This window comes from Ixodes scapularis, unplaced genomic scaffold (genome assembly GCF_016920785.2).
Source record: "Ixodes scapularis isolate PalLabHiFi unplaced genomic scaffold, ASM1692078v2 PGA_scaffold0__279_contigs__length_252992795, whole genome shotgun sequence".
NCBI classification, from domain to species: domain Eukaryota; kingdom Metazoa; phylum Arthropoda; class Arachnida; order Ixodida; family Ixodidae; genus Ixodes; species Ixodes scapularis.
In genome coordinates, this window is record NW_024609835.1 from 39864262 (window position 1) to 39925325 (window position 61064).

A 61064-nucleotide genomic window follows, 5' to 3' on the forward strand; every position below is an offset into this window, starting at 1 on the left:
ACTCCGCTTAATGTGAACACGGATGTCCACATACCAAGCTGACTCGTGTCACCCCGTACCATAGATTTGTTGGTGACTGATCGACTAGGCAAAGTTCTTTGTAGCTGCTTTTGCTAACGATGCCTAATCGCTTCGATTTGCGGGCGCAATAAAGTGTCAAATACACCACCCTGTCCTTTCTTGTGATATTGAAACGATGCAGGGCTGCAATCGGGCAGGCTCGCCAAAATTGTTATTTTTCAAACATGTTAGCTTTTACCTTAGGCTAAAACACAAATGCCCGTGGCCAGGTATAGCACAGCGACCTAACTTCGAAAAGTCTTGGAGCCGCGTGCTGCCCTGGCCAACGCGAACAAAGGAGAGCACCGAATTGTCAGCCGCGCGGGACAGCCCCCTTGAACTGCAATGTTCATAGAGGCCAAGCGCCGTAGCACCAGTTTATCCGCATCAGCAAAAAGAGAAACCGATCCCAAATAAAAAAGAAACCCCGTGCCAATAGCAATACCAGACTATTTACGGCACCGATCGGCAACAACACGAGTTGCTCGACCCGGCGAGTACGCTGCCCGGCTGCCAAAGCCCGTCTGCAACAATACGAGTTCCTTAACGACGTTAGTGGCGAGCGTACCGCCCGGCGGACGCACCGCCCGACTCCGCAGAGTCCGCGAAAATATTTACAACTATTCACATATTTACACCCCGGATCGTTCTGCTGAGCGTCAAAAACTCATCGGTGCTACCGTCGATTTCCAACGAACACCTCGAGTGCCGTGGTTCACGATCTCGCCCAGTGACCGCATGGCGGTCACCTTAATCGGACACGCAATCATCCCGGGACGCTGTTAAACCTGTTGCACTGCCCGGTAACACGATGGAACTGCTCCCGGACCCCGCGGCGTTTTCACATTTAACGTCGCTTTTAAGGGGTTGCAACTCGATAGGTGGCCCTCAAGGGTTCCTAACGTCATTGTTGCGTGCGACACTCACTGACTTTTGGCCGAAGTCGATCGCGGGTAAACGGAGCATACTAAAATCTAGTTGCCGAAAACCATGGTCACGCCAGTCCTCTGTCCCTTGATAGCGGGAAGGAAAGACGGAGTAAAAAGGAAATCATTATGACTCACTCAGTTTTCCTGGGGGTCCTTTGTTCCGGGGGTCGCTTGGTCAACCTGATGGCTACTGGTCCGTCGACGCGGCGACGAAGGGCACCACGGCGGTCTCCGCACCCTCGCTAGGCTGGGACCGGTGTTGTTCGCAATCACCCTCGCTGCGTAATCTAGCAGTGGGCGATGCAGGCACAGCGCATTTTCTCGCTCCGAGATACGCTTTTAGTTTGTGCGCCGTCGGGGTGTCCACCCTAGGTGGGCCCCGCGAGCCGTCTCGAAGGCAAAAAGCTACACTTGCTTCTTGTTGCGTCACCGTACTTTGTTCGGGAACGGGGTTGACCTCGAAAAGCGCAGGTGCGCTTTTCCCAGCGAAGTAGGCTGGCGTCGTCCCGAAAGGAAATGCCTCGGACGCATTCCGGGCTTTGAGTCACCTCCGTATGGGAAGGCGTTCGGCCGAGACACTTGTTCATTGTGTCTTTGTGTGGCTGACGTGGCCACTAAGCCGTTGAGTGGCAGCGGGTGTCGGGCGTTCGCCTCTCCCTCCGTCCACAAAGTCCAAGGCCGGAAATTGACCTGGTTCGCTATCTTAGCGAAAGGAGATGGATGCTGCTGTTTTTGCAGTCCACGGAGAGCCGCACGTTGGGGCGCCAAACGTGGGATTCGCCCTTTTGGTGAGGGGTACCACTTAGCAACACAGAGGGTTCGTTGGGTCCGGATAAAGACGTGTTTATTGACTGCAATGTCAGCACGCTTCGCTCTTAGACAATGAAAAGTCTGGGCGCTGGCTCAATTGCCAGTATCACCCGGTCGGTTTCCCGCGCTGCCGCATTAGACAGATTCACGGGAAGTCGGAGACCCACAAAGAAAAACCGAGCTCCGTAGAGGCAGGGGCTCCGCCGACGAGAGCCTCTGGCCCAAAAAAAAAATTGGCTTGCTCTTTATGTTTATACAGCCTTGATGGAGATGCGCCTCAACGGGTAATCGGTGTCTTAGCTGTAGATGAGAAATTTAGCCAGGCCGGTACAACCGCTAACCTGGGATTTTTAACTTGCATCACGCAGTAGTGACCACACGAACGCGTGCCGGTACGAAACTCATCCAGATCGAAACGGGCGGGGGCGGCGGGGATCGAACCCAGGAGGTTCCCAGCGCAAGCTTTCGCTCCACGCTCCGAGCTGAGACGCGTTAGCCTACTCGGCCACTTCCTCCCCCCTCTGGCCCACGCCGCCCACCTTCGGGGCCAGCTTATGTAGCCTCGGAGAATGGACGCGCCCGGGGAGGCCGCTAGCAGTCGCGTCCATTATAACTCTCAAGGGTGTGCCGAAGGCGCGTTCACCCAAAATGGGCAAGGGAGAGCCGGCCCCTTCGGGGAATTCGGCCTCGTGGTTCCTTGTATTCGGGAGGCCGACGCCATTGGTGACGACGGCTCCCACGGCCTGCTCGAAGCTAGGCCTGGATAGGGATAGAGGGAACCCCATGGTTCCCTCAACACTTAAAGAAAATTTCAAAGTCAGTGTAACTTTGTTACTAGAAAAGCATCTGTTGACCATGTTTATTTTGGAAACCATCACGATAGTAAGAAAATAATAGTCCCTGGAGAAGGGGAAGAAGGGGGACAAAGCACAAACACAAATCTCCCAAAGCAGCTTGGTGACTGGTGCGCGACCAAAAGATCTTCCGCCTGGTATCAAACCAGAGACCTCTCCATTTCCAGTGGAGCGCTCTGCCAACTGAGCGAACCAGAAGTTTGATGTCAGTAGAACAGATGGGTTTTATCAGCTGTCACCAGGACCAGGCGGATTTTTTCGGTCGCGCACCAGTCACCTAGCTGTGTGTGGAGATTTGTGTTTGTCTTTGGTTCCCCTTGTTCCACCTCACCAAGGATAATTATTTTTATACTTGTCCAGTTCATCTGCACCTTTGCATTATTTGCATTATCATGAGAGTAAGAATGTTTCGATTTGCTTGACCGACCCTTGAAGTGCGCTGATTTCGCATTTTTGTTATAATCCGTTTCTGCACTTCGTTCTTTCTTCAGTTGAAACGAAGACGTCATTGTTAAAACGAAAGCAAGTGAGCGATCAAGCTGGTTCAATACCGATATGATAACCAGAAGAACGCCGGGGTTACAATATCACTTCTAAATTCATTTGTTTGCTTAGAAAAAACAGCCAGCAATCAGCTTGCTCAGTGTCACGTAATATTTAGAATGTAGGCGTTCAAGATCAGTGAACTTCCTTGATCAGTCAGAAATACCGATTAAAAGGGTGGATATTTTGAGTTGAAATCAAGCACGCAATTTATTTCTGAAATAAAATAAAATTTATATTAAGAACCACATTGTCAGATGAAAGTTGACAAAAAGAGCTTCATATGCAAAACATATTTGAATTTCATTTAGGCGACCTTACGTACGTAGTCATCTTGATTAATATAAGAAGTCAAAGCACCCCGCAAAAGTATATAAAATCGAAGTGTGTTCAGCTCTTTCAAACTTTCTTAGATCTCTCGAGTCAGTTTCCAGCTGCAGGGCTGCGGACAAACTCTTTTTAAGAGTGTCTTTGCATTCTTGCATTTAAAGTCCACATCATATATCTTGTAGACCTCAAGGTTGTCCTTGCTGGTGATAACTGAAACACAAAAAAATGTCCAAGTTATTGTAATTTTTTATGCCTTTACACTTATCGCCAAACCACACCTACAGTTATAGTTACCCAACAAAATCATTGTGGTTCTGTTTTTTTATTGTTTTTTTTTTGCGTCATTTTGAGTCTTATAGCTCTGAATGGTCTCCCCAATTAATACTTCCATATTGCTCACTTTAGTATGTCTCAAATTGTTAGTTTAATAGAAAGATTGCTGGGCATGATTACTCCTCTGACCAAGGAATGTTTTCGTCGATTGTGTATTATTCGCTTATTTTATAGTTCGATTCGTTCTCGCCTTGAGTTGGCCAGCATGGAGTAGAATCCTCTGACAGCAACTCGTGTATTGAAAATTGAAAAAAAGTACAAACGAAGTTTATTCGAATTGTTTACGATCGATATTTTGGGCGAAAGTTTTTTTAATGACTTTGCCTTCATACTTGAGACTTTCAGCTTACAAACGTTATTCATTCCAAGAGTTGCGCGAAACATTTTATTATTGCACAAATTATTAATGCCCAAATAGAACTGTTTGCTTCCACGTGCCTCTTCGTTGCAGCAGACACTAATTTTTGTTTTAACATTGTCCTCATGAGAAAGAGCTAATTCACACAGTTTGTCTTCAGATGATTTTATACATTATGTATATAATAAACGTAAAAATGAAGGTTTAATTTACGCATCATATTGATATTGCTTTTCTACATGCGTGTTGTGTACTTTGCGCGGTGACGAGGCTCCCTCATATCAGGAGTTCGGCCGTTTTCTTGCACGTAATAATAAAGTATTATAATTGTTCTTATCAATAATATTATTATTCTCTGTCCGCTATAAACCTGTAGTTTCAGAATGCTAATTGGATGACCTCATTTGCGAGCAGCTAAAACCTATTGTCGGTGGCATTTAATAATTAAGTAGATTATCTGCTTGAGCGCACGCTTTCTGTTTTGCTTAACACTGAATCACACGCGCAGCCGTAGCCCGGTGCAAGAAAACGAGTGCGTCTTGGAGGCCAAGTTTACTGAATTCTTATCATGACGCCGACCGTACGTTTCATGGGCGCCTTCGGTTAGAATCAGGTCGATTATCAAACTTAATAGGGTACTCCGTTCACATTTTTTGTAATTTGTAATCACGGGACTTTGCCAACAGACAAAAGTCCAGATTGAGCAGGTAGTCTAGAAAACAAATATCACGTATTGTTCTCTTTATTCAAATGAGAGCTTTAGCGAGCGTCAAGAGTATTCGTTTTATGCAGTCAAACTCTATTCGGAGCAGGACCTCTTCTTCAAACACTGAAACGTGGCTTGCCGTTGGAATTGACTCGGAACACCTTTTGTTTAACAAACAGAAATATATATATATATATATATAAAATCCTCCATATTATTTGGGTTAGTAGTTCAGCCATGCCTATTGCTATGCTAAGCCAAGTTTGAAGAATATCACCGACCATGTATATAAATCAAAAGGTATACAGTACCTATTTGCAGCATGACGCGATACTTAAAAAAATATCATGCTACCAGCACAATCCCGTTGCAAGTCCCGACTCATTAAGCCTCGGAAGCATCTTCATCGGGCATCTGATAAGCTGATTAGTATTTTCTAAGGAAGCTTATTTCAAATCTCAGGCGAAATTTTACTCTAGCTGTGTGACTCGGGCGAAAAAAGAACATAAGTGAAGATTTATGTTACATATATGACTTCCTGTGAGTAGCGGTTCCCGCTTTTACCCTAATTTATTTTTTCCTGAGTGCGGGACTACCAGTCCTAGCACTACTCGTCGTTCCTTGTAATACTGCTCCTGACATTCGCACCACATGAAAAACAGCCAGGTCTTGCGCCTTAACTAATATATCTTTGCTTTTTTTTTACTTTTTTTTCTGTTCTTTAGAGATTCATATCAGATGTTAACTAGTATTTCACTTACCAATCTTCAAATACAGGGCATTGCCTTGGAATGGCTGGAGAACTGTCACGTCTTCCTGGACGGCTGGAATAGGGCCATCGGGGACAATAAATGTAGCAAATATTAGCAGCTTCATTTTTCTCTGTAATTATCTTTTGCTCTAGATTTAGTGATGATTTTATCGAAATTCTTACTTAGTCTGTTTTATTCATCGATCTGTGAATCCCTGCCAAGGTATTTTCCGGTTTCACGGCGAAAATATCCTCGCAGCTACATTATTCTTCGTTAACAAACGAGTTAAATTTTAGTCTGTTTAAACATCGGATACAGAGTAAGTGTCTGAATTACAGTAATAATTTCAATTTCTCTTAAGCATGCCTTGACGAGGTTGTTAACTTAGTTTGCAACGCATGTTCACCTTGTCAAATATTTTGTGAGGATGTTTTGGGCAGGCCGACCGGCCAGACAGAGACTGTGATGAACGCAGCAAAAAACAATATATTCAGGTAGTGAGCCGCCACACCTCTAGTGCGAGCCTGCACTCACCCAGTGGCGTCACTTGGGTCAACGGCAGCTTGGGCGATGAAACACCGCGATACCCCCCCCCCCCCCCCCCCCCGCCCTTGCCCTCCCCGAGTCGTCCGCACCCCTCCCCCCCCGCCCCTTGTCACGCCACTGACCACAGGTCAAGAAGTAACACTCAAACGGGCTGCGAAGGGTTAGGCACATCGCTCACAACACATGCCTTCTTTTAAAAGAGGGCCATGCTCACCTAGTGAAGGGATACGTAAGAACACGAGATAGACTCGATGTACATATATTTAAACACTTGAAACAGCTCTATTTCAACATCTTGGACAATAGAGGTCTAAATTAAATACAAATTGCGTTAGTGCGAGCATCGCGGTTTTAAAAAGAACACTAAGGCATACCTGAATTGGGTCATGACCGTACAAACTGTCCGCGAGATATTGTAACCCGTGATCAAGGAGCCGAACTGGCCGTGAAACGTTGGTTTTTCAAATTTTAGATGATTACAGTTTTTTGTTTCTATTTTAATCGTTCCAACCCCCTATAGATAACGAAAAGTTCACTTTCAAGATTTTGTCTGGTGATTTTACTCACTTGAAGTTTCAAGTTTTCCGACACCGCTTGCTGCGTCGTAATGGGTTGTTAAGCTGCCCCTAAAAAAATTCATTTTATTGTTTAGTGAACTTATGTCATGGCATTAGGTTCAAGACACGAATCAACACTTTAGGGCAGATTGTTCTACTGTTCTTAATCGAGCAAATATACACCTTCGATATATTGAAATAGGAGTCAAGAAACATTCGAACGCCAGGTACATACATCAAAGAAGCACTTTGAAACGCTGTTTAACCCTACTAAAGTGGCACAAAACTTAAAAGAAGTGTACGAAATTTGATTGAAACCAAACCTTGACCTTGTTGCTTTTGCTTTTAATCTTGACAAGGATATCTTTGTAAATTCTCTCTCAGGTTTCTCCGATTCACGGCTAGCACTGCAACAAAACGTTTTCGTAAACTGTCCCCCCTCCCCCCACTTCCACGGCTAAGCTATCCGTAATGACGACGCCGTTTACTCGTGTGCGCTCCATCTGCGCTGTCTGCAGAAATTGGCATCTCGTAGCGGGTTGTAGAGAGGGTTACGTACTACAGCGCTCAAAACTATTACGAAAACTTCCGATTATCTCACTCATTTGTGCCTAAATATCCGTGAACATTTATTCTGTGTATATAGCTAATCGAGGCTACAAAACCTGTTAAGCCACTTAATCATTGTAGCATTTATATTCAAAGCTTTCGAACCTCGCAGAAGTCAACTCACCTTCCGCACTTGCTTTACTACCATCGATCATTTTCTCAGCATTTTGAGGAGTGGACATGAAATAAATTAAGCCGTCGCTCACCAGCGGATCGTGATCATCGATATTGTTTTGTTTTATTCTACCCTTACACTTTCCAATGACAATTCCGATGCACGTACATGGTGTAGGAGTTAGGCGTTCCTGCTACCGCGGACCACGTGGTGCCATTGGCGCCTGTAGTGCTTGAATCAGTCCCGTCCCAGAGAATGGTGTAGTTGATAGAATTCGGTGAATCAATGCTGTTGCCACTTTGGTAGCACTGATATGTGAGAATCGGCCTTGTTTCCATATCCTTGAAATGCAACAATATGTAAATAAAAAAACAATTTACTGTGCACGAGCTGCTTAGCAATTGCTCCTCACATATGACGGAGCTAGTGCTTTTAATTAGTGCTGGGTAGGTTGATAATTCTTGGAAACTATTCATTAAGAAAATAAATCTATGCCATTTTGGGCCCGCGGTACTCACATTCACTCTCTAAAGATTTAACAAAACTCTAATTATCAGTGCTTATTTAGCAGATATTCACTGCTCAATGAACAATTGTTTAAAGCTGAACCTCATAGTATGTCATTTTTCATCGCAAAAGACATAAACACATAATTCACGAAGCTTTCATAAATACAACTTTTGTTCACTTCGAACATCACAATAACCACTGTATCATGGTCATCATACGACTCCCAAAATGAAACTTGCTACTCCAAGCATTAGTTGCTTTTGGTAGGGTTTCAAGACATTCTATTAGCTCTTTTTTTAAATCGGTATATGTTTGCTTACGAGCAAAAAAAAAAAAAAACAATGTGCCAAGAATTTTTATATATTTTTTTAAACTTCAAGACGACCTTAGAATGGCCATGTAACTTATGAGATACGTCGCCTCCTTACAAGCATGTTATATAAATGAAATCTTAGAATGTACAAAAATAGGTCGACAACATTTCATTTGCGAATTCAACATGCAATTCAACGCTTTTTGAACGCCGATATGTTTCCCATGCGGAGCGCAAGCTGATCTGCATCTCGCACAGGGGTAGTGGTGACGTCAGAACGACAGGCTCTTATTCACTCTGTTTGAAGGACAGTTGGTAAACCTCAAAGCAGCTTTCCTTTGAGGTCTACCCACTATCCTTCAATCAGAGCCAATCAGAGCTCGGTGTTGTGACGTCACCACAACAACTGCAAAAGAAGCAGGTGAACTTGCGCACCGCATTGAAAAACGACCCTGACAGAGCTGTTCAAGTTTGCATGGTTTAACCCCTCCGTAATCGAGCGTTCATCATAAAAATGTATTCGAAATCTTACAAACCTACATTTTGGCAATATATGAGAAATCTTACATTAAAGTAAATATTATTGACTTATATTATTACAATATAGAAAATATATTACAACCTTACACTCATACTTCGTAGAAAGTTGGAGTATTTTAATTATAAATTATTTTAGACACTGCTTCTATAAATAGTCACTTGAATCTAATATTTGGGTAGCCTTTAACTACTGTGAGCATGAGTTTAATTTGTATTAAGTTAGTTCTAATGCAGCGTTAGATGCGTTGAAACTTCTCATAAACGTGCTGATTATGATTTTATTAAAAGTTGTTCTGTAGAAAATTTATAGTTTAGGCTTTTTTTAATATAAAAGTGAGGCGTAGGGTTCTAAGATTTCCTTCTGCATATTCCAAACATTGATAACAAAAACCGATTATTTTTATTAAAAATTATTTCGTGACAATATTCAGCTCTATTCTTCTCATGAAAGGAAATGCGGATGCTTTTGTCTATTATGTTGTCATTTTGATCACGCCTTCAGTCATGTCTGAAATACGAATCTGGTTTTAATTATTTTGCGTGCACGTTTGGTGCCATTCACTTTTCCCATGTCTGCCAGTTCCAGTAATTCAGTCAGTCTCATCAGTGCACGATTGAATTGTGGACTACCTTGTTACATACATAACAGTAGCAATACCTACATCATAAAATTGCTTTGTCGGGCCACTTGTGGTGCTTGATTCACTTTGATGAATTATACTCGATGAACAGACGAACATCAGCAGCATAACTGAAGCCTTCGCTTGCATGGTTGAAACAGTCCTGTAAAATTCATTGGTTCTACACCTTACGTTCTGCATGTTTATCACCTGTGACACAAGTTATTTTTTTCTTACAACTGCACGACAAAAAAAAAAGGCTTTTCCACATGTTAGAGGCTAACGTTTCGCACTTCGTCTAAATCGACTTTCTTCTACGTTTTTTTGATAAATTACATGCCAAACAAATGGAGCTTCACGACGATGTAAATCTGACCGGAGTGTATGTACCCATATAAATCTATAAAATTTGATGAAATGAACAAAAATGTTACGAGCTCTTGTTATATAGAGCGAAATATGAATCAAATTCAGGGTAGAACGTGCATGGACGTAGCGCAAAAAAAACAATAAAAACACGGGAGCATGGTACTTTCCACAGTCAGTTGACCAAACTGTGTTTTCTACTGCGCAGTTTGCAGAAAATATCTTTAAGCGTTTTATAATATCCCAGTAGGCTGGTGCTGTAATATCAGTGCCCGCATTCCACCTGACCGGAAATATTGAAAGAAAAAGGCAATTTAATGTGTAGCTGTGGTTGATAACCTTATCGAGCAACCACATGTTTGTACATATTAAACACTCTCGGCTCAACCCTACTTCACAAAAGTGGTCAAGGAAAGTTGAAGGACTCTTTTATATATAAGCACACTACTTCTAATGAGAACACCTCGCTTTTTTTATGGGTTACGTGTTAATGCAGCCATTTTACCTGTAGACAATCACAAGACAATTCAGCTCAAAATGAAGCCTTTTCAAGGCCACCTGCGTATGAGTTAGTTATGGGGCAGTGAAGTGACGAATGCGACGAAAAAGGACGCTTTGCAGAAAAAATCCTTGCCGTAAACTATGGCGCATAAAACATTTATGGTATATCATGATACCTGTTAATTCATAATTGTCTCCTGAAGGCGCAAAGAGCGCAAGGTTCACGTCGTCTTTTGATGTTTTTATTTAGCAGCGTGTGCGTTTTTGCGTATTACCAGAACAATCATTATTGCGTTAATTATCTAGTTACCTAGATAACAAGAATGGTAACCCAGCTTGTTTTAAGAAGCTTTTTAAAAAAAATACACTCGCAAAGAAAATACTATTGTTATACTTTTTTCATTATGAAAAACGATCGGTATGTGCAAGATTCCTTTGAGTTTTCGTTCGCTGCAAACATTCAGCAAGAAGCATGTTTCTGCACTTTTATGAAATCTGTGGCTCAGCAATTAACTGTACACATCCTGCCCATTGGCTCGCATCTCTCTACTAAACCAGGATTTATAAATTGAATCAATTAAATTAAGTTAATATTTTTTATAAATAATTGCTTTAGAACGTAGTTACTTCCAGCGTAGGGTACATATCAATATATCGGAATGTATCCTTGTAGGACTGGTAATCAACGTATTATAGCGTTGCTTTCATAGTTTCGTCAGGTTGGCAGATACTTTCGCAGGTTTAAAAGCGCCAAAAATACACAAAGACCGAGACGAGGTAAGGCAAACGCAAGGTGTACTAGCAACGCCTTGTTGCGGGTGCGCCTTGTGTTTGTCTTCCCTCTTCCCGGTTCTTGAGCATTTGGGGCGCTTTTACACCTTTAATTAAAACCAGCTGTCCCAAATAAACACTATGTTCCAGTCTCCTGCCCCTTAGAAATTAAATTATACAAGAAACTGTTCCAGCACTAATTATCAGGGGAATTATATGTCTGTGAGAGAATTCAATTAACCAAAGTACAGCGGAAAAGAAAGATATAATCTGCCATCTAAAACCCTTTGTAAACATAAATTATTATTTTGAATGTACTTAATCATTTTAACTCAGCACATCTCCAAGCAATCGGCTTCCGCAGTAAAGCCTGAGGCTTTCGTTAATCTATAGTATAGCTGATTGCCCGTGTTCAATGGTTTATGCTGAAAGTTTAAAATAAATATATTCAGTTTTGATTTGAAATGAATGATAAAAGTAAAAACTTCTTACCCGTCTTTTTCTAGCTCAGCTTAAACTTGTTCAGTTGTCCAAGAACGTCTGTGAACACGACTCAACGTGCCTCCTTTCTATACACCAAGCTATGTTCACAACCAACCAATCAGAGCCTTAAGTAAAGTCACATGAGAAGAACGTAGTATTTTAAGTTTACTGAGTAAAGCAGTACGCAGTACCTCCTGAAAAGAGAGCAATGACACCAGATGGACTATGTTTTGGCTTATTTGGTAGTTTTCCGTCATTCCCAAAACGGATGTCCGCAGTTTATTTTTAGTAATAAAATACAAGCCCATGGCATAAAAAGTTAATTGAAAAGCGTGTAAAAAAATTCACCTGCCATTGAATTTTCATTGCAACATTAAACGAAATATCTTTGATGCGTTCGCTGAACACTAAATTTTAATTTCCGAAAAGTGCACCATCATAGGTTCGTGACCTCGAATATAAGAAATAGCGTAGTAGAGTAAGGAAGAATGTACACTTTTCACACTATAATTGTTTGTGTAGTTTGAAGGGCACATAGAAACAAGTTTAGTGGTTCTAAACGCAGCGTGAAAGAACCTTCGCTTCTGCTGAACATCACTCTGTCCTAGCTCTCCTAGAAATGTAGAAAAAAAGGAAATTGCGAGAACAAAAATGTCGTCCATTTGCCTCATTCCACCCCCCCCCCCCCTCTCCCCACTGGGAAGAACAGGACAATGCAAGATTGCGCTAAAATTGTACTAGCGCATATCATAGGTTGAAGGGCCTTCATCAGACATGAAGACCAACTGTAGGCGTCCTTTTCCCTCCGATTGTTTGGGGTTTCGGAAAGGGGATTAAGAGCGTAGTCACATTTTACCTAAGACAAAAAATTAGTGGCCTAAATTCAGTATGAACTCAAATTGGATGATTCATCGTTATTATAGCTTAACATTAGTGTTGATCTGCCAGTCAGAGCACCAATCCTTAAAAAGGGAGCCATAATCCGCTGTCCCATTCTTCTTACCATACCACTGTTCCATTCCTTCCACCGTCTCACTGTCCCATTCCTCTCGAGCCGCTTACGCACAGTAAGTTTCCAAATGTGGCAAAAGGTGATCTGTTAAGCTTAAAAGAATGGTGGTTAACATCAGCCTGTTAAAGCGTCTTTTCAAGGTTCGTTTTCTACGGCAGTTGTCCAAACCGCTTTGGCTCAAGAATCGAGCGAAACGAATGTGTGCTATTTACATTTGAATGCCGAAGTGGCAACCGCTCACTGAAATCGTGTACACCCCGCCACGCATATATACGCCATTACAGTTGAAAATACCGCTGCCACGGCGTCATCAATCTCGCGATTTATTAACTTTTGAGAACTCTTCACTGGAGAAATATGGTGAATGTCTCACTCCCCCGACCGTCCCATTCCTCCCCACTCACCCCTACTAAAATATGAAAACAAAGGTCAATGCAAATTTTGGAGAGGTGGTACTGAGGATACAGAGATATGTTGTATTCGTAAATATAGATAATTGTGCTACTAAAGGATTAAATCGGACTTTTCTACACCATGTGAATTCACTCTTAATTTTGCCTGATCAAATTAAAAAGTTACCGCATTAAATTTGTTCCCGTCCACCGATTTATATTTTTAAATATCCCGCGAAGTGAATCTACGTTCAAGTATAGCATGTTTTCATTAACACAGGACTCGTTAAATTTAGCTACACTTTGTATGAGAGCCGTAATAGAAACGGAAGATAAGTCTCATAAAGAAAAACTAAACGAACCAACGTTAAAACACGAAAGACAAATAAATGCAGGAAGATTCATTGGTGGATTCTTAGCATTGGCCTTGGAAAGGCCCCACACTTCCCCCTTTGCGAAACGCTAACTCTTACCCCTTCACTTTCTCTTTCCGCTTTTTTTTTTGGCTTTCTCTTTTGGCTTCTTGTTTTGCTTTCTCCATTTCCTACTGCCGCTTTCTGTTCTCCTTACGGGGTCAGTGTTAGCGTCTCCTAAAGGGTGACGTATGTGGCGTTTACAAGGTTCATGCTAACGCATTCCCTAAGAATCCACCAATGAATCTTCCTGCAAATTTTTCACTCCTTTTCTGTACTCTGCCTGTCAAAGTACGTCGACGCCCTTGGATGCGGTCATGCATATCATTTGTGGAAATAACCATATCCATATCACTCGTGGAAGGAACCGCATCCATACCACTCATGAAGATAAGCGCATCCATCGTTTTAACAACACACGCATATCACTGCCCACCTACCGCTACAATGGAAACCCAGAGCGAAGAACAACCGGCGACGGCAGAGCGGCAACTGAACACGCCCGCGTTCCACCGGCCCGCGGCGGAAGAAGTCCTAGATAACAAAAGCCGTAGTGCTGAATGAGGTTGCATCATCAGAGAAGGCCAATGCTGGGCACAGATTGGCCACGACGATTGCGTCAAGGTTCAGCTCAAACTTGACTCGAAGCCGAGTTCTCACGCAGCACTCGTTTCCAATTTGTGTCCAGCGTTGGCATTCTCTGAAGACGCCACATCATTCAGCTCTACGGCTTTGTTATTTTATTAGGTCTTGCACGGCGCCTCCTCCTCTCTGGCTCTGCGCCAGCTGTGCGCATGACTCACGAGAGCGAAAGGGCTCGCTTTGACGAAAACCCGCCCTTGCACCACACTTCCCTGGATCATACTTGGGCCAGTGTGGCGCAAGCTTGGACCAGGCGTGAGCCAAGTTGGCTCTTGCTGGCGCCAGTCTGGTCCAAGCCTAGGCCGAGGAAGTGTGTTACTCAGGCGGCGATGTGTCAGTTTGCGACGGGGATAGAGGAAGAGGTTGACGCGTGCAGACGTCAGTGCTTCGGACTAGAGTGAGCGTTGCACGCGTCTCTCTCTCCACCTCTTTCTCCTTCTCTCCACCGCGCTGACAAACGAAAGCCACCGCTGGGTTTTCGCCAAAAGGAGCGTCTTAATGCTAAGGCAATAAAAATGTAGGCAGAGTACCATGTACCCCCTCTCTTTTTAATGTACCTTTGACTTCTTTCATGTGTTCTAGATGAAAAGCCACCAACACACAAGTCTACGTATTAATTAAAATCCCGGATGTCTTTGTATGCACTACTTGCATACAAATTGCGGCGTGTCCTATAACTGAAACCGAAACATCACGACGAAGAAAGCCATGCACTTTGTAGACTAACTGCGCTTAATATGTAAGCTAACTCTGTTTCACGCTATTTGGACTCACACAATTATTTTATTTCTTTGAGAAATTCTTATTTTAAAGTAATAGCTTTACGAATGACCCTTTGCAAACATTTCGAGCTCGTGGTTTCTCTTCACCGTGCGCGAGAGTAATGAAAAAAACCTTTCTTCTTTCCCCTCTTGGCTCGAGGAGAGTGAAGTCAGGACCTCCCGTCGACGTGTCGCACGAAGAGAGCGCATGCAGATTGCAGCCCTGGTGAGCCATCAAGAATGGCGAGACGAATCGATAATTATCGTGTCGTGTGCTTGAAAGACTTCTTTTCAAACATTACTCGCGTTATGAGAAATTCTATAATTAAAAAACTTAGTGACCTGCTACTCTGTGAAGAAAGACCACCAGCGAAGCTTTATTGGGATAAGTATATGGAAAAATACATTGATTTATATGGCTATTGCTATATTGATTGAATAAAGACAGACGTAACTTCGTGGGTGTTATCTTCTTTCTTTTCTCTCATTCTCTGCCACAGTGGCCATAGCTTTGTAGTCGCTGTGGTACACCGCGATTAATTGTACTGCTATTCTAGAGACGTTCTTGACAAAGGTTAAATCTATACAGTACCGGTGACACGCGTTCGGCACATTGACGTCCGCGTAGCACTCAATTCCAAACCGTTCCAGCTGGAACGGCAAAGTCCATTGGCGGCTTGTCGTCGCTTTTGCGCCCATTCGAGCTTCCCCGCGCATTTGCGCTTTCGCTCTTGTTGTCACTCTTTGAGGGCACGTTCTTCTTTCTCAAAGCGGAGTACGCGTGTCCTGCCCATGGCAAGTTCAAAGTGCAACTGCTGATGACGTCGCTAGTGCGAAAACTTCCTCACAAGAGAACGAGTCACTACGATTGGTGGGTCGACTATGATGTCTTATTATTCTTTCCAGCCCCTCTAATCGGGAGCGAAGGAGCGCCGTCGGCGCACAAATGGTGTGAGGAGTGGCGGCCATGCCATCAATTCTCGATCTACACGCTCTGTCCGCGTACGCAAAACTTTTCAGAACCTAGCCATGCATAGACAGCTTCGCCGTAAAATTGGGATGTGTGTATGTTTATACAGCCTAGAACTTGTCTCCTAGCTGTAAATATGCGAAATCCCACTTTGGCACTATAAAGTTGCTACGCGTAACGTTGAGTAGTTTTAGAAACTTCCACTGCGCTTGCCCACTTCACGAATCACCGAGCACGGTCGTCAGTGGCATCCACGACGCTTACCATGACGGATATGTGAAAACCAGCACAAACTTCGGATAAACGTCGGCGTAGTTAAGTACTCAAAAAGTGGTTCCAGTCAAAAGCTGAGACCATCTTATCAAAGGCTGTGGTGTCGATACCTGTAAAATTAATGCGACTTGATGTTTCGCGTGATCTCAGAACGCCGATTGACCAGCGGCAGGCCACAAAATAGTGGTCGGCAAGTTCCTTCTTAATACCTGCTGATTTCGCAGCAGTCGAAGATGTTCATAGGTTAATATGACCAATGCATGAGGAAACAAGTCTGCCTAAGAGGAGCTCTTCACGTGTTGGACAATTAATAACAGACTCAATAACGCGAGTTGCAAAAATGTAGAGGTAATTACATACATTAGATTTGAACCCATTCAAGATGTCACTATTAAAGTCTCCTATAATGCATAATTGACTCTGCGAACCCAAATCAGTAATGCTTTCTTCAAATTCCTCGAGAAAAGACCCTATATTTGTGGACGGTGGTCTATACTCTGCGTGAAAACATATGGAATTGATCTCATTCTCCAAAGAAAGGGCAATGAACTCGGCCTGAGCGAACGTCAACGAAATATTTGAAAATGACCATTTGCCACTCACGAAAACCGCGATACCACCACCATGACCCATATCTCGAGTGGAAAAGGTATTACGATACCCCGGTAAAGAGAACTTATCTGTAGCAAAAGAGGGGATGTTCATTTCTGTTAAAACAAATACATCTACTGAAGAAGCAATAGCTCTTGAGGTAACTTCGAATTATGCCCAATGTATGCGTATACTCTTATATTAACGTGTGCTACAGAAAAAAACGTTTCATCACAGTTTCCGAAGAAATTTCGAAGGGATAAACAATTTGAAACCTAAGCGAAATCTGCCATACACCTAAAGGTCTTTTCAAGGTCTAGCGAACTGTTAATTCTCAAAGGTGGAGAACCCACCGCCTTTTTTGCGTAAATTTTCGCTCTGTTTATCTAGACGAACTTATAGCCCTGTTCCTTGCCCTTCTGTCTTTAATTGAAAGTTTAATAACTTTAAATTAAAGTTATTAAACAAACAACTTAAAATAACTTCAGAAATATTTAGAGAGTTTTCTGTCATATATATTTATTTTATACAGGCGCTTATTTTTCCCAAAAGCTAAGAAACATTTATATTCAGGTTATGAACAAGTAGCACGCTTTTTGGGGAAAACATCGGCCATTGTGATTACGGTGAACATTTTCAGGCATATATCTTCAGAAATTTTAATCCTTCGTCAGCCACGTGGTGACCAATCATAAGCTGGACAGCATATAAAAAGCCAGAGAGAAAAGTACAAGTGCACTCACATACGCAGTCCAACATATAAAAATAAAGCAAAACAGGCAGTCAGACCACGTGACACGTCAAAGGTTGATGTTGCGTCAGCGACTAAGCCGCTCTCTTGCTTGATGCCCCCCCCCCCCCCCCCCCCTCCTCCAATAAGATGACGCAGCCGTGTTTTAGAATTCGAAAAACAAAAAACGGAGCTGCGTGTCTGCAGTGCTTTAGTACAAACTCCGTCCGAATGTGACAGCATTTCGGTTTCCTTTATGATGGAATATTTACGTGATCAAAATAAACCGAAGCGAATCCCCTCACTTGACCCTTGGTTATAGCAGAACGAGGCCGTTCTGCTTTCTTGTCCCTAGCCAAACGCTGTTCTTTTCTTTCCAGCGTCTCTTAATCACAATGAACATGCCCAGCTTAAACGCCATTTCTGTTCAGGGAAGTCCGCGTACGTCCGTTACTTTCTCTTATGAGGCATTTTGCAGACCACTAAAACACTTCAAGCAATGGTTTGAGTTCTATTAAAGACCCCTTTCGAAACTGTGCTTTCTGTTGGAACCTATGGAATCCCTGCCCAACGGCGGACATAAGTGCGAGCCCATCTGTTTGATTGCGCCTCGGTTGCACCATCCGTCCTGCAGAGGGAGCACGATTTGAATCTACTCGCTCGCACTACCTGACCGTTCCGCAGTGTCGGTTGGCCAAAGAGACAGTAAAAGATTACTCTGGTTAAAAATCGAACCAAAATAAATTACTGATATCGATTTACGAAGATTAAATTCGAGCACTGCCAACATATTACACTAATAGGAAACCGCGATCTACTCTAAAACCGATATTAAAAAGTCTACCACGGGCTTTTCAGCAGGTGTTCAACGTGTTGGCTTTTTGTAAAGCAACCTCGTGCCCTTACGTCCCAACGTCATACTAGTCCCATTCGTACCCAAGGAGGCCAAGCCTGGCCAAGCAGGTTACTTCGTGTTTCCAGTTCTTTCGCCGTGTTTTCCTGCTGCCTCATCAGCCGTCTCAGCGGACGATTACTGTTTCATATAGTATGTACTAGCGGCCGTGTTTTGTGGGTGCTTCTGAGCGATCACACACGAAGATTATTGACTCCGTGCTCACTGAAGCGCGTCGTGGTGCCGAAGGTGGCATTCACTAGCGGGCATAGTTTAGTTATTTCCTGCTCAGCGAAAGCTTCCACAAGGCTTCTGTAGCGTGCACTGGCACTGAATGCTCGTGCTGCAGAACCAAAGAATCTGGGTGTAATCCCTAGTCTTGCCCATTTCGATCTGGATAAGTATAAGTTTCTTACCGGCGTGCGGTCGTGTATTGTACTGCGTGATTTCCATTAAATACCCCAAGCTAGCCGTTTTACTGCAGTGGGTAAATTTTTTATCTACACCTGGAAGACTCGTCGCCCTTTGAGGCAGATCAGGGTCTAGGCTGTATAAACATAAACAGAACCAAATTTTGTTTAGCGTGCATTGCATGCCACCAAGATCGTAGTTCTCAGAAGATTAGTGAGGGCTCGTTCTGAGCCTGCGTTCATCGTGCCAAACTCCCTTTTTGGCTTGCAATTTTATGAATATGAAAGCAAGCCAATAAAACAGTCGTAGCATCTTACCAGACTGATCGGAACAGCACTTACATGCTACTAGGCCAGTCGTACATTTTGCGGTAACGTGAAACAAAATTTACGTCTCACGATGGCCATGCTGCTGATCACCAAAGTTGCCATCATGCTCGCGCCAGTAGTTTTGATTTCGCTGTAGACCCCCGAAACAAAGCTTTGAGATGAAATGTCTACAAAACTACATAAAGCATCCAAAAAATTGCACCTTGTCATCCAGGGACACTTCCTGCTCTAAAATCAGTGGTAACCCAAAAACAAAGAAAGTGTACCGTAGTTATTCTTTAACAAATATGTTTGTTTTGACAAGTTTTTTCCTTGGCGCAGAGGTTGAGTATCGGGCTGAGAATCTTGAGGGACATTCGCAATTTCGCTCTTCTCAATTTGTCCATGCCCCACCCACGTAAATGCACGTTCGCTTTCTGTTACAGAGTAAAGTTTTCCCGGAAGGGCTGCCGAAGGAAAGGCTAATGCACTTAAAACATTGCAAAGGGACAGCTGATAAACAGCGCATTCTCTGCACTTTCGGGTGCATTTCAAATTTCGGCTGCAGCTTTCTCAGAAGCAATTTCCGCAGTGCTATCATAAGCAAAAAATACAAAAAAAACCTAAACGTCTTCAGGCCCAGTGGCTTCTGTGCGTCAGTGGTTCGGCGTAATCACTACTTTACGGTCCGCGCAGTGGCTAATGTTTTAATTTTGATCTCGTAGTATGACAAACAAGCTTATTCAATTAATAAAAATATTAATTTAACTAAAAGAACTTATATGCAGCGTTTAAACATTAAATATGACGTGGATCAGATCAAAAGTGAAGGGTTTCAAATAGAACTCCACATTAAAATATAATAATATTCACAATTAATTACTTCATCCAGGATTGTTGTTTCAGCTTGTGTGAATTAAAAACAACACGCTATGTCAAAAACACATCTAGTGGCAAATATTATTTTCTTAGTCAGACTAAAATTAAACATGCGTCCTGCAGGGGTGTGGACGGGCTCCCTTTCATTGGAGCCTGCTGGCGCCCCGTGAGCATTGCTTCATTAAATGTATTCATAACAATTTTCTTAACTAATGTGAACACACTCTACAGCGAAAGTAATTGTGAATTTGTGTATGATCGTAGAAGTAAATACCCAGAGAAATTCCAGAAAGTATGAAGTTTAAAAAAAAATAATCAAATTAGGCGAACGGAACTCATTTTACATTCCTTTTATATCACATTCAGGAATTCGCCGCTGTTGTAGGCCCATTCGACTTTCATACACAGCGGCAAAAGCTTGTGTCGCTTTAAACTAACGTGATACTTTTTTTTAGTTCGTTTGCTTCCTGTCTAACAGTACACGTGCCTGCGAACCCGTAATAATATATCAAAAGCAAAAGGTTCAATGGGGTTAGAGGAAACGTCGGTTTTGTAACTTCATCATTATGTTTCTGTATTGTTCGGCTGTAATAATAAATCTTCGGAACTTGTGCGGCTATCATTAGAAAAAAAAAACGTCAGGGTATAGGTGTAGTTCAGAGTTTAACAAGTGTGGCCCGCTGATGTTATTTATGTTATTCCTGTCTCAAAGCCGTTTTCACAAAAAACAGTGTGTCCTAGACGATCCAATAATACTGTCATACACGTTTTGCAACATATAAGGCACATGCTGAAACAAATACCAATCAAAGTCATATACAGTAATGTCTCGTTAATAGGAACCCCGTTAATATGGATACCTCGCTATATGAACAGCATTTTCGGGGACGAATTGGGAAAATACGTGCATTTTTGTCTCTTGATCTTTTTATTGCTTATTCGTTCTTTCTTCTGTCCCGTAACAGCCGAAGCCTAAATGCTGGTACACACAAATGCACTCTTTGTACAAAAAGGAAACAAAAACATTGATTTTAATAAGGCTGAATGCTTAGGGCATTTTTAAACAAGCGTTCACTTTCGTAGATATCAATCTCCGCGCTGAGTATATTAAAACTATTTTGAACACGCAGCGTGGAAGAAAGTGAACAAAAGTCTTGCACATAGAACGTGTCGGGGTCGCGACTGCTCGCGCGTGGAACGGATAAAAAGAGCAAAAACAGAAGTTCAGAAAAACTTAATGTTCCATGCGCAGTTTTGTGCAAAAAATGCCTAATCTCGAAAATTTCGCTGAGCAACTAATGTCTGCAAATTCAACCTGTGCCACATTGACTCGTGACTGAAAAAAAATCCGCCGACCGTAATAACGGTCGTACACAATGCGTGCCAGCTTCCTCTGAACATGTTTTAACCTCTCAGAGCCTGCCACACTCAAGCAGTTCCAGACCACGGACCCGAACTCAAGTTTTGAACACACAATAGAGGTGTAAAGCCTGACAACACACGAGAGCTTCTTGAAATCGCGGGTTATTCTCGAAAACAAACCTAAAAGTCGGAAGCATACACTCACCAAATTTGACAAATATGCATCAAAACTGAGGGTGATATCCACATACACGTCCAAATCCCGCACACAATCCACTCGACGCAATGGTTCATTATTTAGCTTATACAAGAAATTGAGAACACATTTTTTTGCGTGATGAAGACATGACAAGCGCTTTTTTTTTTCCTATTTATACGGAAGTTTTGCATCTCACACCATGACGAGATTACAGATATGTCTTTTTGCAAAAGTTTGCAATCAGCATCCGATTTAATATGTCTTTATATCTTAATGTCATCGGCGAACTGTAACAGTTTCGAATGTTTTACACAACGTAAAAGTTCATTAACAAAAATATTAAATGGCAAAGGTCCCAGAGTTGAACCCTGGGGAACCCCGGAAGGACATATCTATGATCTTGATAACTCACTGCTATCACGAACTCTGTTAATGCGCCCAGTCAAGCATGTTTTTAACCACGGACATAATGGCAAAGACACTCCATATTCTGACAGTTTGTAAAGTAATAGTTCATTATGCACAAGGTCAAAAACCTTGCTCAGGTCAAAATGAATGGCGTCAACCTGACCACAATTGGCGACGATGGGACCAACGCAACTGAAATAGTTGGGCAAGTTTGTTTCCACGGACCTAGACTTAATAAAGCCACGTTGTGATTCGTTTAAAATTTCTTTGAAATGACTAGCGAGATGCATTTCTACTGCGCCCTCAAAAAGCTTTGATATTGACGACAGTCACTTACACAGGTTCATAGTTCGCAACATCTGACGAGTTCCCTGTTTTGAAAATCGACACTACGACTGCTGTCTTTCATTTTTCTGCAAAAATACAATTTTCAAGTGACAAATTAAAAAGGTAAGTCAAAACAGGTACAAAAGCATCTAAACAGCCTTTAACAATAAATGATGGTATGGCATCGAAACCGGCCAAAAGTTTTGGTTTCAGACGTTTAACGCATTTTTCCACTGCTGCATGATCAATGCTGAAAGGGCCGAGGACGCTATCAGCCTTCGCGAAGTCAGCACCATTAAGCGCTTGTGTACGCAAGTTTGCAGATTGCGTATCATGGATAAAGACGCTTGAAAAGTATGACGCAAACAACTCACATACAACAGCGGGGTCTGAGTGAAAACCGGTGTCATTCGTCTTCGTAACGTTCCTCGCTCCCGATTCCAGTGCATCGTTTTTATACTTCCAAACATTGTTAGGATTATTTAATAACTCATTCTGAGAGTGTTGTTCCTGAAGTTTTCTTCATCTCTTTGATGAAGAAACTTTACCTTCACGCTCGCGCGACTAAATTTTGCATAACACATGCCCCCATTGCTACGTTTGCATTGACGAGGAAACCGAGCATTCTCTTTCATTTTGCGCTTTAGTTCACATGAAAACCACCATAGATACCTCTGCTTATTTGTCTTCAGCGGAATACAACTCTGTACACTATCTGTTACAAGCTGGGTGAAAGCGACACAAGCTAAATTTACGTCAGGGTTAGTTAAAACTGAAGACCAGTCCAGGTTTGTGAAGTGATGGTAAAGACCCAGATAATTTCCCCGCCTAAAGTCAAAAGACACAGAGTTGCCCGTAGGCTTAGACTAAAAAGGCAGCCTTACAGTTGCTACAAACGGCTCGTGCCAAACATCTATTGGAATGTCAGCTGACGAAATTACACCGTTCATGTCATTAGTATTACGCAGGTCTAATACGTTACCCGCAGGGTTTTTTAAACTGTTTATCTGCGAAAGGCAGTTAAATCTCAGAAAATCAAGTAGCACACCCGCCTTTTCTGTCGACTCAAGACTCTTGCAACCTACATGCTGGGATCCCCGGATTGCACCAGGAAGATTAAAGTCCCCGAGAAGAACACAATGCCGACACCCGTCTAACTTTGTCTCAAGCATATTGAAACCTTGCAGAAAATTCGACGCACTGAATTTTGAAGGAAAATACTAGGTACTAATCAGTAGGTTTACTCTATCTTCCTTCGACACACCAACCCACACACACTCGTCGAAATCCTCTAGGTTTTCTCTTCAATAAGAAACAAAATCGGAATTTACAGTAGTCATTACACCACCTCCGAAACCTTTGCCGGACTTAACAGCATTCCTGGTGATAGAAGCTAAAGTTGTTACCGAAGCACTCAGAGGAGGGTATGCTGGCCTGTAGCCTCGTTTCCATCAAACAATACATATAGTAGTTATTCGCGTTCGAACCAGCTGGAAATATATTTGATTTAGTTCGAAGACCGCGTACATTCCGGTAGTACACGGTCACACTTTCGTGACAGCGACCAGACATGTTGATATGCTAATTTGTTCGAAGACATCGAACTGGCAGTCGGATCAATTTTTCAAGCACCAGAAAACGGCCGGAAAAGGCATCCAGAAGGCCACACATTCGGGTCATTAATCATGTCGAAACAGTCGGTATCCACACATACGTGGAAAGAAGCGTAGCTGTCGTACTTCGTAAAAACTTTAGTTTACTGAGCCGACTTGCCTTTTAGGACATCTTCAAGCACCTCACAAACGTTGAATGCCGTTGTTGAAGGGGGCAGTCTTGAAACAAAGAGGGCACACGTCCTCAGTAGGCGAGGTATAACGCCCAGCCTGCTCTCCGCTCGGGTTCCATCAGCGACTTTCGTTTTTTTGTTTGTGTCGAATAAATCGTAAACCCATCCTCGTCAACTGTCTGCCGACGGTCGGGCAGAGATGGCCCCTCTACGGGTTGGGAGCCAGATACACTGGCCAGGTTTTGCTGCTGCGCTGATGGAGGTTCCGCATCTCGTTGACGAACGTTTGGCAGCTGCACCGCTGACGAAAACGACTTCGGAGCAGGGCCACTACGGCCTCCGGGACGTGGGGCAGAGATTTTCGCAACAAGGTGTTGTTTTGTGCTAGCTGCACACAGAGGGATTCATTATCTATCCTCAACCACTTGACGTCTGCGGAAAGCCCATCTATCTTATTCAAAACAATTTTAAGAAGTTCGTGAAAGTCACCTTCACCACTGCCGCCCGCTGGAAGTTCAGCATTCGTGGAATCAAAAAGTGAAGAGTCGTGGGTGCTCGGAACGTTGTCGACGCCTTTTCGCCTTGTATATGACGAACAGTTGTACGAATTTGTTCCATTCTTCATGAGCAAATCGTAGTCTTAAGCCGCGACATTGATATACTTGCAGCGGAAGCGCATTTCACAGATGCCCGAACAGTGAAGAAACTGTTGTCTGCCAAAAAACTGGGCGGAGCAGAAACCACACGTCCTTACTCCCCGTCATTCCGAGACGGAATGACGGGGAGTAACTCACTGAAATGGTGTAATTTATAAGGCTTGGTGTTATAGATTTTGAATTCCACGTGTCTATTGTCTTTATAATGCTAAGATGCTGTGTAAGTATTTCAATTAGCAGTTCCTAAAAGGTTACAAGATACCTCATTTCATAGTTAAAGTGTGAGTTCTGATTGCTCTCAGAAACAGTTTTTTATGCGGCTTTATTTTGTTGTTAGTGCGGGTCAGACAAAAGGAGCTATTGATTCTTCCCTGGATATGGTGTGTTAGAGTGTGCATTACGAAGAACTCAACACATTCAGACTTGCACCTATGTCACATATAATATAAAGGAAAAGATGACACTTCTTGATACGATTCGTTTATTTTAGAAGTCACCAAAAATACAGGTGAAAACCTCCGACTTCGCGCACTTGCAATTTCACGAGAGCACGGCAGGACTGGACCCTTAGCGCGCGCTCTTCTCCCTCTCTCTCGCGGTTTTCGCAAGGGAGGCTCTCGTCGCCCGCGCAGAAGCTCGCTGGGGGCACTGTCAGCTTACCCTGCACCGCTGAGACTTGCTGCCGTGATTTTTATAGTTGTTGACAACTAATCCTTACGTTTCAAGATGCTCAGAAAACATTTAACTCTCTTCTGATGAGCCCAAAACGGTCAATATTTGGCGCGCATCTCCGAGAGATCTGGAAGTAAAGAGCCCTAAGTAGAGACAGCAAATACAATCACGAAAAAACTATGCTCGTCTTCACCTCATGAACTGTAATTTTAAAAACATTTTGACTCTCTATGAGCGTTCCTAATATCCGCCTTTTTCTGGCAAAGTACAATATCGTAGGCTAATTTAAGATCAGTTATTTGTTATTTTATTCAAAAGTCCATGTTTGAAACGCAAAAAGCATCGTGTTTTTCTTTTTTTTTTGTTCTTTGTTTGTTTACGCAGCTAAATATAGTTAAAGCTACTTCTCGCAGCGCATAAACTGTGCGCAAATCTAACTTTTTTTCTTGAGCTTACGTCTACGAGAAGTGCACAAAACGCACGTGTTGATACGGAGGCACGTCGTTCTCAAATGCAAAAAAACTCATAAGTTTTCATTGTCGCAAGAACACTAAAAAAACTAATTCATTAGAAACCACGTCTAAACCGATAAAATTAGTGCACTACACAAACAACCAAAGCTATGTTTGAGCCGAGACACCACACTTTCTCTAAACAACATGGTGCCCAACGAAACGAAATGAACCAGTGGAAAGCGTGACGCGCAGATACCGTGACTCTAGCTTTTACTAGATTACCCAAACGGCGAAGCCATGTGGTTACTCTGCAATAGTAACTATTGTGAAATGTAAGCAGGTCAAATGTTTTTGAAAGCATCTATTGCCACTGTCCGCAGTATCATTTTATAAGACGAGGGTGTGGCAGTCTACATGTTTTGCACAGTGCACATTACAGCCTAAAGTGCTTCCTCGAAGGCGACGTCCGCGGCTGCCGAGCGCACAGTCAATTCATTTGTAAAAGCTTGGTCTGCTGGGAAAGTTGGTAGCGGACATTCATATTAAAAATAGCGCATAAGAGACGGGAGAAAAAGACGAAGAAGCACACAGGACAAACGCTAACTGGCGAGCCTTCTGGCCCGCCAGTTAGCGTTTGTCCTGTGTGCTTCTTCGTCTTTTTGTCCCGTCTCTCTTGCGCTATTTTTAATAACAATGCATTTGCTTCGCGTAAACTGACTCAAATCGTAGCGAAGTTCAATGAAGTTCAAACTCAGATGGAAAGCACTGCCAAAACAACGGTCTGCGAAGCGCGAGCACCAGCGCAGCGTGAAGGAACTCTCCGGGTAATGATAATAATGCTGCCGATGATTATTTTGCGGCTTCTTCCTTTGCAGTGAGTTAGTTCAAAAAATATTTCGTGCCATAGGCATAAATAAGAATATCGAAAAAAAACATGAAACAACTATTTCGCCTACTGCCACCAGTGCTGGAGCCTCGTTTTTGTCCTTCAGACACACTGAAGGCCTGTTCACACATGCAGCGGAGCGCTACAAGCATAGCGCTGCCCTCGCGCTAAGCGCGTGCAGACGGGAGCGTTCCCCAGCTTTGTATCACACCGTCAGAACTGTTGCTCATGGCAGACGATAAGTAGCTGACGACACTTGAGCAGCGCTACATCAGCGCTTCGCTGCATGTGAGAACCGGCCTTAAGTTTGCAAATATCTATCCCCCATCGCAGTGTTTGTTGTGGCTACCTCGGTTGTAACTTGTATTGGTATTTTGACTGGCTCCGCCTGCCTCACGCGTGTCGGCACTGTTGGCATCTGGAGTCAAAGTGAACTCCAGAGCGTCCGCAAGTGTTGTTTCGGGGTGAGGATGACGATGGTCCATCACAGGTGGTAGAAGGCACTCACAAGTGAACACCAATTGCTTCTCTGTCTCAGCCCCGTCCCCGCACGACCGACACAGAGCAGATTCCACCTTGGTGTCAACTCGTTTCTGGTAGACCAGTGTTCGCAGGGCTCCCGCTTTCGCTTCGAAGAACACTCGGCTGCCAAACTGGTGTCATTGAGTTTGGTTTCTGCCGCTATTATTTGTTTCTTGGCCCTGTAGAATGACGAGGTTTATTTTCCCTGAGCCGCTTCGAGCCGCTGGTGGGCCTCCCTCTTACGCACTCTCCTTCGCACTTCAACTTCCCACTTAAGCACTCTTGTTGCCTCCACGGGTTCTGCGAAAAAGCCGTACCTGCTCTCAATATGGTAGAGACGCCTCTTCCACGGTGTCCGTAGTCCAGTCATCTGGGTGTAGTCGAATAGCCTTCTGGCCCACCGGCACCAATTCATGTGCCACAGTTGTCCACTGTACTCCAGCTTTCTGGAAGCCTCTCGGGCTTCGAAAATAGACCACCCCAGGTCCCCCTGGACGGCCTCGTTGGCGACGTTCCCATGACAACCCAGTGCCCGCCGACCCACCTTAGTTTGTCGTCGCTCCATGGCGCCTTGCACGTCACCAGGGACGCACACAACCGCATAAGCGAAAGTCAGCCCTGGGACCATCACTGCCTTCCACACCTCCCGAATTACTGAGAACCTGTCACAGTTCCACAGGCTGCGTTTGCGGAAGACGTTTGACTGGTGCTCCCCAAGGTAGTTTGGAGAGTCGAAGAGGATGACGCCCACGTACTTGTATGAGCTTGCAACCAGAACAGCGTCGCCACCTTCATGGGGCCCTGCGAACTGAACTACTGCTGACTTTGCGGCGTTGAAGCTTAGGTGTTGTGCATCACCTTCCGCTGCACATATGATTAGCAATCGCTGCTTATCTTCGACAGTCTCGGCCATGAGCATGATGTCATCGGCGAATGTAGGCCTAAGCAGTACCCAGCTCACCCGATCGCTGCGCTCCAGGTGGGCTAAGGAGAAGCCCACTCCCGACTTGAGTAGCCGATTCTCCAGCTCTGCGACGTAGAGCATACACGGTAGCAGGGAAATGTGCACCCCTGTCGGAGTCCTTTCGTGATAGTCACCTCCTCTGATTCGGCTCCTTCCAGTTCTGTTCGCGCTATATTGCCGTCATACAAACGGCGATGGTTGCCGTCATACACACGGCGATGGTAGCCCTAGCTTCTCCAAACACTGTGTGAGCGGCAGATCCGGACAATATCTTCGTGGTCACGCAGTACATCGAAGTGGCGACATTGGAGGCAAGACCTCTCTGTGCAACGTTTCTAGACGTCTCTAATAAGGCATATTCCACGGTAGACCTTGACGTACTACGGAAAGGACTGCAGGGGCTGGTACTAGACAACGCGGATGTTGAACTACTACAGGCTTTGTACGCAGGGACCTCTGTGCAGATGGAATGTGGGGACCACGAGACGAGGCAACTGCCAATGTCCAGAGTATTTAGGCAGGGGTGCACGCATTCCCCTCTTCTTTTCATGCTGTAATTGGCACCATTGGAGAAAGCATTGGAACGGTGGGTAAAAGGTGTCGATCTGTCTTACAGGTGGAAGAGACCTGGAGAAGGCAGAGGGTGCCGGCGCTCACGTATGCCGTCGATATGGTGCTCCTCGCCGGCTCGCCCGGTTAATTGCAAGGGCTCCTGAACATCTGTGGAGAGGTTGCTGCTTGCCTCAAGCTGCGTTTCAGCCAGAACAAGTGTGCCATATCCTACGTTTAGGAGAGCAGACCTTACATAATCAGAAAGCACTAGACGAACCTATCGAGAGCGAGATACTACCAAATACTTGGGGTTGAACCTTGCAGTGGGACCGGACAACCTGAGGGTCTATGAGCAAAACACGAAGGCAAAGACCCTCAGGGCAGGGGGGTCCTGGGAAGAAGGACGCTCTGGAGATGCAGCAGGTTCGAGGGGGTGCGGGTCCTGGGGAAGTTGCTCATAGTCCAGGGAATCACGTATGCCAACGGCGTGCTAGTGCTCTCGTCCCCAACAAGAGTGTTCTTGGAGAGGAGACAGAGTTACGCAGGAAGGATGCCCTGGCGGTCCCAAGAACGGTGTCCAACGAGGGAATCCAGGGAGACTTTGGCTGGTCGTCTTTTGTGGCCAGGGAGGCCTACGCCAAAGCGCGCTATGAGACAGGCATACACAAACTCTGAGGGGAGAAGTGGGCCTGTAGCACCATGTGTTACCTTTTGTACATGGAGAGACTCGACAATTTGATGCACAGGTTAAGAGGACTGCGAGTATTTATTTATCATAATCTGGCTGGAGGCGGCGGGCGAGAACAAAGTGGTCCCCAAGGCACTTCGAGAGGACACTCGTGCGGTGGAGGCGGAAAGGTGGAGGACAAGAACGCCGACCAAACCTATACTCGGAGTGTTCCAAGCAGAGAAAATTGCTGTAGAGAAGGTGCCGTGGTATGACAAAGCTATGGGCAGCGGGCTCCTCGCAGAAGCACGCATGGGGACTTTGCGAGCACGGGTGGTGAGGGCCAGGTTCACCCAGGCACTGGACGAAATGTGCACGCCCTGTGGACGAGACACGGAGACGACGGAACACCTAGTACTGCAGTCCCAGAGCATAATACCGGACCCCCAGACGACGGCGTTGCCTGTTGCGCTCGGTTTCCGAATTGGTGGCGACACGGAGGAGAGAAACCAAGTGGACACCCGCTGGTGGTGGAAGTGACTAAGCGAAGACTTGAGGTCAGGGGGCGGGAAACAGGCCGGCGGAGAAAGGGTGAGGGCACCCAACCATTCAGAGAGCGGGACATCAACCGACCGGACGAGCCAGCAGAGCTTCAGGCGGAAGCGGAAGTAGCAGAGGAGGCGACTGGCTAGGTCTCGATGCTGTGTCTGTGATCACCCGATACAAATGGGAAGCCGTAGATCCATATCCATATTCATATTCGTATCCATGGGAAACTGTCGTAGGCCTTTGCAACATCCAGTAAGCACCACAGCAGTTGTCTGTCTTCTTTCCTGGCCACCTCAATGCACTGCGTAATGGAAAACAAATTGTCGTCAAGCCGGCGCCCCGTCCAAGGACCCCTGAACTTCAGTGAGGTGTCCTCCCTTTTCTGCCCATGCTTGTCAATCGTTCCTTGAGGCAAACACTCAGTACACTATCATAGTAACTGTCAGGGGCTGCTAGCTGCGCAGATGATGCCGATCGCTCCATTTCTTTGGGATAAAGACAATCCGGCCACATCTCAGTCCGGTGGTATGGGTTCATTCTCCAGAAGTTAGCGCTCAGGATTGAAGCTAGTTGCTGTCTGGCATCCTACCCCAAACTTTTGAGGACAGTTTCCGGTCCACTATCCAGTGGCTGGGAAGTGTTTGCGCGCAGCACGCTCATATCCCCGATTTTTCGCTGGTTGGTGTCATATTGGGACTCAGCAGTCTTTTGGGCATTACTGTCAGGAGTTGCGCACTCGGAAGAAAACAGATCATTTAAGTAGCCAGCGAGATACATGTCCCAGTCCTGGATTTCCTCTTTCGTGCACTTATCCAAACTAATATTAGCCTTCTCTCGTCCCACCAGTGTATTCATTTAGGTCCAGAAATTTTTCGCTGCGTTTTTTCCACAGGCACGGTTATCACGGATGGTTCGCAGGTCAGCCGTCCTCACTCTCTTTTGGGCCACTTGTTTGGCGTATTTCTACTATGCCTGATACAACTCGAACTTTCTTTCGATTGCATCCTCATCTCCTTGTCGAAGCGTCTGACAATGTCTCCTGTTGGCTGCTTGCCTGGCTTGTATGGTCGTTTTCACTTCAGAGTCCCGCCTGCGCTTCCTCCGCCTTCTTCCGTTGGTGAGTTGGGACTTCGAGGGCCGCCAGATAAGGCCATTGAGCACAGTCATATATTCCGAGCGGCCTGTCGCATTCTTCTTTTCGTCGCTGTTATCGAAGAGGTCTAGAAGCTTTGCCGCCGCGTCCTCAATGAGATAAGGCCGCACAAGACTGGGGAGCCTATCTCTCATCCTTTTCCGGCTTTCCCCACTGAACTCTAGCTTCTGTACTGAGGTGGTAACGCCCTCACGCGGCACGCAAACAAACTGCACACGGAGAAAAAAATTCCATTGATTCCCGGACAAAGAAGGAGGCCGTAAGAGGGGAGCGGAAAACTCCTCCAGCCCGGCCGTGACTAGAGCTATTACATATTAATGCTCACGCTCTGTTTTTATTGCTGACTGAAAACTTAAGAGCGCAAATTATTAAGATTTTTTATATACTCGCATTTAGGTAGGTTTATTCAAGATATACCCAAAAACTTTTAATCGCCCTAGAAATAATTTCATCGAAATTCCGCCCCTGCCTCATCTAATCTATTTAACCGAGAAGAGACCAAGCTATCCAAACGGTTCATAAGTGAAACTATTACAACATGGAAGGTAAAGTCATTAATCAGGCGAGTAGGTTGTTCATCGAATTACTAAAACCCGAGACGGAGGCAAAAAAGGGGGAGAAACACAAAGTCTCAAGTAACGTATCCGAAATAAACTTTATACCTCAGGCATCCTATTTAAAAAAAAAAAAAAACACGATGAACAGTTTTAGCACTATGTGAGAAGGCGTTGACATGCAATTTGAAAACTGAATTTAGAACGGAGATATATAGTGTAAAAACCCTTAATGTTCGTGAGCCCTCAATTTTCGCAAATTTCGCGAATTAGAGAATTCGCGAAATTTAGTGGTCGCGATAATGTCATCTGTGACCGATCCGCGAAAAATAGGGGCCGCGAAGGTAAAGGGTTTTACAGTACCTTACAGCAACTAAAGTCGAAGTTGTCGTTGAGGACAGTTTATTTTTCTTGCAGTGGTTACATTCATAAAAGGTGGGTAACAATTTACTATGACAAAATGATAGAGTAAATGTGCGCTGAAACTGGCTGTCTGGAATAAAATAAATGCTGCGAATATCTGCAGATTTTCTCTTGAATATGAGTATATATCAAGCGGCTGAAATAGCACACTGAACCCCTGGAATAATTTCGAATGACAGGAACCTCACTCGTCAGACACTTCGCGAGACAACTCCAAGCCGCAGCCAGACGGACAGGCCTCTGGCAAGAATGCCTTGGCATTGGTGCATTGAAAATCGACGTCGTAGATTTTGTAGACAGTGTCTCCGCCGTAGACATCTGAAAAATAAGAACCAAATATCTCATTGGTGACCTCAAATTACCCTTTATGCGGTTAATTTAGCAATTAAAAGTTTTTAACATTCTGGGAATATAAACATAGCCTCTATAGAAACGTTCCCAGAATACGAATACGTCCACCCCCCCCCCCCCCCCCCCCCCCCCCGTGTCTTCTGCTATCTGCACACGAATGCTTGCAAAACAAATTTTTTACCAAACTTCGTAATGTAAAAGGCGACAAGGGGGGGGGGGGGGGGGGTCCGATCTTTTTTTTTATTATCGTACACGGGAGCTTTATTTTTTTGGTAAACAAAACTATAATTTAAAAAATAAAAAGTTTCACACCAAAAGAGATTTAGTGCCAGAGCTAGTGTGACATGCGTCTAAAACTCAATTTGATTTGATTTTCTCAACTTTGACGAACGTTTCAAGACTGTTGGTATTACTCAAGCAGCTAATATACATTTTCACAATTCAAAAAATGTTTCGAACCATTTTTATTTATACAGCATTAATTTTTGGATTGTGCAGTTCTCTTCGTATAAAATAACGAGCCTGCTACATGAAGCAATTTTGGCTCCAATTTGAAACTCTTCAATAAGCGAACCGATATTATTAATAATAATAATAATAACGATAATAATACTTTATTTTCTGGTAGTGACCAAAAATGGCCACGAAGGCCTACTTATTGCCTACTAACACAAAGCAAATATCAGTGTAAAACTATAATCATAAGCTCTCTGGTGGTGTAAAATTTGTCTTGGTCTTGTTTACAAGAAATTTACATTGAAATTGAAATTTCTTACCATTGCAAAGTTTTTGGATATTCTAAGCCAATTTTTTTAACATAGCAATTTTTTTCTTATTTTTCGCTATATTTTTTGCTGATAGTTTATAAGGTCTAGAAATATTATATATAAGTCGTGGGTGCAATATGTTTGTTGCATTTCTGGGACAAGCCAAATTTTTTCCTGTTCATCAATTATTGGTTAAACTATGCTGGCTTCACCGCAATGCTCGTGGTCGCTTCAATAACATATGTTTGTGGAGCTACTTTACCATACTTTATTTGCTGTTTATATTCTCACAAAACTACTGTAGTATCCGAGAGAAGTTACGTGGGGGGGGGGGGGGGGGGGGGGGGGCTAAAATAAAACATTCATAACAACAGTATGCCACCTGCAGTCTGAGAGCTGGGCGAACCAGAAGATTTTATTACAACCTCTGGCATGCGATTGTTCTTACCGTATAAATCACTAGAGCAAAGTATGAATAATCTAACTTGCATACGCAGCAAATATCATTTACGATAGCCGGTTGCATAGATAAATGAATCCCCAGTGAATAATTGTGCAAAAACCGTTAAAATAGAAAAAAATGCTGATATATCTAAAAAAAGCTATATTCTATTGCATTGCCACTTTGCCTTAAAATTCAATAGCTAGAGGAAGCTTCTGGCCAAGCCCTATACTATGAAGCACGAATAGAGCGATGCTGGTGGGAATAACGTAGAGATTCCGATAAGCCTTAAAGCGGCAGCCGACGCTTCACCAAGAGACTGGGCTATTTGGTTGTAGTTTGTTTCCATAGTTACACAAATCAGAAATATAATATATACATTGATATAAACTTCTTAGAATCTGACCAGAGTTGGCACTATTTCAGTAACAACATTTTCCTTGCACCTCACAGATACGTTAAGTTCTTCAAAGGAAGTGTCTTCGAAATGAGAGAAAAAAGTGTTTGTTTTTCCGGAAATGGCGTATCAACGTGCATCTAATAAGTCATGGTAATAAAACCTGAGACTCAGGAACACAGAAGGGGACGGTAATAAAACCTGAGTCTCGGGTTTTATTACCATGAATCATCACCAGCTTTTAAGTATTATTTCAGTTATCTTATAAGTGGCACCTTGTTCATCGAAGTGACGTAAACGATGGTCCCTTTTGATCAGCATGTGCTCTCTAGCATTCAGCGGTGATTGCCAGAGAGTTCGCCACGCGATAAGCTTTGTTGACCTCCGACCGAGTCTGTGTACCGGTGAGCCGTCCCCAGCCATCCTTCTCTCACCAAAGGACCTCAAACTTGAGATTCAGTACGCCAAACTTTTCTGGTTCTGTTGAGTCATTGTTGTCAAGACGAGGAGACGAGCAGAGTCGACTATCGCCATTCTCATGTCGATCTCTTTGTTCACACGTGTTGCGTTCGTCGATCTCGCAAGGTCCCAAATGTGTCGGTGTTGTGTGCGAAGACCTGTACCATGGAGCTCCCCACGCGGTACTCTCTCTGAGATGCATTTAAGACTGACTGAATACATTCCGCTTTATGCGCCACTGCCGTATATACATAAGGGAGCGCCTGCTCCTTTTAAGAGTAGATTTCAGCTCTATGAGTTTGAATGAGCCGGTCTTCCGAGGGTGAAGGGGATTTTTTCTGCCTCCGGACACGGCAAGAACGCCTGCAGGAATTTTTGCCGTACCATAAAGGCGGATGCCTTGGCAGCTGGTGTTGTTCCATTTTGTCAGCTCAACTGTGTCTGATATATTTAAGCTTATAAACAAAACAAAATATGCTCTACTAGTTCAAACAGTTCACGTTTGTGCAAGAAATAGGCGGCGTGCTCATAAGTGAAACAATGTAATTATCACGCCAACACATATATATGTTTTACACTCCTGTGTATCGCGGAAGAGAGGTGTACTGAACAGCTTTATGAATGATTCCCTAGTGTTCATTTTTAAATTATGCTTTTCTCCTGTCACACTGTGTTCCGGCAATAGTTAATATAAAAAGACTCGACTGCCAGAGCTTGAAACATAACGCCTGGCTCGAATCGCTCTCAGAGTGTATAGGTGGCTTTACTATTAACACGAATGATTAATTATACTCCTCCAAAACGTCCCTAGGATATTTCGGGAGTTACTATGAGCATATATATAACAGCAAATAAATCATGGTAAAGTCCTTCCAAAAACATCGGTTATTATTGAGGCCACTTGTGGTTGCAGTGAAGCCAGCATTGTTGAACCTATGATTGAGTGACAGACCTAACGTTGGCTTATTCAACTAGTTGTTCCCGAAATACAACAAATATATTACACTCGAGACTTAGATCCAGCGATAAAAAAAAAAAAAAACCTAAAGGCCCGAAAGGCGTTTCTGTTGATTCCCTTTATCCCCCATATTACCAGCATGTTATAAGTTGTCAAGATTTACAACCAGTATCTTTAGACCTTGTCGGCTATCATGTAAAAAAAGATAGAAGATAATAAAAAATTACCTTTTTTAGATTAAACTTAAAATATCTCAAAACAAGTTTTGAGCTATATATGATATGTTTCATAACCAATAACAATACATCAGTTGCACCCCCAGATAGCTTGCGATTTTAGTTATGCACTGTTACTTGTTTTATGTCATTATCTTTAGCGGTTCGCTTCCTGGATCAATTAAAACAGGAGGCGAAATTGCCCCAGTCAGCAATAAGCTAATTTAAGCAAAAATTATTATAAAAGCTAAAACTTACTGTGTCATTGAGAAAATCGCTCCGTAACAGTCGCTGCAGCGTAAAAAATATCATAGCCGCTTTCGTAAAGCTAATAATTTTGAAAGGCCATCCAAGATTGAGAAAAAGCGAATTGAGTATTTGACACGTTGCACCCTCTGGCACTTCGGATTTTCTTTTTGCGGAAATGTTTTGCTTGAAAATTTTCAAGGGCTGTTTTGTCCATCGAAGGTATAGAGCTAACACATACAGGTTTCTGATGACCTTCCCCTCCCCTCCCCTCCCGACAACTTTCGTGAAATCGAATTGGAACCAGCCTATATATTGTTCTCTTACATAAAAATGTTAGAGTAATGTTTTCTTCTGTACTTCGAATAGAAATAGTAAAATTGTGTTTTGGCAATACTCCCGAAGACCTGAAAAATTTAGGCAACTTTTTTGTTTTCTTCTTCATCTTTTAATTACCGTGATTAGGTGGCAGTTAGGCCGCATTACACTGTTTGCAGTTGGTGTTAACAAATGCTACACGTCATACAATGTCAGTTTCAAGAGATGCAAAACCGGACAAAACGAGCAGCAAGGAAACGGTTCTTATAATGACTTTTCTCACCACCATGTAATGGCAACGCTACTTCAAAATTAAATTTAAAATGTTATATACATGTTTTTAATATTTCTCTAATGTGGTCATATCCTACAAAACAACTATTTATGTCCTGACTGCTGCAAAGTTATTCTTCTTGTTTTGTTTGGACGTCTACGCACGGAGTCTGTAAAATGGTTTAATTAAAAAGGGACCATTTAAGTATGTTATGAATTTCCATCCGGTAGAATTCAAATTTTCACGAATCACCAGACTCTGACTTCCAACCGGCACCAAATCTAGAAGTTGCGTTATAGCGAAAAACTTATCCGAATGGCCTTTATGAATATTCGCTGCGCGTCACTGCTTGACAGATTAAGGATGGACGTGTGATGCATTCTACATCTAATTATTTTAAATTTTCTAAATATTACATATTCCAAATGCGTATGTTAAGCTAGAAGGAACGCCTAATTATTATAAATCAATCTATAAAGCACAGCCACCATCTCCTTGTGCTTTGTAGACAAAGGTGTAGTTTTCGCAAATTTATCACTGGGTAAGATCATGGGTAATTTATAAAACCCGTCATGAAAGGTTTTCATTTTTTTAGCCTTTACCACTGTGCCACCTGTCTGAATAAATGCCACGCATTGCTGATTGACATTAGAGAAGACATCGTTGTCTGGAACGCATTATTTTGCAGGTTATATACTATTACTGAGAAAACTGGTAATACCTGTTTCACACGTTGCTGTCGTGTGGTATGGTTGTGAAAAAAGGGCACGTTTTCCTGTCTTGAAATGATGGCAATAAATACAAGCATTCACGTTTTTTTTTTCTTTCAAGATCAATGTTTATGTCAGTATTCTATGGCGGTCTAGGTTAAAGTGGAACCCAGGTAATGATCATACATACTTATCTTCAAGAAAAGTTCTTTGCCTTCGAACTTGCTTCCAACTGTTATATCTTCTGTAACCGCTGCAAATTGCAAATACCTCTTATTAAAATGAACTCAGAAGTTGCAGCTTAGAAACATACAATGTTTCTAAGCTGCAATCGGTCTAAGGACGTGGGACTTAGTGAATGTATTTTAATTGACTTCAAATTTGTGACTTTTCCCAAAAAGTACACATTTTAAACTATAATCAAGTTTTGGTTAAAATCTCAACACACTTTACTATCCAAATATAGAAAACAAGAATACCTCGAATACGTTCCTTTTGTGCGATAAAGTCAAATTTTATTGTATGTCTCAAGTAATTTTTGAATAAGTGGCTAATTACAAACATTACTTTGTTGTCTGTTTTATGTATTAAGGAGCATTCTTCCATCTGATAAATAGAAACAATGAGAATAAAAAGGACTACAATATTAGAGAGTTTTAGAATAAAGCACGCTAAGTGTTTGCGTACGCAAAGAATAGCGTTGTCGCCACAGTACGCATGCGCCGAGCACTAACCACGTTTTGCGCTTTGCGTGCGCTATTTTAGCGTACTCTATCTTTTAGGAAATTGCGTGCGTACACAAAGAGTCTTTGCACTCCTCCACGGAGGATTCGTGATAAGAAGTTGGCTAAAGCTAAGACGAGCACAGTTAAAAATGGCGGCTCCCAGGATTATAGCTGCGGCCGCCTTGGTGGTGTCGTGAAGGCGACGTCGGCGGTATCCTCGTGACTGCCATTTTTAATACGGGACAGCATTGCACTCGGTTCGGAAAACCCAGTAAGATGGGCAACAATCGCCGGAAGCTTGATGCTTGCGACGCGCGAACATTTTTTAGCGAAGGAACAATGTGCAAAGGTCAGTACACTAGACCTCTCTTGCCGAGGCGACGCAAGCGGACACGACCGGTCGACCGCTCGTGTCTCATTTTCATGTTTAAACAAAAAGAAATGTTACTCTGAACCAAAAAAAAAACTTATTTTCTCTCAAGTTACAGCATTTCGTGTGTAAACTAAAAATTGTGACTGTATCTTTGGAGCGTTGCAAGCGCAAGATGCTTGGACATTCGGGTCGCGGCTGAGAAACACTATTCCAAAACTCTCTTCCATAGTGTGCGCTAACGCAACCGCTAAATTTAACGTTCGCGTGCGCTAAAATTTCGCGAGTTATTCTAAAGCTCCCTATTGAATTTTTTTCCCCACGGATTGACTAAACGTTTTAAAATGTTTGTTTTATATTAAATCTATTTAGTTATATATTTAACAATAGATTGATACTATATGTCCGCTTTAGTTAACGTATGTAAATACTACTAACGTGACAGCAATTATTAGGGCAAGTGTCTTTAAAAATAGCGCGTGACAATAACATGCTAAATATCCTGTTTATGACATGCTTTCGTAAAACATAAATTTATATATAATGTTCGGTTTCGTGCAAGGAGAAGCCACGACTTCTACGCATACGCCTTTATTAAAATTCGAACGAACAGCCAAAAAGCTGGAATTGGCACTCGATTTCTTCACGTATCTAATTTGCTTATCTAAACCCTTGATATTATAACGTATATGTATATAAATACATTCTTTTTAGATCCTTTCGCACAACCTCAGTAAATTTTTACACGTATTGAATAACTTTTTATTGACACCTGTGGTGTGCTCAGCAATAGGTTCATTATATACGAGTAGCAACAATCCTCAAGAGTTGCGCTCTAAATCGGCGTTATAGGGAGTTGTAAACGTCTTGCGTTTGTTCTCCTCCACACTGCGTAAAATTACTAACACCCTCGAATTCTGTACTTATGAAGTGCCTAATTATAGTTAATTCTTTCAAACTTACTTCACAAATATATGCTGAATAAAATAACCCATTTGTTAGCATATCTGGTATCATGCACATTCGTTCGAAGTTTCTGTTTTTGCTTCCTACTTAATTACACCGCGGTTCGAGTTCACAAGGGCTGCATACGATCATCCATCCCACCACTCCAAAATGCGTGGAGATGGAGCAATCAAAGCTCAACTCTCGCGCCGGGTGACCACTCATCAAAAAATAACAATCTGACACACGTTAACTATTATGGCGCTCCTTAATTTCGTGAAACATATGTCACAACCTAGAAGTTCGAAGCATAAGCACTACCCGTTATAAAGTCCGTCCTCAAATTCTTCATCACCAAAGTCATGCGCATACGTATCTAGGGCGGTACAAAAAAAATGGCATCATTAAGGTGTTGTCCTTTATAAACATTAATACATTTTTATAAAGGCACTATTTCCGTCTGCCCCTCTTACCATCACCGAGTAGGGCTCTTAAATTTAGTGCTTTAAAATTGTACAATGCGAACAATTGTACAATCTCCGGCAATATGAAAGACCCACTGGGAGCGCGTGGCCGAGGCGGTGGCTGGCGTGGGCGCTGCGAGCGCTCCGGGCAATTTCATTCTGCTTCGAGGGGAGGACGCTCACGAGGGCTCAGCACAATCTGATAAACGCGTGTCGCTTTAGATGAGCCCGAGTGAGCGTCCTTTCCTCGAAGCAGAACGGAACTGCCCTGAGCGCTCGCTGCGCCTCCGCCCGCCACCGCCTCGGCCACGCGCTCCCAGTGGGTCTTTCATATTGCCGGACACTGTACAATTGTTCGCATTTACTTTGAAGAGTGTCGTGCACAGTTTCACATTGTTGTTTGAAAACTGGCATCCTCTGAATGCATCTTAACAGACGCAACAAGCATTGGTCTGTTAAAAAAAAAAAGCTATGAATATGATTTTTTTTAAACAAAGCTGGAACTTTACGTTACAGTACCTAAGGAGCAAACACTGTTACAGGACCGGAATTAGGCATCTTAATTTTGATTGCATAAACTTTTAAAGGGAAGGGAGACTTCATTGGAGAAGGTCTAGACGCTTGCGAAGAATAACTCAATAACCTATACAGAAGTTATCAATGGAGGCACAATACATTAAAAAAACAATTAAAAAATTACTTTGGTTTTCCCATTTTTCGCACAACAAGGCACTCGATTATGCGGGCGCTGTTTTATTTGCGTGCTGTATTGTGATGCCATAATAAATATGATGTGATTTTACCTCAGCTCTTTTTCTATATAATGAAAAGAGGAACTTCTTAGTGTTTCTGAAGATGATGCTGATAATCTGCACAGTCTGACACTACATCTTCTAAGCTCTGAAAGCTCGAACATAAGACCAATTGCTCTCCTGTTTGACATAGTTTACATCCCTCATTATGGAATGTGCAACTGATGCGGGAAACTACTACACGACATTGAAGAGACAAAAAAAACGGGATTAGTGACTACGGGTATATTAAAATGTTCTGCTCGGCAGTCAAACATTGTCCACGCATTTACTTACTGTCAGTGGAGAAGACCGCTACACCTCGAGCAGTATCGTAATGTGTCTGAAGCAATTGTCTGCAATGAGATCAATATTTATATAGCAGTGTACAAGCTCTCAGCTGCCTACTTTTTTGTAAACTTGCAATCTTTTGGTCACTACTAGACTCACTCTGAGACAGCTGAAACTACAGACTATGCCTCTGAATCAGGCCAGAACTCTCTTTCTCTACAAAGTGTCATTTCCAATGACTTCAATAAGGTTGTAGTTGCTTTCTCGATCTTGACAAATACACTCTTTTTATGTATGACGGGTAGAAATTGACTCTTGAACCTTCTACACATTGTTCAGCAGAATAGCAATCATAATTCTTCCACCGTCAGCAATAAAATAACCACAATGTAGGGCTTATAACCAGGCTAGACATTTACAGTAAGCACATTACATAAGTACATAAAAGTATGATATATATTAATTATCCAGCTAGTCCTTAGCGTGATTTAGTATCATTGTTAGCACGCCATGGAGTAAAACTATGCGGAGCTCAAGGTCGTCTGCTTCTTCTTGCAGGAATTTTGGAGACGTCAGAACGCTGAGCTCTGATTGGCTCTGATTGAAGGATAGTGGGTAGACCTCGCGGCAGCTTGCTTTGAAATCTACCCACTATCCTTCAATCGGAGCCAATCAGAGCGTGGCGTCTTTCTGACGTCATCACAACCACTACAAAAGAAGCAGACCAACTTGCGCTCCGCCTACTTACAAGATGTGTCCTAGTTCATACAGTCGCGAAATTATGTGAAATTGGTAGTTCGAAATGTTTCATAATAAAGAGAGGCGTCTTTTAATGAAGGGTGTTAGAAGAGCTATGAGGTAGGGCGGGTGAAATTTGCCATGAAAATAGGCTTTGGCCCTCCAATTATTTGCTCTCGAGAGAAAGAGGTTAGTTTACAACTTGATTGAACCAATCGTTCATGAATTGTATTCTACAATCTTTCATGTGGAATTGCCGTTTTTACAAACCGTGTTACTCATTAAGCACCGTGAAACATTTTACACTAAGGTTATTATAGCGAAAAAGTCCGAGAAGGAAGCGGAGTTGTCCTTCCAGGAAAACATCTGTTACATTCATGTTATGCAAACCAGGGACTCAAACCGAAAAATATAACGTTTCGGTTACGGTTACGGTTACCGCTTCCTGTTGATAACGGTTTCGTTTCGGTTTTTTACGGTTTTAATTTTTACGGTTTCGGTTACCGGTTACACGTTCATAAAAACCGGTTTATTTCGGTTTTTCCAATAATTTGTCTAGTTGAAATGCTAGACAGCCATTTTAGAAAAAACTGTTTAAAGTAGTCTGAGATATCCAATAACATGAAATACAAGGAACCTAGAAACGTCTTAATACTTCTAATTGGTCAGAAGTTGCACACGTTCCTAGCTCCAACTCTTGTTCACTACATCTACTTACATCATTTAGTTTGATGCCCGAGCATACATGTTACTTCTAGTACTCGGGGATCATCGCGTTCTATATAATAAAAATTAAAATAAACACCGCTACTCTGTTGTTTGGCACCATTTATAAACAATTACCCTAAGAAAGTTTCCACTTGATGCTGGAAGAACCATTCGCACTTTCTCGTCGCTACAGTTGATTTCAACCTCATACATGCAGGCGAGTCTTCGCTTCACTGAAGGAAGGAACAGAACTACAGCCATCCACTTGTAAAATACTGCTAAGTGGAATGAAGTAATAAAATTGAGAGCTGGGCTGGGCGGGCCGTGAGGCAAGAAGCCTTCGTGCAGCGAATGGAAAGTCCGCCGTAGTCGGGCGGCCCGTGAAAACTACTTGCCTCACTAAACACTGCCCAGTCGACTTCAGGTGCCTGCTGGGTAGAGTGGACTGGCGGTGTAGGTCCCGTCGCTTTTGACTTGTAGGCAGTGCTACCCAGGTCCGACTGAGAGTCTTCGACGACGCTTTGTTTGTCTGTAGTGTGTTCCTTTGTGTTGGTGTGGTTTTCCTCCTTGCCATCGTACGTGTCGAAGGAGCCGTCATCGGCCTGGGGCTCAATGACTGTCGGTCCTGCTGAGCCACTCCAGGATTTGCTCGGTGGCGGTGGTTGTCGAGTCGGGATCCATTGGGTCGTTTTCTTCGATCCAAGATCAAGCTCGGGCACGGTCGGCCGAGACGCCAGCCTCGCAAAGAGCATGGGCGAGAATGTCTTCGACAGGAAAAACGCACAGGAGCGTCGAGGAGACGACTGTGCCGTCGATGACGGCACTGGTGGGTTTCGAAGACTCAGTGTAGCGGCCGGACTCACGATTAGGGGGCCTCTTCGACTTAGTGTCTGGGCGGTAGCTGGTGTGCGCGGGAGCACGAGGCGTGTGGCGTCCGCGTCGAGGCTGGTTGGGTAGCTGGTCGGTGAGCTCTCTGAAAACCTCAGACTCGAATCCTCGACGTCTGGGATAGGACTGCCGTCCTACAGTTCCCTCTCGCGACGACGTGGAAGAGTTCCAGTCTATCGAAAATGAGGTGCTGGTGTTCGGGGAGCATGTCATCCCAGTAGAACCGATGGCGGGGGAGATGCCTGATCTCATGGACGTCTCTCGTGGAGAAACTTAGGGTGTCCTGGTCGAGGTCGCTCAGAATGTCGTAGGCATGACGGACCCTCGCTCCGGCGTGGGTGGTGGGGGCTCTATCAGAGGTAGTTGGATTGCGCTGGTGGCTCTGGTAGAAATGATTCTCGTAGAAGCCATACCTCCGGCGGTGGCAGGGGGAGGCCTCCGGCGATGCTGGAAGCGATCTCTCGGCGCGTCTGTGGATGTTCGAGCTCACCGTGCCGACGTTCGAATAGCTCGCGTTCACAGTTTTGCGAGAGAGACTGTTGAGACTACTGGCCGTGTGGGGCGAGATTGGCCAGGCCAGAGCCGTTTATACTGAGAGAGTTTGGCCGATGGGCGGAGCTTGTTGGCCGCTAGAACAAGCGGATTTCGCTATAACACAATATGGCGTTACTTCTTTGTCTTGTTCATTCCTGAGAAATCGCGTAGAGTTCCTATGAGTCAGAGCCACAATATGGCGGACGGAAGTAGTCATCCCCCGGTTGTCAGACTACGCTGCTGTGGTTGTCAGACTGTCAAAATCTCCTTAAGAAGGCCAAACTCTCTCAGTATAAACGGCTCTGGGCCAGGCCATCGACGATTGGAAGCAGGGCAGCTCCCAAGGTTCAGGCGAAGGAGGCAGAAATTGCATCCCATGTCTGTTGGACGAGGGTGGCGCGTTGGCGCGTTTGACGAGGAGGCATCCTTCTCCTTGGCTTTTTCTTTTGTCATGTTGAGAAGCTGAGAGGCGTGGCAGTGCCGGCGACGGTAAAGCCCCTCTATCCTGGGAAAAGTGGCGCCGTTCATTGTTGTTAAATGCTCGAGGCACGTGCGACGCGCTACTTCTGGGAAATTCATGCCGTCTGAAATAGCTTAGTGTTGCGCTGTGCCGCCATGATCTTCCCAAGGGCTGCACGTTGCACGTGCCTTGTGCATCGACGAACATTGCGCTACTTTTGAAACATGAAGGGGCTTTAGGCGGCGGGTGCCACTCGGTTTGAAGAAGGGTCTCGGCGCGGGAAGGAAAAGAAAAAAACTCGGACACCCTTCTGACGTTTCCTCGCTCCTTCCACCACTCTCAGCCCGAGCATATATATATATATATATATATATATATATATATATATTGTATATATAATACAAAACGCCAATGTCAAACCCCTGACTTTTTTTTTTCTTTCTGTGTTGTTTCAAAATCGTCACTCGCGACACGTTTCACACTAAATGAACAACATAAACAGTATTAATGAACAGCAGGGCCCATTAAAGCCCCTTCATGTTTCAAAAGTAGCGCAAAGTGCGTCGATGCACGAGGCACATGCAACGTACATCCCTTGGGAAGGTCATGGCGGCACAGCGCAGCACTGAGCTAGATTTCAGGCGCCATGTTCTTTCCAGAAGTGGCGCGCTGAACGTGTCTCGCGCGTTTCCACAACAATGAAGGCGCCACTTTTCCCAGGATACAGGGGCTTTAGGGCCCGTTTGCTCGAAGCGCTAACCGCGGCTAAAGTTAGCCGCAGTACCTAGGAGAGGGATTCTGAGATCATGTGACAGGGATCGGTAGGGATGCGGGAAAACATGGCGGTGCCCCGCAAAGTGAGCGCCGCTCGCTTCGGAACTAATATGTCGTTGTAGCTGCAATATCGCGGGCGTTAGTTAGTAGCTAATGGTGCAGGAGGCTTTCGCTTTGCCTTACCTCACTTAAATCGCAAAGCATGAGCAATGACCTCGCCGCATTTTTAGATAGTATTTCGATTCTGGCCATTCTTGAGCCTAAATGAACACGATAATTGTCGGCATGCATGGAAACGTCTTTGGAAAGTGGATTGCCTTGACTCAATCGGCCTTGTATTGATAGCACACAAATTTCCCAAGCACCGAGGTGCATGCTACGAGTGTAGTTGCAGTCATTGCGCGTGTTGGCGTATGCAGTAGTAATATACCCGTTGCTCTGGGCAGGGGGCGCGAGCGCGTCCGGAAGACTTACGCAAGACGCGACCAAGTTTTGCTGGCTGCATCATCCGTGTGGCGCTGTAACGTTCGATTTTGCACGTGCCACGTTCGAATACAAGCCGCTGTCAGCATCTGTAGATGTGCGGTAACAAAACGTCTAAAAAAAGTTTTAAAAAAAAGAACAGAATTATGCTGCTTGCGGCCGCAGCGTTCCATTAAACATTCCTTTCATATTTGCTTTCTTTCACAGCTTCCGCGAGCACGTATATTTCACTTTACGTGATAGTGAAGCCGAAGCTACTCGGAAAAGCGCGTCATCCTGAACGATGCTCGCACTGCACGAGCGCGCGTGCTTGGCAGGGACGCGGAAAGCTCGCAGCTCGCTCTTGTAGCCTCTGCTACGCTGGAACTTAGAATGGAACTGAGTAGAAAAAACTCTAGTGGGGAAGCGTATTGATGCATGTTCGAAACGCGAGCCAAATATTCTATTTTGCTCGCCTGCAGCGCTGCTCAAAACTTGTGAGCTACGGGCCTATCGTTCTAAAGGAAAAAGTCTAAAACAAATTTTGCCTTGCACGCGCGTTCGTCCAAGTCTTATAATGATTATTTACTTCGAATCTTTTATAAGAGGAAGGACAGCGAGCGCGGACCATAGAATTACACTTCCAGCGTTCTTCTCGATGCTTGGGTAATTTAGAAAAAGGTCTGTCGGGGCGGGACGCTGGTCTTCTTTTGTGTACTATTAATATCTGGTCGATTGAGTCAAGGCAATCTGCTTTCCAAAGACGTTGCCATGCCGACACTTATCGCGTTCATTTAGGCTTAGAAAGGCCAGAATCGAAAGACTATGCAACAAATGCCGCGAAGTCATTGCTCGTACTTTGCGATTTAAGCGAGGTAAGGCAAAGCGAAAGCCTCCTGCACCATTCGTTGCTGACTAACGCGCCCGATAGTGCAGCTACAACGACATATTAGTTACAAAGCGAGCGGCGCTCACGCACCGGGGCGCCGCCATGCTTACCGGCATCCCAGCCCCCAGTCACGCGATTTCAAACTCCCTCTCCTAGGTACTGCTGCTAACTTTAGCCGCGGTTAGCGCTTCGAGCAAACGGGCCCAGGTTTTCTTTTCCGCCAGCTCTGCATGATGGCCAATTTACCTCGTTTCTTTATACTGGCTACTGCATGTCAGGAACATCGGTGGTTTTGATAGAACCGAGTTGGATGGACATCTGAGAATTCGAACTTATTAGTTAATACACTGAAAGCGACACGTACTGAATACATGTAGCGATGTAGGAGTGTGGCAGATTTAGAAATATAGAATTTTTTTTAAATTATAAGCTCGACCACTAATTCAATCTGAGTATTCTTAATCCTAAAGTCAGATTGAATGGAAATATGTAACCAGATGCACCACTCGCTGACAGTAACTCTGTCAAATGGCCACAACAATTTAAGATCCCTCCTCCAGGTCATACTTCAGAAAAACTAATAGTTTATTTTTCGGTTAATATTGGTTAAAACCGGTTACCGGTCAATAATTTACGGTTCCGGTTACGGTTACGGTTTTTATAAATATCAAATAACGGTTTCGTTCCGGTTCCGGTTACAGAAAAAATTTCGTTCCTAAACGGTTTTCGGTTTCGGTTACGGTTACGGTTTGAGTCCCTGATGCAAACACAAAGCTACCATTTTACGCACACAAAAACGTTTCTAGTCTGGATCTAGCATGACACCTGAGCTGAATATCCTCTCTCGATCTAATGTGACTGCGTTCACCTTATTTGTTTCGCGCTTGCGGTTGATTTAGAGCGTTCAAATATTCCTATGGGAAAGTGACGGTGTCTGCTACGAAAGGTAGTGAAAGCATTTTCTCGAACAGTGTTCTTAATTAGTATACTTAATTGAAGTTTGAAGCTACGTACGTTGTATAAGAATCTTTCGTTCCTTTTGTCGCGGACCAAATGACACCGTAGGCTTGCGTTGTGTTTGGAGATGTTCCGTCCCAGATAATTGTCAAGTTAACCGAATTTGGTGGATTAATACTGCTGCCGTTGTTGTAGCACTCGTATGTGAGAATGGGCCTGGATTGCATATCCTTGAAAGAAAACAATGTGATAAATATTAACACAAAACTTGCTGCGGCTCTGCGCTAACAATTCAACCAACAAGAGCTTACATGAGACAACATAAAACTAGACTGAGTGGTTGCAACATGCAAAAGATCTACCACCAGAACGTATATAATTATACGCATGTCGATATGTTTGTGTGTGTAAAGGTAAGCATAGAAGGGATCAAATGCTTTGTATCGACATTTTGACGCGACGTGTTACGGGGCCATTTAGATTATGAGTTGCCTATTTTTAGAGATGAATTAAGCTACTTCATGATATACGTTTGATAACGTCTTCCGGTGCAAATACTGAGAATATTACATGCAATCTTTTTTCTGCAAAAACACTCGCTTCTTTTCTTGTTTTTGCACGGCTTTTCGTGCTAAGAAAAAAGTATGCTTCAGAGATCAAACTAGTTTTTCTACGCTTCTTTTTAGCCAGTAATCTAAAAAGCTGGACGCAAAAAAAAATATATAACTAAAACAAAATTTCATAAGCAACTTTTCCAACTATGAAGGCACCACTGTCAATGATATTTCTTCTCTGCACAAAATAAGGCTCAAGTATAGCGAATGTCGTAACTTAGCACTACGTTAGTCAAAATACTGTATTCGCATACTTGGACAATCCGAGTAAAAATAGAGCAATGGCTGACAGGAACCTTCTACAGGAAGTATGAAATGTGATGCATATATAAGAACTTGACTGCAGTCCTTAAATAAAGGGGCCCCCATGTGGATATGGTGCCCCTTTATTTAAGGACCCCCCCCCCCCCCCCCCCCCCCCCCCCCAAAGCTATACTGGATTATTTCACTCTGTCCTAAATATACTAAAATAAATTCGGCTAGCCGATATTTTGCCTAAGAATTTGATTTCGCCTGTTACGTCTAGATTTCGCCCTGCATAAAAATAGTAAGTTGGATAGTCGGTTTTCAAACTCGAACTGAACGCTTCCAAACAAGGTTAAAAGGAAGAAGCAGAAAAAAACAAGGCTTACATATAAAAGGGTCTGTTGTAGAAGAAAATAATTGCAGCAGACTAGTAAGTTCAGAGCCGTATATTAGAAAAGTCTAGCCAGCAGGCGTGGCGACGAAGGCGATGGAAAGGAGAAAAGGGGAGAGGGAACCGAAGGAGCGAGAGAGGAATGAAGGAGCAAACAGGAAATGACCGCCATTTTGACGCAATGCGCTTTCGGCGTCGAGCACTGTTGAGGCTACGCGTCGTCTGCTACGGGACGACTTCTTTTTTGCCTGAATAAAAGTTTGCGGTCATACTTGAAGAAAACTTCATTCGTTAACTTTTTAACTCATGAGGAATAACACCATATAATTTTCTTGCCCGAGCCAGCAAAATAAAGGGAAAGAAGCGAAGTTTGGATGACGATTCCTTGCAGTCCACCGGACGAATTAATAAAAATGGCGGCCCTGCCAGCAGTGCTTCGGGCAGCCGGGAGTTCACGCGCATGCGCTCGCGCCTCGCAACCTGCCCCACGGGCTGATTCGTTCACTCGGGAAGGAAGGGGGGGGGGGGGGGGGGGGGGGGGGGGGGGGTTACGACAGCGAGATCATAAACTGGCCATACTCTCCCAACATAAGGCTCTGAGGAAGTTGGGAGTTGGTTTTTACTCCCAAACTGCTGCGGGCCTAAAAACAAGGGCAAAACGAAGGAAGTGAGGGCACAAGTTCTGTAAAAATCGATGTATTAGACCTCATACACCATATATTCAAATCCAAAATAATATCTAAATTGTGTTTTATGGGGCCAAACATTAAGGTGGGGACGAGACATTGAATATTGTGGGACAGGCAAATTTGAAGGACTGCGCTGTCAGTATATTCTCACTGGTCAATGAACTGAATTTACCGAGGCTTCAACGTTGTTTGACATTTTGTCTGGTGTTGTTTGCCTCCTGTCCGGTGTAACAGATGTAGGAGCAGGATAAGGGCCTAGTGAGTCTCGCAACATTCATTCCTCATATTTGTTTCACGGGATCGTTTGTATCTGGAGAACCCTTCGAAAAATCGGAATCGAGCGGGCCATTTTTTTTAGAGACAAAAGAGCCTGAAATTTACGTGTACAGGATACTCCATGGTACTGTATATTAAGTATCTTTCTATATTGAATCCTAGGAAAGTTTCGACGTGCTTAAGATGGAATACATGCAAAACTCTAAGCTTTGCATTTTTTCAATCATAACCAATGAACGCAGCACTTTGTTATCTGCTTCTAGCATGAGTCGTTCCGCGCATTGTGCACAACCAATTTATTGTCTCTTCAACCCGTTTTTCCTTGTTTTTGGGTGTTCAGTTCGAGATTCGCCCTGTAAAGTCAGGCATTTGGTGAAAGATGATATTTGAAGGATTGATATTTCAACTAATAATACTTAATAAAAAATAACTACTTTATTTTTTAACAAAATGAAATGTTCAAAGGTGATAAGGGAAAAAAGCTGTGAAAGTAGCTTGACTGGCCCCTAGCCAACCAAGCTAGCAGTCGTGATATGGGCACCAAAGGAGTTTGTAGAATGATAACAAAATGCTAGGAACTTATACAATGAGAACAAAATGTCAAGTCCAAAACACGAGTGGACTGTCATATGAAAGGAACAACGCTATACTAAAGCAATAGCACAGTGACACAACCCACACTATCGTGAACACACACTGTACACTGGAACTCAGTTGTAAACAAAAAAAAAAGAACTTGAGCTCGAAACATTTAGCACTGATTGTAGGAACTTTGGTTTAAAGTAAACAATTATCGTAAGATTATCACTAATATATTTCTAGAATCGATCATTTCCCAACTCAGCTGATTAAGAGCAGTCAATAAAGTATACGCTGTAGTTTGGTTTCCCCATCCCGTAGCCGGGAAGTGACTTGCCCCGCAACGGAGGTCAAACATCTCCCGGCCATACCTCCTCTATCTGGACAGCACCAAACAAACAAACAAACAATGTCAGCCCATGGTAAGAAGAAGGTTTTCTGAATTTGTGTTTTTATATAAAAATTTACAAGCTTAGTGCTGGACATTAACATTAAACAGTGTAAAAGCGAAGATGGTTTAGTTGTATATGGCTCTTATGAAGCTTTGTCAGAGTCCTATTGTAATACGAAGTTGTCCATGTATTGCCTGAATATTTTCACGTACGTCGTAAAAGTCCTTCGTTGGGTTGCCTTCTTCGATGCTTGCGTAGCAAGGATTGACAAACAACAATGAACATAATACCGTCAGCGTAATTGAGACTTCCGAAAGCATGATGATCGCAATCTGGAAAGTAGATTAATTAATGTTATATCGCTGAAAAAAAAATATAGAATTGTATCGATCTCTAAGCGCCCCGTAAAGTTATTTGAAAAAAATCAGCCTCTGCACGTAGCAACCTAGCTTTTTCAAATATCTATACTTTTGTTGCCAATTTACACTTCGAAATTTTAGCAACTCACGCTGACGCTGCGGACAAAAGACTTGGACCAAGTGAAAGGTTTGTTGCTTCTATTGGGAGGTGGGGCCACGCGGTTTTGTAAGAAAAAACGCAGAAAGCAGACAACAGGTGTAAACAACACCTTGGCGGCAAGTTTGTAGAGGAAGGTTTCCTTAAAGAAGCGATGCAACAATTTTTGTACTGCACACAAATACCGCTTAAAACGCATCCCTAACTTTAATGACCTATGAAACGCGCGTTCGTTTTTTACCCGACGCAATAGAAGTCCCAAAAAAAAATTTAAGAAAAACGAGCAGCGTTCACCCCCTCAACTCGCAGCCAGAACAAGCGGCCACGTGATCTGGAGCCGATTATGTGCCGCCAGTGTTGATCATAGCCACGCGCTGGGGTTGGCAAAGCGCAGAACACGCGCTGAGTTCCAGACATTGTTATGGCTCGGCTGTTGTGGTTGCAGCGATTGGACACGGGTCACAACCCGAATGCTTCTCGAGCTAGCAATTGTCACGAGCCCAAGTCGAGTGCCCACGCAATGCTCGGGTCCATTCTATGAACTGCATTCAAATATCGTCACTTGGGTGTACTGCAATCCCCGAGTTACGTCATCAAATTCTGCAAAGGAGAGATTGAATGAAAATGATCGCTTTTCTCCTTGAAATTACACCGCAACAAAGGAGTTTCTTGGCCAATGGCGTTGCGTGTGAGTATCCTTGAGTCCCAGGTGTGCCAGTAAGCTCTTGTAGAGAAAAAAATATTCCAATTGAATATCGTTGCACAGCTCCTTTAAGCAAAATTGCATTCTGATGGAAGCTAACTTTGATTTTAAGTTTAATCACGCTGCGCCCGTCATGTGAGCCGACGTCTTCCGACGTTAGGTGACGGGACGTCACGTTGTCGCATGAGTCACAGTATCAACAGCTCTATTAAACCCAGCAACGTTAGGTGTCACGCTGTTTGGTGCAACGTCACATTACGTGACAACATCCCATGACGTCACGTGAATAATGAAAGTAGGCCTTTAACAAGTAATGAAAACCCGGTGTGTTATACATTTCAATTCTGCATATGACGGCTTGATTGCGATATCAAAGTACAGTATGTGTTCTTTTTTCTTAGTCCTGGCGTTAACCTCGGTGTAGATTTTTAATTTCAGATGGAAATTAAATTGTGCATTCAATCTGATCGACTACCACCGCAATGGAGTTTTATAATTATTACATTCGGCACCCTGGTTGTCGGCACGACTCAAACGTGTGTTTCAATACTATGTTGAAATTTCCAAGAACATTGTTTCTTTGTTCATTTTTACAAAAAAAAAAATTAAAGGCGTTTACGATTTTCTGTAATGCCGAATTAGAGCGCAGCTCTTGAGGAGGAGAAGGGGAGGGTGCAGAAGGGAGGGTCACGTGTAACGTCATTATGGGAAACGTCCCATAATGCAAAGCGCGGTTACGCCGACGGTGACACCGCCCAAGCTGGAAACGAGCGCATAAGAGCTGCGCTCTAATATTGCTGTCCTAATCACAGTTAACTTGAACACTGGCGAGCGAGCCATCGGTTGCTATCAGAACATTCTGACGCCACGGCGTGAAACTGCGAGGCATCCGCATCGATGCAGCTGCAGTTGCGCTCCGGGTCGTTAGTGTGCTCTGATAGTGTTTTATGCCACACGCTCCCGTTTTCTCACTCGCTACGATTAAGGCAATACGTATTCAAGTTTTACCATACCAACACATCACCTCATCAAGTAGGGACCGATTTTTCCCGTTCAATTTACGTGATATCTGGGTGGTCAAGCTATTTCGTACATCTCCGCGTTATTCTAACTTTGAGAGTACTAAACTTCTTTCACGTGGTGATGGCAACGTTAAAAGACGCAGGCCCTTTGCGAATAATCGACATCGATGATGCTGAAGCTTTTATTTACTTTACTCTCGGAGCATAAAATATATCGTGATGCGAATAGATGTCGTTGCTAATATTTTATAATAAAAAGTAAATAAACGTTGCCCTACTTACCTCTGCTTGTTAGGCGAAAATCAAGTTTTCAGCAAGAACCTGGCACACGAATTTGATGCATTCGGCTCAGGAATTATATACCTGGCTGGAGGATAAACAACGGATCGGCTGCCTTGTACAAAGCCACGTGGGTTTATGTTGTTTTCTTCTAATTAGTTATTTTTTACTCCATGGCATCAAAGGGCTTTTTGTGTGTGTGTGGGTCTGTGCTCCAGATAAATTTGAGAGAGGTGTGGCCTTGCTTCTCCTGTGGCTCTAACGTGCTTTTCCCCGTTTTAATTTAAAGGCTTTCAAAAAGAGTCCAAACATATATCTTCCTGTGTAGAAAAGAGTAATAAAATAGATAAGCACGTGAATAATATATTGTTACAATAACCGAAATCCTTTGTAGTGTGTTCCATATTTTTTAATATATCAAAGCAAATTCATTTTAGGGAAATATGAAATTACTCGACATTTTTCGACAACAGTGTTATTGAAAGTGGTATTCTTAAGGCGACCAATAATCCTATACTTTAATATAAGAAACTTAAATGACTACAGACATCGCTGACTTACTCTGTTCTTAGATTTGCTCCAGAAAACCGAATTGTACCTATAATCACATCTATAAAAGTTGTATAAAACTCAATCTATTGAATGTCAAACAACGTATGACCAAATTCAAGAAGATAACTAAATTTTGTATTAAGGGCCCAGACATTAAGGCGGCACCGAAACATTGAACATCGTGGACCAAACAAATTGGAAGGCTATAAAAAAAACTGCACTGGCAGTATTTTTCCCCTGGTCAGTGAGCTGAATATATCGAGACTTCAGCGATCTGTGAAGTTTGTCTGATGATGTTTGCCTCCTGTCCTGTGTGACATATGTAGAAGCAGGATAGGGGCTCAATCTGTCTCGCAGCAATTATTGCTCATATTTGTTTAAGCGGATCGTTTGCATCTGAAGAACCGTTCGGAAAATCGGAACCGAGCGGGTTTAAAGACAAAAGAGCCTGTAGTCTACGCGTACAAAACACTCAATGGACAGTTGATAAAATATCTTACCATATAGAATCCTGGGAATGTTTCAAGATACTTGAGGGATGACGGTGGAATAGGAATACATACTAAACTTTAAGCTTTGCATATTTTCGATTTTCAGCAACGAACGGAGCGCTTCGCCATCTGCTTTTACCATTACTCGTTTCGCGCAGTGGGCACAAGCCACTTGCCATCAGCATCAACTGTATAGTACATATACCTTTTAAGGGTCAGCATTGTTGTAATTCGGATCTTGACGTAGTGAAATCGAAGTCATATGTTGCATAGTGTCCCGAATTTAATAAAATAAAACAATTTTACCACTCTGTTCTGGTTTTCAGGGTACTATATATCGAGCACTTGGTCACATTAGCTTGCGTACACTAACAAGGCTTATTTTCGTTGCTTGTTTTAACGTGTGCAACCGTTTATGCAGGAAACACAGATGGAAATATATTATCCGTAATTAAGACCCTAAAAAACAATTGGTTTGCTTTTTGTGTCAATATTATGGAGACCATTCAGAAATATATTTCTGTCTCTTAGCAGGCTGTTGTCAGTCCCGACATTATCCAATATCCCGTGCAGTCTCACCCGTCATTACTATTCCCTGGTGTCAGAGGTGGTCGAAAAAAGGAAGGAAGTTGTATTGGAGCTGATTTATCTTTTATACTTGCGTGAGTGCCGATTAAGATAGCCGAATATTCGGTTATATATTCAGACGTGTACATAACATGTTACAAGTAGTGGATTACTTGTAATCGATTACATTTTATTGTAATTTTTAAACGCTTCAATTACTTCTTTTAAGGAGTAACGATCCTTGTAATTACTTTTTTGCTGTAATCGATTACAGAATTACCCATTACAATTGTTCTCTTTTCTTTTTTTTTTGGGGGGGGGGGGGGGGGGAGGGGGGGGGGGGTTGATGTGCTTGAGTCACTCAGCTCTGGGCAACATTTTTTTTTTTTTTTTCGAAACCATTACGCACAGGACCTTGAGATTAATAGGCCACTTCACTATGCTTCATTTCCAATGTACATTGTTTTCTGGAACACTGTAAACTACATTTGGGTATGAAATTGACCTTATCCAGCCTCTTGTGACAAATGTATTTAAACAGCGCTCTTTTTATTTATTTATTTTTTTCACGAGAGGGATTTAGTGTGTTGGCGTCACTCTCTTAGCTCTAAGTAAAAACGGTCATGGCTTTCTTTTTTATTTTTTTTTTCAAAACAACCCCAAGGATTATGCTAGAGTATGTGGGATTCTCCTCTTTGAGGGTGTACCACTTAGCAACACAAAGGAGGTTCCTTGGGTCCGTATAAAGACGTGTTTATTGACTGCAATGTCAGCACGCTTCGCTCTTAGACAATGAAAAGTCTGGGAGCTGGCTCAATTGCCAGTATCACCCGGTCGGTTTCCCGCGCTGCCGCATTAGACAGATTCACGGGAAGTCGGAGGCCCACAAAAGAAAAACCGAGCTCCGTAGAGCCAGGGCCTCCGCCGACGAGAGCTCCCTGGCCCACCTTCGGGGCCAGCTTATGTAGCCTCGGAGAATGGACGCGCCCGGGGAGGCCACTAGCAGTCGCGTCCATTATAACTCTCAAGGGTGTGCCGAAGGCGCGTTCACCCAAATGGGCAAGGGAGAGCCGGCCCCTTCGGGGAATTCGGCCTCGTGGTTCCTTGTATCCGGGAGGCCGACGCCATTGGTGACGACGACTCCCACGGCCTGCTTGAAGCTAGGCCTGGATAGGGATAGAGGGGACCCCATGGTTCCCACACTCCCCCCTTCTCAAGGCTAAGGTAGGCCTAAAAATAAAATGGCCTACCGGCTCTCAAAAACAAAATAAAAAAAGCCGAAACGCGAGAGCGAAAGAGCATGCCGCGAAGAAAAACAAAGAAATAAAAAAAAACGATCAGCGCGGTACATGCTGAAAAAACGCTAGCTCGCTGCTTGCATAGTGAAGCCCCGGTGCCGTCAAACTCTGCAGCCCACGCTTCTTGGCAGGCTTACCGGGAGCAGCGTTGAACGGACCGCGTAGGGGCCTGGCCGGGGGCAGGAAGGAACGGCCCGGTCACTCCCCGATGAAATGTTCGCGGAACCGCGGAAAGTACGGCGGCTGGGCGTCTCTCCTTGGGGACGCACCATGTGGCACGGGCACTGTCACCGGTCCGTGACGGGATGCGAGCTGCTTGCTGTCGGCACGGGTCCACAGCTTGGGTCTGCGACGAGAGGCCACGTGTTGCTGGCCTGGAGACGAGTCCAGGCAGGGGGGGGGGGGGGGGGGGGGGTGGCTGCCGCCATCTTGGCCAGCAGCCGAGGAGCCGGATCTGGACAGGCAGGCCGGTGACGGCGACGATGACGCTCCCTGGCGTCAATGCAGCTTCGGTGTGGAACCATGACCCAGGAACCGCCGGGAACTGGAATGCCGCCTGCGCCCTGCCCCCCTCTCCCGATTCGTTCCCCAAGAAGGAAGCTTCGGAAATTCCGAGCAAGGTGGAGCCGTCCAACTGAGGACACTCGACCAATCCCTGGGTGCTCAAGGACCCAGAGATAAAAAGAGGCAGAGACAAAGGTGTCTTTTCTGCCGTGAGTCACGTGCATCGCACTGGCTCGGCTCGCGAAGTTATTGTGAAAATAGTTCCACGACTCCGCTTAATGCGAACACGGATGTCCACATACCAAGCTGACTCGCGTCACCCCGGACAATAGATTTGTTGGTGACTGATCGACTAGGCAAAGTACTTTGTAGCTTCTTTTGCTAACGATGCCTAATCGCTTCGATTTGCGGGCGCAATGAAGTGTCAAATGCACCACCCTGTCCTTTCTTGTGATATTGAAACGATGCAGGGCTGCAATCGGGCAGGCTCGCCAACATTGTTATTTTTCAAACATGTTAGCTTTTACCTGAGACTAAAACACAAATGCCTGTGGCCAGGTATAGCACAGCGACCTAACTTCGAAAAGTCTTGGAGCCGCGTGCTGCCCTGGCCAACGCGAACAAAGGAGAGCACCGAATGCACCTCCCAGCCGCGCAGGACAGCCACCTTAAACTGCAATATTCGTAGAGGCCAAGCGACGTAGCACGAGTTTATCCGCATCAGCAAGAACAGAAACCGATCCCAAATAAAAAAGAAACCCCGTGCCAATAGCAATACCAGACTATTTACGGCACCGATCGGCAACAACACGAGTTGCTCGACCCGGCGAGTACGCTGCCCGGCTGCCAAAGCCCGTCTGCAACAATACGAGTTGCTTAGCGACGTTAGTGGCGAGCGTACCGCCCGGCGGACGCACCGCCCGACTCCGCAGAGTCCGCAAAAGTATTTACAACTATTCACATATTTACACCCCGGATCGTTCTGCTGGGCATCAAAAACTCATCGGTGCTACAGTCGATTCCCAACGAACACTTCGAGTTCCGCGGCTCACGATCTCGTCCAGTGACCGCATGGCGGTCACCTTAATCGGACACGCAATCCTCTCGGGACGCAGTTCAACCTGTTGCACTGCCCGGTAGCACGATTGAACTGCTCCCGGACCCCGCGGCGTTTTCACGTTTCACGTCGCTTTTACAGGGTCGCAACTCGATAGGTGACCCTGAAAGGTTCCTAACGTTATTGTTGCGTGCGACGCTCACTGACTTTTGGCCGGAGTCGATCGCGGGTAAACGGAACATACTAAATTCTAGTAGCCGAAAACCATGCTCACGCCAGTCCTCTGTCCCTTGATAGCGGGAAGGAAAGACGGAGTAAAAAGGAAATCATTCTGACTCACTCAGTTTTCCCGGGGGGCCTTTGTTCCGGGGGTCGCTTGGTCAACCTGATGGCTACTGGTCCGTCGACGCGGCGACGAAGGGCACCAATCGGCGGTCTCCGCAACCTCGCTAGACTGGGACCGGTGTTGCAGGCACAGCGCGTTTTCTCGCTTCGAGATACGCTTTTAGTTCGTGCGCTGACGGGGTGTCCACTCTGGGTGGGCCCCGCGAGCCGTCTCGAAGGCAAAAAGCTGCACTTGCTTCGTGTTGCGTCACCGTGCTTTGTTCGAGAACGGGCTTGACCTCGAAAAGCGCAGGTGCGCCTCCCCAGCGAAGTAGGCTGGCGTCGTCCCGAAAGGGAATGCCTCAAACGTATTCCGGGCGTTGAGTCACCTCCGTTTGGGAAGGCGTTCGGCCGAGACACTTGTCCATTGTGCCTTTGTGTGGCTGACGTGGCCACTAAGCCGTTGAGTGGCGTCGGGTGTCGGGCGTTCGCCTCTCCCTCCGTCCACGAAGTCCAAGGCCGGAAATTGGCCTGGTTCGCTGTCATTGCGAACGTGCTGCTTTGTTTGCAGACGCCGGACGGGCCGCACGTTGGGGCGCCAGTTGTGGGATTCTAGTTTACCCCAAAGTCCTCAGTGAGGCAAATACCCACTCCGTAACTCGTCGGTTGCAAAAGGTGGGTTTCGACTTACCTTGCTGATCGCTGTGAGGCAAAACCCACTCCGCAGTCCGCTGCTATGGCGGCTACGGCCGGGTCCGTCCGTTGGTTGCCGCTAGGCTCCGGTGGACGGGAGACCACACCAAACACAGGGATACCGTAGAAACGTGTTTATTGGCCTTACGCCACACGCTTTACGCCCGTAGGCGGAACAAGAGAGAAATGAGGTTGGCGCTGCCTTAATTGACAGGATCACCCGGTCGGTTTCCCGCGCTGCCGCATTAGACAGATTCACGGGAAGTCGGAGGCCCACAAAAGAAAAACCGAGCTCCGTAGAGCCAGGGCCTCCGCCGACGAGAGCTCCCTGGCCCACCTTCGGGGCCAGCTTATGTAGCCTCGGAGAATGGACGCGCCCGGGGAGGCCACTAGCAGTCGCGTCCATTATAACTCTCAAGGGTGTGCCGAAGGCGCGTTCACCCAAATGGGCAAGGGAGAGCCGGCCCCTTCGGGGAATTCGGCCTCGTGGTTCCTTGTATCCGGGAGGCCGACGCCATTGGTGACGACGACTCCCACGGCCTGCTTGAAGCTAGGCCTGGATAGGGATAGAGGGAACCCAATGGTTCCCACAAGTAATAGAAAAAATCTGAACGAAAAGTAACGTGGGAAGTAATCGATTACTTTAGAGTAATGTTTAGATTACTTTTTTGAGGCTGTAATTGTAATTGTAATCGGTTACTTCTTACAGTAAAGTAATTGTATTTGTAATCGGTTACTTTTTTCAGTAACGTGTACAAGTCTGTATATAATGCAATATCTCTTTTTTTACAACAAACTATTGTTGACTCTAGCCTGCGAAATAATCAGACTTGAGGTAAGGCGTGAGGATTAAAATTAAAATAAGTAAAGGTTTATCTAATCATCACACTACAAAACCATGTAGATGTTAGTGTTGTTCAACCTTTTCAGTTCTCAATTTTCTAATTCCGAATAACCTCGGGTTAACAATAGTTGGTCGAGCCACATAAATATATCCTCGGCAGCTTCCTGAAAGCTCGATGGATATAAGCTACTTATGCTTTTATGCTTTTACAAGTGTTTCATTCTTTAAAGTATAGTATGTTAATATTTTGAAGCTAGATTGGGCTAGTGTCTCCTCACACTCTAACCTCAAAACGTACTTTAAAAGTGCAGGCTCTACCATTTGTTTAAAGCAAGTTTAACTTCAGTTACAGTCAAGAAACTCCAATTTCTGGAAAACCACACCGGAATAATTATTTATAATATTTTGCATCAAGTCAATGATTGTTTTTACTCTGTGCGAATCACGTCTTCCCGTCTCCCTATGCACGTCTAGCACACGCAGGTCGTGGAGAACGCTTTGGAGGCGGCTTCCCGGATACGAGGCGAGGCCGAATTCCTCCAAGAGAGTGGTGGATCGCCTCCCTCAAAGAGGGAGGCGATCCATCGGCAGCCTAAGGCATACCACCTAACCCGGCGCGCGTAACCCTTAGGCTAGATAATCCGACACCAAAACGGTGGCTGGGGCTCTTTCGTTGTGGGAGGCTCTGGTCCTCGGAGCCTTTCTTTTTACAGCTTCCCCATCCCCACAAATCTGCTTAGCACGTAGCGTGGGCCCCTCCAGGTGAATCTGTCGGATACGACAGCGCATAAATTTTTAGTATTTTCTTTCATTTGTTTGTCCGACGGGCAAAGTGTGGTGGCGAGACGCCAATGAACCCGCTTCTTCGGAATTCCTGGGTTTCGGAGCGTCTCTTCTCCATCGGAGCCTACCGCAGCCTTCGGACGGACCCGGCCGTAACAGTGCTCACCAGCGATCTACGGAGTGAGATCTACCTCGCGCCGCAGTAAAGTAAGTAGAATCCCCTAACTCAGTGACCTGAAACAGCCTGCATCAGCACGTGCTAAACGCCACCATCGTTATAGTTCACGTGTGTTTCGAACATACTAACCCGTTTAAATATCGTTCTCTCGCGTATGAACGGATGTAAAAACCTATCGTCTGAAATATATCGTATCTTCACATTTTGTTTTATCATGAGAAAATGTACTTGTGAACTGATTTTATCGTTAATCGTGTTTTTAACAGAGTCTTCATCTCTGCCATGTGTTGTCTACTGACAATGCCCATGCATTCTCATTGAACAACACATGACTGTTGGCTGCTTAACTTAACTCTTGCGAACTGCACATTTGTTTGGTGATTTCCAACGGTAATTTTGCATGATTTTCTCCTCTATGCCTCTCCTGCTTCGACTATTTTTACGGTCCGCAATTTATAATAAAATAGAAGCAACTATAAGGTATCTCGTCTTGATGAAGTCATAAGATTCTCGCTACAATTATTATAAGTTGATAATCGCCATATGCACGAACCGTTATAAAACACTGCATAAAAACCATCCGTGGGATTTACCAAATTTTTACGACAAAGCATGTACCTTTAACTCAGTTCCCATTCCTATTATCAATGAGCAGACCTTCGCTTTGTGTAGACTATTTAGAATTCAGAACTAACTTCATACAAAATCGCTGAAACCTCGAACTCCGGAAATTAATGTTATTCGAAGCCAGTTTTTTATTTTATTTTTGTTTTTTTTTGTTTTTTTTTTGTGCGTCTTAAAATTTATTTTGAAAAACCTTCGGCTAGCCTTGTTTTAATTTCGAACGAACAGCGAACCACGGCATTAGTGCGACACGTGTGAGCCTCGCCAGTTCTTGGGCACGTGCACTCGGTCGTG

At 44.2% G+C, this 61064-nt stretch overlaps 2 protein-coding genes across 2 annotated transcripts; both read right to left on the reverse strand.

Annotated features, from left to right (window-relative positions):
* Positions 1-3605: 3605 nt before the first annotated feature.
* On the reverse strand, positions 3606-9635 carry LOC115316544. Its single transcript, XM_029975933.2, has 5 exons — positions 9528-9635; positions 7671-7843; positions 6789-6847; positions 5685-5747; positions 3606-3736 (listed from the first exon to the last, which is right to left on the reverse strand). Exons 1-5 carry the CDS (start codon positions 9633-9635, stop codon positions 3606-3608), a joined length of 534 nt encoding a protein of 177 aa, XP_029831793.2.
* Positions 9636-31968: 22333 nt separating this feature from the next.
* LOC121833012 lies at positions 31969-54515 on the reverse strand. Its single transcript, XM_042286050.1, has 6 exons — positions 51616-54515; positions 50548-50993; positions 47206-47378; positions 40745-40803; positions 37343-37405; positions 31969-32333 (listed from the first exon to the last, which is right to left on the reverse strand). Exons 2-6 carry the CDS (start codon positions 50653-50655, stop codon positions 32200-32202), a joined length of 537 nt encoding a protein of 178 aa, XP_042141984.1. The 5' UTR covers positions 50656-50993; positions 51616-54515; the 3' UTR covers positions 31969-32199.
* Positions 54516-61064: the final 6549 nt, after the last annotated feature.

Bases quoted from the DNA above. Each gene is read 5' to 3' on its own strand.
- LOC121833012 (XM_042286050.1), bottom strand. From the start codon at position 50,655: ATGCTTTCGGAAGTCTCAATTACGCTGACGGTATTATGTTCATTGTTG. The intron at 47,379-50,547 runs GTACGTGAAAAT...TTTTCTTTCAAG, and splicing joins CAACGAAGGACTTTTACGAC to GATATGCAATCCAGGCCCAT. The intron at 40,804-47,205 runs GTACGTAGCTTC...ATCTCATTGCAG, and splicing joins ACGAAAGATTCTTATACAAC to ACAATTGCTTCAGACACATT.
- LOC115316544 (XM_029975933.2), bottom strand. From the start codon at position 9,635: ATGCAAGCGAAGGCTTCAGTTATGCTGCTGATGTTCGTCTGTTCATCG. The intron at 5,748-6,788 runs GTGAGTAAAATC...GCCCTATTCCAG, and splicing joins CGGAAAACTTGAAACTTCAA to CCGTCCAGGAAGACGTGACA. The intron at 3,737-5,684 runs GTAAGTGAAATA...TTTGTGTTTCAG, and splicing joins TGCCCTGTATTTGAAGATTG to TTATCACCAGCAAGGACAAC.